This window comes from Coregonus clupeaformis, chromosome 8 (assembly GCF_020615455.1).
Source record: "Coregonus clupeaformis isolate EN_2021a chromosome 8, ASM2061545v1, whole genome shotgun sequence".
NCBI classification, from domain to species: domain Eukaryota; kingdom Metazoa; phylum Chordata; class Actinopteri; order Salmoniformes; family Salmonidae; genus Coregonus; species Coregonus clupeaformis.
Window position 1 is genome coordinate 30,448,648 of NC_059199.1, and position 72,089 is coordinate 30,520,736.

General features: G+C 41.6%; 3 protein-coding genes across 4 annotated transcripts in view; 1 reads left to right on the forward strand and 2 right to left on the reverse strand.

The window, feature by feature from the left end:
• The window catches only part of LOC121571550, a 16,573-nt gene extending 9,997 nt beyond the window's left edge, over positions 1-6,576 (forward strand). The window contains exons 3-8 of the mRNA XM_041883078.2: positions 1,075-1,179; positions 1,261-1,353; positions 1,619-1,729; positions 1,874-1,997; positions 2,561-4,054; positions 4,228-6,576. Of these exons, the coding sequence (XP_041739012.1) occupies positions 1,075-1,179; positions 1,261-1,353; positions 1,619-1,729; positions 1,874-1,997; positions 2,561-4,054; positions 4,228-6,116 (3,816 nt within the window). The 3' untranslated portion in view covers positions 6,117-6,576. The remainder of the gene's footprint in view (positions 1-1,074; positions 1,180-1,260; positions 1,354-1,618; positions 1,730-1,873; positions 1,998-2,560; positions 4,055-4,227) is intronic.
• Positions 6,577-12,322: 5,746 nt separating this feature from the next.
• Positions 12,323-18,487, reverse strand: LOC121572798 (vesicle-associated membrane protein 2). Its single transcript, XM_041884829.2, has 5 exons — positions 17,916-18,487; positions 16,736-16,853; positions 16,183-16,341; positions 12,924-12,975; positions 12,323-12,715 (listed from the first exon to the last, which is right to left on the reverse strand). Coding segments are annotated over exons 1-5 (348 nt in total). The 5' UTR covers positions 17,918-18,487; the 3' UTR covers positions 12,323-12,698.
• A 4,621-nt stretch (positions 18,488-23,108) lies between these two features.
• LOC121571548 (non-homologous end joining factor IFFO1-like) lies at positions 23,109-36,889 on the reverse strand. 2 transcript variants are annotated; one of them, XM_041883077.2, is made up of 9 exons: positions 35,566-36,889; positions 30,377-30,437; positions 29,835-29,930; positions 29,396-29,536; positions 28,931-29,112; positions 27,089-27,209; positions 26,658-26,750; positions 24,800-24,930; positions 23,109-23,993 (listed from the first exon to the last, which is right to left on the reverse strand). In XM_041883077.2, the coding sequence occupies exons 1-9, from the start codon at positions 36,570-36,572 to the stop codon at positions 23,831-23,833; spliced, it is 1,995 nt and encodes a 664-aa protein (XP_041739011.2). In that variant the 5' UTR covers positions 36,573-36,889; the 3' UTR covers positions 23,109-23,830. The 2 variants fall into 2 exon arrangements, with proteins under 2 accessions (XP_041739011.2, XP_041739010.2); XM_041883076.2 differs by having other exon boundaries at positions 28,931-29,115.
• Positions 36,890-72,089: the final 35,200 nt, after the last annotated feature.

The following is a 72,089-nucleotide window of genomic DNA, read 5'->3' on the forward strand; positions in this document are numbered from 1 at the left end:
CAGAAAATCACATTGTAGGATTTTTTATGAATTTATTTGCAAATTATGGTGGAAAATAAGTATTTGGTCACCTACAAACAAGCAAGATTTCTGGCTCTCACAGACCTGTAACGTCTTCTTTAAGAGGCTCCTCTGTCCTCCACTCGTTACCTGTATTAATGGCACCTGTTTGAACTTGTTATCAGTATAAAAGACACCTGTCCACAACCTCAAACAGTCACACTCCAAACTCCACTATGGCCAAGACCAAAGAGCTGTCAAAGGACACCAGAAACAAAATTGTAGACCTGCACCAGGCTGGGAAGACTGAATCTGCAATAGGTAAGCAGCTTGGTTTTGAAGAAATCAACTGTGGGAGCAATTATTAGGAAATGGAAGACATACAAGACCACTGATAATCTCCCTCAATCTGGGGCTCCACGCAAGATCTCACCCCGTGGGGTCAAAATGATCACAAGAACGGTGAGCAAAAATCCCAGAACCACACAGGGGGACCTAGTGAATGACCTGCAGAGAGCTGGGACCAAAGTAACAAAGCCTACCATCAGTAACACACTACGCCGCCAGGGACTCAAATCCTGCAGTGCGAGACGTGTCCCCCTGCTTAAGCCAGTACATGTCCAGGCCCGTCTGAAGTTTGCTAGAGTGAAGTCAGAAAACGTTTGACCTGTGTCATTGCCAACAAAAGGTATATAACAAAGTATTGAGAAACTTTTGTTATTGACCAAATACTTATTTTCCACCATAATTTGCAAATAAATTCATTTAAAATCCTACAATGTGATTTTCTGGATTTTTTTCCCTCAATTTGTCTGTCATAGTTGACGTGTACCTATGATGAAAATAACAGGCCTCTCTCATCTTTTTAAGTGGGAGAACTTGCACAATTGGTGGCTGACTAAATACTTTCCCCCCCCACTGTACATACATACATACATACGTACATACATACAGGCTTTGACTGTACTTTTATAGTATACTGTATAACACCTACTGTAACATTCATATACCGTACTCACTGCCAGATTGGTTTGCGTCTAAAATGTTCCAGTGTTACCTGTTTGTTGTTGACAGCTGGTTCTGGAGTTGTGTCGCTCTGATTGTTCAGCCGACCCAGAGACCATCCAGCCACACCTGAGCAGGATGAGGACCTGCGTCATCACTCATAGAGAAAAGGAGGTGAGTGCCACTCAGTGACTGATCAAGACTTGTAACTGCTGGCTAGGTTCATTTACTAACTGTTATGTATACTTGCTGTAGATAGATACAGAGGTGGAGGCATCAGAATCAAACTTCTTGGAACTCATCCAAACTATTCTAGATGACCCAATTGAGAGGGAACACTTCTTCCAGGTTGGTGTGAGAACAATAAATAAATAAAACAATTTAAGTCAGAGGTAAACTGAACAGCAGTGTGTGCGCAATCTGTTCCACATCTTATTCCATTGAAATCCTCGTTACTGGCTTACTCTACTGCTAAACCTCAACTTGCATTAGCTAATATTGAGTTGACTTGTATAACTACTAATGATGTCAATAGGATGCCTCACACTCAATTAAGAATGCATTCATTTAATCTGTTGTACACCGCTCAGATGCACTTGAATGTGTCTTCTAGGATGTTTTTCCTGAAGAATTCGGCCCCATGTATGACACAGCACTGCAGACTCTGATGTGGGAGTTCCTCTTCAGGCTGGAGAAGATCCTTCCAACACCAACATTTCAACAGGTAGGTGCAATTTGGGAAGAGCCAATAGTGGCAGCCTTGGCCGATTTGAGTTGATGTTGTTATATTGCTGAGTCTACCATACCTTACTGTTGTCATTTGGTCAATTTAATTTGTTGCACATTTTAAACCACCTCCCCATCACAGACTGCGTCATGGCTCAGACCTGCCCCCTCTGTGCTGAAGGAGTGTGCACAGTCTGTGACTCAACCTCAGCCTTTGAAGACTCTTCTCCAGCACAACAGATGCCATGACCATTCGTTCACTAATGGTAGGCTTTTTGTTGAAAAATTTCCAGCTCTGTTTTCATACAGTGGCAAATATAAGTTTTATTACATTTTAAATCAACTACCTGCAAGAGACTGAGGCCTGCTACACTGGGTGTGACATTTTGCAGAGACGCTCCCATTGTTTGAAAGGAAACTTGGGTGTAAGCAGCAAGGGCTCTGGGTGAATTTATGGTTTGTTTCTATTTTCAAGATATCGATTTGGTAAACATCTGAGGGATGGGGTTGGAAAAATGTAACCACTCTCATATTCATAGACGAAGCTATGGATACAAGGACTGACCATCCATACCAAAATTATAGTTTTAACCATGTTTTGAGGCTATAAAGTGTTTGTTTGCAAGTATGTTTACAAAAGATGGAGTTAAACTTATATTTTCATTTTTGATTGGGTACGACAGTTGAACTCAGATCATGAGGCATTTATAAGTTATATTCTTCAAGAATCAATGAGTGTGTATATATAATTCAAATCCAAAAATGTATGTGGCAATCACAGGCAGACAAAATATTTGATTATTCTCTTTTTTTTTGTTTTTTGTCTCAGCTCATTCATCTTGTGCCGATGATCGCATCCTCTCTTCACTGTCTCACACGCTCTCAGAGAGGATAGACATGGACATTGATGAAGCACACTCACATAGCCGGTCTTTATCCACATGTGCATCCAGAAATGAAAGGGACAATTTGATAGAGCAAGATAATATAGAGAAGGAGCGGGGGATGAGTTTGGACACGGTTAGGAAGGCAGTGGAAATGAAGGATGGAAGGACAGAGGAATGGGGAGAGAACAACTATGAGGAGAGACTGCAACATGAGTTGGCTTATGATGTTTTAAAGGTAGAGATTGTAGATGGAGAAGACATGTCCTCAACATCATCGATGACAGCAGACGACGTCGGATGGACCTGCTGGACACCCGAGGAGACAAAGGCACTGATCTCTGTATGGTCAGATGAACAGATTCTTCAGAAGATGGAGCAAAGCTATAGAAAAAAACATGTATACAGTGAAATTTCAGAGTGTTTAAAGGAGCTTGGTGTCAAAAAGACGACCAAGCAGTGCCACAACAAGATAAAGGCATTAAAGTGGCGATACAGAGAAACACTGAGGAACCCAAGTAGCCGACCGTGCCCGTTCTTTTCTAAACTGCACAAATTTCTTGCCGCGGTGCCTGATATGCCTGGGTCCAAGGAAACTGGCAAGGTTTCAGATGGAGAAATCATGTCTTTGGATCAGGAGAAAGGGTCTTCTGTGGATGTCGAGTTGGAGCCACAACATGAGAAAATGGTTTCCAGAAAAGTGAAAGACAAGACAATCCCCAGAGAGCAAACAAAAGAGAGAAAGGAGGATGAAGCATTTTGCAGCCCTCAAAGTGACAGCAAGATGAAAATCCCCCCCAAAAAACATTGTCGCAAACAGATGGTTGAAGACATGTCCTCAACAACATCGGCAGACAATGACACACGGACCTGGACCCTGGAGGGGACGAAAGCACTGATCTCTGTATGGTCAAACAAACAGGTTCTTCAGATGATGGAGCAAAGTTACAGAAAAAAACATGCATACAGTGAAGTTTCAGAGCGGCTAAAGAACCTTGGTATCAAAAGGACGTGGAAGCAGTGCCAATCAAAGATTAAGCACATGAAGCACAGCTACAGACAAGCACTGAGGAACCCAAGCAGTAGTGGCCGAGCAACCTGTCCATTATTTTCTGAACTGCACAAATTTCTTGCCAACATGCCTGATATGCCTGATTCCAAGGAAACTGGCAAGGTTTCAGATGGAGAAGTAATGTCTTCAGATCAGGATGAAGGGCCTTCTGTGGATGTCAAGTTGGAGCATCTACATGAGAAAATGGATTCTAGAAAAGTGAAACTCAAGACACTCCCCGGAGAGCAAACAGAAGAGAGAAAGGAGGATGAAAGTGACAGCAGAATGAATATCGGAAGAAAACAACAGGTGGTTGAAGATGTGTCTGATTTAGAACTTCAGCCTGTAGTGCTGCTGACCCAACTTGATGACAACGGTCTTATGACAGGTGGGTAAAACATTTTTTTTTAAACAATTTAGTTTTGACATGGAATAATTCATTCCAAGGTTTAGGTTAGTGGTGTGTGTAGAAAATGTATTCCATGGCTCAAGTTAGGGGTGAGAGTGACATCTGTATTATCTGTATCCTTTAACAATGGTACTTCTCTCTTTCAACACCAGATGGTGCTCCTCGTCTCGTTTCCCATACCACAGAGCAGTCTCTTAAACGAAGCAAACGTGCCAAAATATGCTCCTTATGTGGGAAGATTTTTGTTGTAGCAAAGGATTTGACAACACACATGAGAACTCACACTGAGCACAGCCCTCACCAGTGCACCAAGTGTGGGGAAGGCTTTGACCATCAGGACGACTTACAAAAACATCAGCAGAATGAGTGTGAGGAGATGATGAGCCAACAGGAGGTCAATGAACACCAGCATGGAAAGAAGGACAGGATCTCAGGACAGTCCAGTAATGCAAGTAGTGATCCCAAAACATGCCATCTATGCCATAAGACTTTTGAATTTCAATATATGTTGAGAAGGCATCTTATTATATTTCACAAAGGCAAAATACCTTTTAAGTGTCCTCTTTGTCTGAAGGGTTTTGCCTTCCTCTGTGATTTGAAGAAACACCGGAGTAACAAAAGAGGTTGTCCTACAAGTGAAGCCTTCAAAAAAAGGAGGGAGTTAAGGTCAAAAAACCCTTCTGCTCGCATCATTCCAGGACTTTCCTTAAATACAAATAATTCCAAAACATGCCCTGTATGCCATGCAACTTTTTCACAAACGTCTAGTTTGAAAAGCCACTATCTTCACCATCACGCCCCAGAAAAAAGCTGCTTTAATTGTCCTAGTTGTTTGAAGGCTTTTGTATCCCACAGTCAAATGAAGAGACACCAGCAGAACAAAAGAGGTTGTCGGTTAGAGAGAGATTACAAAAATGGGAGTAAGCCAGCATGGTCACTGGCTCCAAGGGAAAATATAAATGAGATTCCTCAGCCTTCCAGTACAGCAACCCAGGAACCACCAACCTCTCAAGCTCCCACCACTACAGCACAGTCCTCTAATAAAAAGACTATTCCCAAAGCATGTCCACTATGCCATAAGTCTTTTAAATTTGAAGCTACAATGGTAAGGCACATTGCATCTCACCAAAAGGAAAGTCTCAACAAGTGCCCTGACATATTGAAGTGCACCTTTTGTGAAGAGATCTTTTCTCAGGGCATGGACCTGAAGAGCCACTACAGTCGTACTCATCAATTTACGGGACCGTTCCCCTGTCCTTCTTGTCTTAAGACATTTGTTTCGTTAACTGAGCTGCGCTTACATCAGAGAAATGAGTCCACTCCTTACCAGTGTTCTGTGTGCCAGAGATTATTCAGAACGCAGTATACCCTGACTATTCATGAGCGAATTCACACAGGGGAGAAACCATTCCTCTGCGCTGAGTGTGGAAAGGGTTTCCGGAGTGAAAAGCTACTGCAATCACACTCAAAGAGTCATGTTGAGGGAAAACCCCACGCTTGCTCCACTTGTGGGAAAAGGTTCCAGAGAAAAGAGCTATTGAAACAACACATGTTACATCACACAGATGCTGCTTTCATCTGCCCAGACTGTGGGAAGAAGTTCTTTCAGTTGGTGTGGTTAAGAAGGCATATGTTAATGCACACTGGCGAGAGACCGTTCCTCTGTGACCTCTGTGGGAAGGGTTTCAAATCTACAGCTGAATTGAGGATACACACTCGGACACACACGGGAGAACGGCCATTCAAGTGCCCAGAATGTGGCAAAGGTTGTAGGCAGAAGAGTGAGCTGCAGGAGCATCTGCGGAGGCACACAGGGGAGCGGCCGTATCCATGCACAGTGTGTGATAAACGCTTTTATGTCAGCAAAGACAGAAAACGACATATGCTCATCCATACTGGAGAGAAGCCGTTCAAATGTCAAACATGTGGCATGGCTTTCAACCGTAGAGCACTTTTGAGGGTACATCAAAAAAACAAGTCGTGTTTATATAGCCACACAAGTACCCTACATTACACTCCCCTACATTACACATCATTGTAATGTTGGGGATTTGTGTGTCGTGATTAGTGTTAATTACTTAGAAAAGTAGTCTATTACTTGTTACATTTAAGATAACTAATATCGGCAAGTTACAATATTGTGTTGCATGTAAAGTAATATATTACATATTACTCGTTATGAGATTTTTTTTACGCTGTCCATTCAGCACCATGGAGCTCCGGCCTAAAGGTTTACCTGTATCAGATGAGCAAAGCCACACCGAGGTGCTATCCTAGGTGCTGAATCCTTCATTCACAATTACAATTGATAGCCTAATATTGTCAATTTAATCTGGTCTTTAGGCTGCATCTATTATTATATGTGTGAAATTATTTTCAATATAGTTTAGGTGTAGTTTCGATTGGCCGTTAGTCAACTGTGAGTGTGTTTTGTATTTGTATTTATTAGAGATCCCCATTAGCTGCTGCCAAGGCAGCAGCTACTCTTCCTGGGGTCCAAACATATTAAAGCACTTACATATAAAGCAAAATATAAAACAGTACATCATACGACATTATTACACCACTACCTATCTACAATACAAAATGTTTAATACCACCATATCACAATGTGTGCGTATGCATGTGTCTATACCCTTGTGTGTGTCTCTTCACAGTGTTAAATAGACTTATTTAGGAAAAGTCAAGGACGGAGGGGGTATGACTTTATTACAATGCATTTTGTGTAGGGTTTATATGACATTCACGTTCAGCAGTTTAATGCGCAGGTTATTTTAATTTTGAAGTCATCATTGTTATGACTTGATAGCCTGTATTTAGTGGCTTTAATGTATATTTTGTTTCCTAAATCTGCCTAAATGTTTATGGACTATAGGCCTAGGCCTATTCCTTTGTGTATCAAGATATACTTTTGTTTTGATCAAACATTGCATTTATCAGACATTTTTATTGTTTGTATGGAAATTTCGTAAGAACACTTGGAAATATTGTTTAGGCATATGCATCTTTGTTTATTATCATAATGCCTATAGATTTCTCCTTTCACGCGTTTCTGGATCTTTGGCTACCAGCTTTGTGCCTTTGTGCATGACCTCCAGATGCTATGTCAGGTTTGATGTGGTGTTTCTGGATGAAGAGATCAATGCTTGCTGCCTGTGCAGAGTTTGCATTTGACTAAAACGTTCTCTTCGATTAACTCAAAATAATGGGAGTATTTCCACAAGGAAAAGGAAAAGCAGGGTAACAACACAGCTGCCATCTTTCTTTGATTTTCGGCTTTACGATATCCTAGGAAACGAGTTAGCCTAGCTACAGAATTAATTCCGGTAGGCTTAAAAAATATACACTACCGTTCAAAAGTTTGGGGTCACCTAGAAATGTCAAAAAACAAAAAGCATTTTGTTTGTCCATTAAAATAACACCAAATTGATCAGAAATACAGTGTAGACATTGTTAATGTTGTAAATTGCTATTGTAGCTGGAAACGGCTGATTTTTAATGGAATATCTACATAGGTGTACAGAGGCCCATTATCAGCAACCATCAGTCCTGTGTTCCAATGGCACATTGTGTTTGCTAATCCAAGTTTATCATTTTAAAAGGCTAATTGATCATTAGAAAACCCTTTTGCAATTGTTAGCACAGTTGAAAACTGTTGTGCTGATTAAAGAAGCAGTAAAACTGGCCTTGAGACTAGTTGAGTATCTGGAGCGTCAGCAATTGTGGGTTCGATTACAGGCTCAAAATGGCAAGAAACAAAGAACATACTTCTGAAACTCGTCAGTCTATTCTTGTTCTGAGAAATGAAGGCTATTCCATGTGAGAAATTGCCAAGAAACTGAAGATCTCGTACAACGCTGTGTACTACTCCCTTCACAGAACAGCGCAAACTGGCTCTAACCAGAATAGAAAGAGGAGTTGGAGGCCCCGGTGCACAACTGAGCAAGAGGACAAATACATTAGTGTCTAGTTTGAGAAACAGGCGCCTCACAGGTCCTCAACTGGCAGCTTTATTAAATAGTACCCGCAAAACACCAGTCTCAACGTCAACAGTGAAGAGGCAACTCCGGGATGCTGACCTTCTAGCAGAGTTGCAATGAAAAAGCCATATCTCAGACTGCCCATCTCAATCTTTTCTTTTTATTGGCCAGACTGAGAAATTGCTTTTTCTTCGCAACTCTGCCTAGAAGGTCAGCATCCCGGAGTCACTTCTTCACTGTTGACGTTGAGACTGATGTTTTGTGGGTACTATTTCATGAAGCTGCCTGTGAGGGGGTAGTGTATATACACAGAGAATACCAAACATTAGGAACACCTTCCTAATATTGAGTTGCACCCCCCCTTTTACCCTCAGAACTTTAATTCATTGGGGCATGGACTACAAGATGTCGAAAGCATTGCACAGGTGTGCTGGCCCATGTTGACTCCAATATTTATCACAGTTGTGTCTAGTTGGCTGGATGTTCTTTGGGTGGTGGATGCACACGGGAAACTGTTGAGGGTGAAAAACCCAGCAGCGTTGCAGTTCTTGACACAAACCGGTGCACCTGGCACCTACTATCATACCCCGTTCAAAGGCACTTAAATATTTTGTCTTGCCCAATCACCCTCTGAATGGCACAGATACACAATCCATGTCTCAATTGTCTCCAGGCTTAAAAATCCTTCTTTAACCTGTCTCCTCCCCTTCATCTACGCTGATTGAAGTGGATTTATCAAGTGACATCAATAATGGGATCATAGTGTTCACCTGGTCAGACTATTTCATGGAAAGAGCAGGTGTTCTTAATGTTTTGTACACTCTGTATATAACACGCTGGGAGATTATGAAAGTAACGGACTCGTTACTTGAAAAAGTAACTAATATTACAATTTTTGAAGACTAACTCGTTATTTTACTCTGTTACTCATAAAAGTAATATATTACTGTAATGCATTACCCCCAACACCGGCCTTGATGAGCATTAGCTTGATGTTTTTATAGCATTAATGTCTTTATTTAAGGTATTATTATTATTATTATTCCATGAGAAGTCGCTGTGCCAGGTGTTGAAAGGGTTTCCTGACTGGGACAGAACTGGGCCTGCACCTTTAAGCCACCCTCTCTCTGTAAGATGTACATACCATCAAATAATAATATAATGCTATGAAAAATCGTAGGTATATTGTACAAATAAAATACAAAATGTGTGACTGGCATCACAGTTTATTTTAAATTGGTTTTGGAATAAGGGGGATTAGAAATTATGCAAACAATTAAATTGATGGAATTAGAATACTAGAATGGGGTTGAATTTTATGATGGTCCAAAGGTCAGCCATGTTGGTCAGGGAGTTGGTCAACCATGGTTTGCCTGTGCTATGATAATATATTGTGTAAAACAATGAATGTGAAGAATTTATCTGCACTGTTAGCCAGCCAGTTTTAGAGGGATGATTCCATTAATTTATTTAACTGCCAATATGCCAACATTCCATTCAAACTATTCAGTCAATCCACAGCCATACACTGGCTCAAATCAGTTGATGATATTGTATCATATACAAGCACTCAGCTTTCCAACAAAACAAAATCAGACATTTATGGTCTGTTTTCATATATTTTAGAGGCTATTTATACAGAAAGTGTATAAAACCCGTATAAACTGTATTTATAATTATGATATTTTAGGTTGACTATAATTCCATTACACAATTTCTGATACATCACATGCCTTACTTTTATTTTCCTGCATAAGTAAAAGCAGGAAATGCATCACCTATGCCTCTACTGCTGTTAATTCCAGTTAGACTGGTTTGGATTTCCATTTTGGCCCCATTATGGAACTTTGAGGGATTATGACAGCTCCTCTAGCAATATAATATGATCTCTATGGATAGAATCCACAATCTATCAGCAATATTAAAGATGATCTGCTTATTTGTGGATTTTGATGTGTGCTTGGGGTTATTGTCTTGCTGGAAGAACCACTTGTTGCTAAGTTTCAGCCTCCTAGAAGAGGCAACCAGGTTTTGGGGTAAAATTACCTGTTATTGGTTGAAGTTAATGATGCCGTTGAAGTTTTTATCAAAAACGACGGATTTCACCACACACAAAAAAGCTTGCAGTTACACAGGACAAACATTGGTACGTGGTAAGCATTAAAGAATTGACTTTTTTTTTTTTTTTTACAAGTATCGACTAGTCGATGTAGTGGCGGTACAATCTTGTGGGCGCATCATGCTAGAACCCTGTATAAAACATCTAAAGTAAGTGACGCCTGGCTTGCTAGCAGAAACAATGTTGCAAACGATTACAGCGGGGCTACACTACCTACTGGTAGAATATAGTCAGTTTATGATTCTGTAACCTTTTTCGTCCGATTCCGAACGTGAAGACGATTGTCTAGACACAAAAAGCCCTTTCCCAAACTGTAAGCATGATGCATGGGCATGGTGTAGTGTTCTCCCAGGGAGGGGCCTGCGCCCGCCATTCAGATAGATCAGTCCTGGGAGAGATCCTTTGGTGCCACCTAGTGGCATAATGGTGAATGCCTATGAGGCAAAGTTGGCTAGGCGATAAAAAGCTTTGCAATTGATTTAGGCAGGCTACCAAATTTGAGACTGCTGCGCCACCTATTTCTCTCTGGAGTTGTGCCTTTGCTCTCCATAATAGACCCAACCGGTCACCAGGTTCTTCTAGAAGAATAAACACATCTTGAAAAAATAAATACATATTGTCTTTATTAGAATAAGCAAAAGCATATGGTAAGCAAATAAACATTATTTTGTATAATTTAATCACACAATTTAGCAGCTATTACTAAAAATATTCCATCAAGATAGACACAATAGCCCTACTATTTATGTCAATTACCGGGCTACTCATTAAAATATTAGCAACAAATATTTTATTTGAGATATGGCAATCAGTTTGTTTGTCTGTCTATTATGTATCTGTTTAAATGTATTTGCCTTACTGCAGTAAGACAAGGGTGCCCACAAGGTCTATTTAAAGTGTTATTTAAATCAAATCAAATAAAAAATCATGTTGTGCATTTGTTTTCATGTGTAGCCTACTGCCCATTACGAAACTAAAATGGTGCCACAAAGTGTGAATCTAGAGGCACACTTTGTTCGGCCATGCATAAAGTCCACTAAAGTAAACTGGGTGAACTATATTATTTCCCTCTGTTTTACATTTACCTACATGTGGGAGTGTTTAGTCATAAACCTACATGTGGGAGTGTTTAGTTTTCGCTTTGCATTAAGTACAGTGTAGTCAAAAAGTGGAACTCAATCATTTCTCATTTCCTTTTTACAGTGAGATTAGATTGGGGGGAGGTATACAGGTCTTAATGGAGAGAAAAATACAACTATAATACCAAACTCTACCTTTATGGTAGAGTGAACAGATGGTAGAGCCACTCCTCAGTAAAAGGCACATGACAGCCCCCTAAAGACTCTCAGAACATGAAACAAGATTCTCTGGTCTGATGAAACCAAGATTGAACTCTTTGGCCTGAATGCCAAGCGTCACATCTGGAGGAAACCTGGCACCATCCCTACAGTGAATCATGGTGGTGGCAGCATCATGCTGTGGGGATGTTTTTCAGCGGCAAGGACTGGGAGACTAGTCAGGAGAGGCAAAGATGAACGGAGCAAAGTACAGAGAGATCCTTGATGAAAACCTGCTCCAGAGCGTTCAGGACCTCAGACTGGGGAGAAGGTTCACCTTCCAACAGGACAACGACCCTAAGCACACAGCCAAGACAACGCAGGAGTGGCATCGGGACAAGTCTCTGAATGTCCTTGAGTGGCCCAGACAGAGCCAGGACTTGAACCCGATCGAATATCTCTGGAGACATGAAAATAGCTGTGCAGCAATGCTCCCCATCCAACCTGACAGAGCTTGAGAGGATCTGCAGAGAAGAATGGGAGAAACCCCACAAATACAGGTGTGCCAAGCTTGTAGCGTCATACCCAAGAAGACTCGAGGCTGTAATCGCTGCCAAAGGTGCTTCAACAAAGTACTGAGTAAATGGTCTGAATACTTATGTAAATGTGATATTTCAGCAAAAAATTATAAAAACCTGTTTTTGCTTTGTCATTATGGGGTATTGTGTAGATTGATGAGGGGGAAAAAAACAATTTAATCAATTTTAGAATAAGGCTGTAACGTAACAAAATGTGGAAAAAGTCAAGGGGTCTGAATACACTTACAAATGGGGGGTGCATAGAGGCAAAAAAGAGAGTTGGAGAGAGCGCCAACAATAGAATAGATACTTTATTGTCCATTTTACAACAGAAGTCGATCAATTTGCTGTCACAATACCAAACCTTACACCCACCCACAATGTCCGGAGCAGCACAGCGTCAGCCACAAAGCAGCGCCGCCAGAGCAATTGTAGGGCTTAAGTACCTCGCTCAAGGACACAACGGCAGAGAACGACCGTGAGGAAAGAAGAGGGAGAGGCACTGCGCCAACGTCTACACGTGCATGGTGGTTATGGATGGAAGGCATCGGTAAGAAGAGAGGGATGAAGGAGAGGAGGAGGAAAGGGAAGGCAGGATTCACACTCGTGGATTTGGCTTCATTCTGGTATCTGGTCTTGCGCTTGTTGTCCGTCCCAGAAGAGACCAGCTCAGTAATAGAAATACACTGCAAGGGAGAAGATGAGAAAGATCAAGTAGGTATCAGAGTAAACGGTTGTTTCCTACTTTGGACATCAGACTACTACAGGCTACAGCGATACAAAAATACATGTGCATGTGTTTCACAAAACGTTCTTTTTTTCTTCATGTTTTGTGTGAGAATCGAGTGAAGCGGACTTTCTAAGTGAAAATGTCGATATATATATGGTACTTACAGAAGACAACGCCAACACATATGACTCCTATGATAGCCATTATGATCATCATCTGAAAAGACAATATAAAACCTTCAAATATATAAAACCACTTCTATATTATCTCGAACACTTTTCAATATTAAACACATTTAATAGCACATTATTGTTTATTATTTTTAATCTGGAGAGAGCTGAATCTAAAATCCATTCAATTTTACTCTCATCGTGATAGCTGTAACCTTGCTCTTTACATATATACTGAACAAAAATATAAACGCAACGTGAAGTGTTGGCCCCATGTTTAATGAGCTGAAATAAAAGATCCCAGAAATGTTCCATAGGCACAAAAACCCTGTTAGTGAGCATTTCTCCTTTGCCAAGATCATCCATCCAACTGACAGGTGTGGCATATCAAGAAGCTGATTAAACAGCATCAGCATTACACAGGTGCACCTTGTGCTGGGGACAATAAAAGGCCACTAAAATGTGTAGTTTTGTCACACAACACAATGTCACAGATGTCTCAAGTTTTGAGGGAGCTGATTGCAGGAATGTCCACCAGAGCTGTTGCCAGAGAATTTAATGTTCATTTCTCTACCATAAGCTGCCTCCAATGTCGTTTTATAGAATTTGGCAGTACGTCCAACCGGCCTTATAACCGCAGATCATGTGTAACCACGCCAGCCAAGGACCGCCACATCCGGCTTCTTCACCCGCGGGATCGTCTGAGACCAGCCACCCGGACAGCTGATGAAACTGTGGGTTTGCACAACCAAAGAATTTCTGCACAAACTGTCAGAAACCATCTCAAAGAAGCTCATCTGCATACTCATTGTCCTCACCAGGGTCTTGACCTGACTGCAGTTTGGTGTCGTAACCGAGTTTAGTGGGCAAATGCTCACCTTCGATGGCCACTGGCACGCTGGAGAAGTGTGCTCTTCACAGATGAATCCCAGTTTCAACTGTACCGATGGCAGCGTGTATGGAGTTGTGTGGGCGAGCCGTTTACTGATGTCAACGCTGTGAACAGAGTGCCCCATGGTGGCAGTGGGGTTATGGTATGGGCAGGAATAAGCTACGGACAACGAACACAATTGTATTTTATCAACGAGATCCTGAGGCCCATTGCCGTGCCTTTCATCCGCCGCCATCAACTCATGTTTCAGCATGATAATGCACAGCCCCATGTCGCAAGGATCTGCACACAGTTCCTGGAAGCTGAAAATGTCCCAGTTCTTCCATGGTCTGCATACTCATCAGACATCATTGAGCATGTTTGGGATGCTCTGGATCGACGTGTACGACAGCGTGTTCCAGTTCCCGCCAATATCCAGCAACTTTACACAGCCATTCCACAGGCCACAATCAACAGCCTGATCAACTCTATGCAAAGGAAATGTGTCACGCTGCATGAGGCAAATGGTGGTCACACCAGATACTGACTGACTGGTTTTCTGATCTACACCCCTACCTTTTTTAAGGTATCTGTGACCAACAGATGCATATCTGTATTCCCAGTCATGTGAAACCATAGATTAGATTATTTCAATTGACTGATTTCCTTATATGAACTGTAACTCAGTAAAATCTTTGAAATTGTTGCATGTTCGTTTATATTTCTGTTCAGTGTATATTGCTTGCTGTTGCTTCTCTCTCTCTCCCATCGTTATTAACAATGTACAGTAGATCAGAAACCGATCATAAACAGATCAAACTGTTGTGCGTCACATAGGCCAGGATTCAATCCAAGGTGTGCGTGTTATACAGCAGCGCACTGGAAAGCCGACAATGCACCTTTTTTAAAGGCAATTTCCCCAATATGTCGTTTCAAGCGTAAATTACCTTCAAAAGTCTGATCTATAACGCCCTTTGGATTGAATCCCGGCCATAGTATAAACAAATAGCACTAATGTGATATTTCTGCGGTACGTCACGTGGATTATGCGCCAAGAGTGCGTAAACATGACTATGATACTACTACAAGCCAATGACCTAACCAGGCACACCTGTGTGATGTGGTTTTGCCTGTATGGCAAATAATTATTCCATTTCAGAGAGAGAGGTTAGCCGTGATGAATATAATATTAGAGCCGGCTCTGTAGAGCATAAGAGGGGGGAAACAAATCAACTATGGGGGCTGGATGACTGAGATTAGGAGAGAAACAAGGAGAGAGAGAGAGAGATGGAGAGAGTGAGGAAGGGAGGGTTAAGAGGGAGAGAGAGTGCATGACAGGAAGAGAGGAATAGAGGAAGCATTAGAGTGAGAGGGAGAGAGGGATGATCTGTAGGAGTTACATCAGGAGTCGAGCCACAGCTGGGTTTTTAATCCTGCATCACACAGTAATCCAGATTGGGATTTATAACCCCTCCCCCTTCTCAACGGACACACATGATTGGACAGGCAACGGGACAGCCATCTGTGCTCAAAAGCAGAGAAGGGAGAGGGGGAGGGGGTTGGTTGAGGGTTTATAAATTCATGCTGTGAGAGCTGGATTGAAGGATAGAAGGATCGACATTTTTTACAAGGGTTCTATTCAATCCATATCGCGGAAGTTCAGTGTTACAGCGTGATTGAAGTGTAAAGGCGATGTTCCTGCGTTAGTGGCTGCATTCACAATAAAAAACGTTGCATATGTCGGCTCAATCGGAAATTACCTTTACATTTCTATTGCGCAATCTGTAACACTTCAGCGATCCAGATTGAATAGAGCCCTAAGTGAGGTCACAGGAGAACGGAGCAAACAAAGGGCTAAGATGGTAGGTGTAAGTACGAAGAGTCACAGACTGGCAGGATTTGCACTTTTGGGAATGTTGTGTTGGTTCCAGGTAAACTCAATCAAGCACAGCTAAAGTGAAGGATTTCAAATACTATATGAACCCAGGTCTGATATGTTGGAGAGAGTTCTTCCTCTCTGTACAGGGACATCATTTGTATAAAATGTCTGAGCACTGTGGAAATACCCCAACACCTTGTCATGATATACAGCTAGTGTGTGACTGCCATGGGATGGTAGCCTGCACTATGGAAGCCTAAAACAGCAAACTAAGTTTATAATTAAAAAGAGTGACCTATGTGAAGGTTGTTTTTCAAATGACTCCTGCTTGTGTGAAGAGTTGCCTGAGAACTGAAGACTTGCGTTAGCCCCCTGAGCTAATGCCTAGGCTTTTACTCAGAGGGCTAACACAGACCTGTGGCATGTAGGAGAACTGGGTTTGAACCCAGTCGGTCACATACACATGCGCAAGCACACACACACACACACACACACACACAAACCTTGAGGTTTTTCCACCAGTATTTGTTCTTCAGCTTGGCAGCGCTGCTCTCAAACTGTGAGGCCCCGGCCTGCAGAGCGTCAGCCCTGTCGTCCAGCTCCGACAGTCTCTGATCCCTCTCCAACACCTTGTCCACGTTCACACGCATGATGTCTACTACCTGTAGGGGACAGGAGTGGAATGGAGAGGACAGTCAGCATTGTATTCTTGTTCATGAAGAAACCTACAGGTAACTGCCAAAATAAAGGAAACATTTAACATTTTAGTCATTTAGCAGACGCTCTTATCCAGAGCGACTTACAGTTAGTGAGTGCATACATTTTCATACTGGAAACACCAACATAAAATGTCTTAATAGGGCGTTGGGCCACCACGAGCCAGAACAGATTCAGTACACCTTGGCATAGATTCTACAAGTGTCTGGAACTCTATTGGAGGGATGCGACACCATTTTTCCAAGATAAATTCCATCATTTGGTGTTTTGTTGATGGAAAACACTGTCTCAGATGCTGCTCCAGAATCTTCCATAAGTGTTCAATTCTCTGAGTCTTACCTCGTCCACCTGTGCCTGCGTCTGCTGTAGTCGTCGGTTACTGGTGAGGTTGGGGGCTGGGGCCGGGGGCCCCCCTTCTCCCTCAGGGGCTCCCGGGGTTCCTGCATCTGTGGTCGACCTGTGTAGAGAGAGAGGCATTAACTTACTAACAACAACAACTGCCAAAACCCCACCAAAACTGGCAAGGAAAATGAATGATAAATGTATTTTCTGTTTTTTGCTTTGTAAATGTATTATTTGTGTATCTGTTTGAAATGTTACTGCATTGTCAGGAGCTAGTAACATAAGCATTTCCCTGCACCTGCATTTACTTTGATTTGATTTGATTTGAGCTTGCTAAGCCATACAGTATAGTAAGTAGGCTATACTAGCATTGGCGTCTAAGTGAAGAATAACTTAACTGCTGAAGCAGGCCTCTTCAAACACTAAGGATTAATAAGCACACAGACTGAATGAATACGAAATATATCGGCTATGGTAGAAAATGACACATGTGATGTTTAAACTACAAAAGCATATCGTAGAAGCATGTTCTCTCATCATGTCTGAGCCACATCCTGACCAAACAACCACTCTGGTTTGATTTGGTACAGAGCCTGTATTAGACAGGCTTGATTTCCACTGGCAAAATGGAGAGAGATTAGTGGGAAAAAGCCATGGAGGCTGCTCTTAACAAAGATGGATGCATTTTGCTCCAGATAAACAAGCCAGGCAAGGTGCTGTTCGCTAATGACTGAGTAGATAACCAAAAAAAACTATAAAAATATATATTTTTAAATACTACAACAGATAACTTCATAAAAGCCAATATGAAGATGAGCACAATGATGAATATTGACTGAGTCATTGTGAATAAGTAATTATACTATTGATATGGTGAGACTGAGAGATATAGCCTAATATTAATTTGTAATAGGCCTACTTTCTGTGATATATTTTACGTTTGGGTAGACTATTCGAATACTAAAATGAATATTTAAAAGCAACTAACTATTTCAACAGATTTTTAGTTTAGCAGGAAAACAATCCATAGTTGCAATTAGTTGACATCGCTAAAACAATACACTTGCTCTAACATCATTAAATAAGTATTCAAAACGCTGTAGTCTATATCTCTATCGGACACATATCATATACATTTAGCTAAACTAAAAAACTGGATAAAATTCCGTTTGCTCACATGTCGATGGTAGCAGCTTTATAATAATCCGTTGTCAAGGGGGAGTAGGGAGTGGGGGAAGGCGCGCACGAGAAAGAGAGAGAGAGATACACTATAGCTACAGTATATTTGTGAACGTAATACTATCCACAGGCAAGCGAACGATTGTTTCAATACTCCGTAGAAATCCAGCAGGCTTCTGTCACTTTGGTCCAATTTCTTACAAACTCTCTCCTGAAACTGCGAGCCTACGCCTGTGGAAAATGTTGACGCGTCTTTGAAGCACGACTCGCAGTCTGTACACAGTGATGCAGCAGGTTCCCTGGATATAATGGTCCCAATCGATGGTTGTAAAAAAATATATAGAAACCTATATATATATATTTTTATTTTTATAACCATATATTTTACAACCATATATTTGTATATATATTTTTAAAGTCAAAACTCTTTAGAACCAAGGTTTTGGAGCTATGTAGTTGACTATTGCAAAAATATAGCGAACGGAAACGTGCGCGCTCTCTCTCGCTGAAATTATAATTTCATCCCAAAAAAACTACAGCTGCTCTGACTTGCTTTTGTGAACCTCTAGGGATAGCCTACTGCTTTGTTTTGTTTTTCTCAGATCATTGACGCTTGAAAGTAAACCATGTTTGTGTGTGTCAGTGTGCGTGTGTGTACTGGCCGCTTCAAGCTCATGCATAAGCAAGAAATTCAGTGTAGGCAGCAGAACATCATGAAGTTGAGCTCAGCTGGTGCAGTGGTCACTTAGCAGACAGGCTCTCCAGCAATGTCTCCTCGGAGTCTTCAATGACTTCAAAGTTCACAATACAACCGTTTTATTTTCAGCCAGAGGGCACAAAGTGTTACTGGAACAGTGTTTAAATGCGCTGAACTGGTAAATTAATGTTTTTGCAATGGGCTTGTTCACTGTTTTAGTGCTCACTCGTTGATTTGCTTTGGTGCTTTTTCCTTTTTACATCATTTCTTGCTTGGCTTTTAGGAAAGTCTAAATGGAAATCGAATTATAAAATCATTAGGGAGTATGCCTAAGGAAAACAAATTGCTGTCATTGAAATTAATAGAAATAAACAAAACTCCAGGACCACAGTCTCCTTCAAGATATTTTATTCTGTACACCACTTCCATTAATACATTGATTGTTTTCCTTTTGTTTCCAGAAACCTGGAGGTTGTTCAGTTACACAGATACATTGTATACACAGTCCCAGATCAATTCTATTGGGCTCAACGGAGTACAAGTCTTTGTTTGCAACCCCTTAATCATTATAATGTCTCTATACAATGCTGCTGTTTGACAAATTCATATTTGTAAGTCACCTGCATTTCAATCATGTTGACTGATACACTGAGTGTACAAAACATTAAGAACACCTGCTCTTTCCATTACATAGACTGACCAGGTGAAAGCTATGATCCCTTATTGATGTCACTTGTTAAATCCACTTCAATCAGTGTATAATCATATTTTTTTAAGCCTTGAGACATGGATTGTGTATGTGTGCCATTCAGAGGGTGAATGGGCAAGACAAAATATTTAAGTGCCTTTGAACGGGGTATGGTAGTAGGTGCCAGGTGCACCGGTTTGTGTCAAGAACTGCAACGCTGCTGGGTTTTTCACGCTCAACAGTTTCCCGTCAAAAATGGTCCACCACCCAAAGGACATCCAGCTAACGTGACACAGCATTGGAGTCAACATGGGCCAGCATCCCTGTGGAACGCTTTCGACACCTTGTAGAGTCCATGCCCCGACGAATTGAGGCTGTTTCAATACTAGGAAGGTGTTCCTAATGTTTGGTATACTCCATGTATATTACCTGAGACTGGAAATGTAATGCTAAACTCTTTCACTACATATAATCTTAATTCTTACACCGCTGTTACTAATATTCATATTTCAACAGATAGATTTTATTTCCATTTTCAGAAGTTTACTTGTTGAGCTTCTGTACACAGTTGCATGACGAGGTATGGTAGTCTATTGGTGGCTATGGTGATACAAGTCTTAAGACTGCTTTTGCTGTTGTTTTCTTCTGTACATTCTTCTGTGTTTACTCTTTTGCGGCATGAAAGACATGTTTTGAATCTCCAGAGAGGTGAACAAGTCAACTCTGAAACATTCTTGTAATACAAGACAGACAGCACTAGACAGAGGTACATGCACACCAATACAGCTAGTATTTTTTGTGTATCCAAAGACACTTTCAATACAATGGCCACCTTTCCAGTCATACTATCTGAAATATCTTTCTGAAATCTCTTACATGCATTCCTGGCTTCTCTTACATGGCTTCGTCTTCTCAGTGTACATTTACATGTTATTTACATTCAGTCACAGCTAGTAAAAGGTGTTATATGTTTGCATTTTTATACAGCGTTACCATTACTGTTGAATATAGATTATTTTGTGCAACTTATATGTGGAGATTTACAAACTGTACAATATAGGGGGGAACGTTTTTACAATATGCTTTCAGACATCAATAAACAAAGTAGCGGCTCGATTCAATCCGGAGCGCGGACGATCTGTGTTGTAGTGTGGTTGAAATGTAAAGGTAATTTCAGATTGAGCAGACATTTGCAGCATTTACCGTGAATGCAGCCTCCGCGAACACGCAAACATTTCCTTTAAATGTCAATCGTGCTATAACGCTGATCTTCTGCGCTACTGATTGAATCAAGCCCTAGATATGATTGTTGTTTACGTTTTCTCCAACTGTAAACACTGAGCATGTTCAAGTGCAATGAAACTGTGCAACATCCAGAGACAAAACCACAGATCTCACAAAGCAGATGGTTAAACACACTAGGTGGTCTGCCCGTGTTCAGAAAATGAAGGTCTCATGTGCTACATAAAACATGTCACAGTCGAGTGCCCTTGAACAAGCTCCTAAAGCAGTTGTTCACCTGCTAGCAGTATGTTGGATTGTCCTGAACAGGACTAACATCTATTGTAGCCTACTTGTCCCTTTGTCCACAGCCTTTAAACTCATACCTCTTGGCTGTCCATTTTAAAAGTGCACCAAAATGGCAGTCTGATTCGCCGTTGATTGATCAGAGAGCTTTTTTTTCCATTGTATTTGAGTTCAAGATAAAGTCACTGCTGGCTGGGGATTGATACAATAGCATTGAGTGTGTGCTTTTATAGGACATGTTTATGTGGGTTGTGATATCAACACTATCCATGGGTCTATATGCAGTATGCTTCTATGTTTGCTTATTGTTTGGAATCACAGCAATGTGCATGACAGTACAAAGCTAATGGTACCAATGGTTTCCTTTTAACTCTAAACTTCTGGGAATAATTATAGCAATGGCTTTTGTGAATTGTCTTTGCAAAACGACATAATATTATTCTCGGCATTTCACATTAAAAAAAACAATCAACTATCATACTTTAATTATAGCGATTTTAATATAAAATAAATAAATAGCAATAAAAATGTTATTTACTCATTTCAAAATAAAATTGCTATCTGAATTTCAATGGCTGAAAAAGTGCTGAAATAAATTAATCAAGTTCATGAATATGTAATCAAATAAAGTAAATCATAATAAAGTCAACATAAATACAAATGTTGTGAACTTCTGTTAATAACATGTTGTGTATATACAGTGGTTTGACAAAAGTATTCACCCCCCTTGGCATTTTTCCTATTTTGTTGCCTTACAACCTTGAATTAAAATAGATTTTTGGGGGGTTTGTATCATTTGATTTACACAACATGCCTACCACTTTGAAGATGCAAAACATTTTTTCTTGTGAAACAAACAAGAAATAAGACAAAAAAAAACAGAAAACTTGAGCGTGCATAACTATTCACCCCCCCAAAGTCAATACTTTGTAGAGCCACCTTTTGCAGCAATTACAGCTGCAAGTCTCTTGGGGTATGTCTCTATAAGCTTGGCACATCTAGCCACTGGGATTTTTGCCCATTCTTCAAGGCAAAACTGCTCCAGCTCCTTCAAGTTGGATGGGTTCCGCTGGTGTACAGCAATCTTTAAGTCATACCACAGATTCTCAATTGGATTGAGGTCTGGGCTTTGACTAGGCCATTCCAAGACATTTAAATGTTTCCCCTTAAACCACTCGAGTATTGCTTTAGTAGTATGCTTAGGGTCATTGTCCTGCTGGAAGGTGAACCTCAGTCCCAGTCTCAAATCTCGGGAAGACTGAAACAGGTTTCCCTCAAGAATTTCCCTGTATTTAGCGCCATCCATCATTCCTTCAATTCTGACCAGTTTCCCAGTCCCTGCCGATTAAAAACATCCCACAGCATGATGATGCCACCACCATGCTTCACTGTGGGGATGGTGTTCTCGGGGTGATGAGAGGTGTTGGGTTTGCGCCAGACATAGCGTTTTCCTCGATGGCCAAAAAGCTCAATTTTAATCTCATCTGACCAGAGTACCTTCTTCCATATGTTTGGGGAGTCTCCCACATGGCTTTTGGCGAACACCAAACGTGTTTGCTTATTTTTTTCTTTAAGCAATGGCGTTTTTCTGGCCACTCTTCTGTAAAGCCCAGCTCTGTGGAGTGTACGGCTTAAAGTGGTCCTATGGACAGATACTCCAATCTCCGCTGTGGAGCTTTGCAGCTCCTTCAGGGTTATCTTTGGTCTCTTTGTTGCCTCTCTGATTAATGCCCTCCTTGCCTGGTCCGTGAGTTTTGGTGGACGGCCCTCTCTTGGCAGGTTTGTTGTGGTGCCATATTCTTTCCATTTTTTAATAATGGATTTAATGGTGCTCCGTTGGATGTTCAAAGTTTCTGATATTTTTCTATAACCCAACCCTGATCTGTACTTCTCCACAACTTTGTCCCTGACCTGTTTGGAGAGCTCCTTGGTCTTCATGGTGCCGCTTGTTTGGTGGTGCCCCTTGCTTAGTGGTGTTGCAGACTCTGAGGCCTTTCAGAACAGGTGTATATATACACTGAGATCATGTGACAGATCATGTGACACTTAAATAAAGTTCACCTGTGTGCAATCTAACTAATTATGTGACTTCTGAAGGTAATTGGTTGGACCAGATCTTATTTAGGGGCTTCATAGCAAAGGGGGTGAATACATATGCACGCACCACTTTTCCGTTATTTATTTTTTTGAATTTATTGTAACAATTTATTTTTTCTTTTCACTTCACCAATTTGGACTATTTTGTTTATGTCCATTAAATGAAATTTAAATTACAGGTTGTAATGCAACAAAATAGGAAAAGCGCCAAGGGGATGAATACTTTTGCAAGGCACTGTATGAATGTTGTGAGATTGAAGGATGTAAAGCCTTTTTAAGCAATCTTTTTATAGGTTTCTTAGAAATTGTATCCATACTTTTAAAAAGGGAAAATAGAGAATAAAAAGGATATTAATTATAAAGAAACTAGATTTTCATAGACGGCTATCAACAGCTAGGCCCTTTCCCTTTAGCAAACTGCAAATGTTAATTTTGTTTGACTGCGACAGACTACTAGATAATTACTTATTCTGTGCAAATAGTTTGCTAATTGTGCCTTTTTTTTTGCCTTCAAAAATTCAGCTGTGGTTTCAAATCTGTAACATAAGGCATTTATTCCACAAAAACTGTGTGCAAATAGTTTTTGGTTGGACCTTGCTACAAATAGCGAGATCAATGTGCAAACTTAACAAAAATGTATATATATATATATATTTTAATCATTCATATCATATATTAAGAGATATAAATAGCACAATGTTAAGAAATCTCTCTCTATATATATTTTTAAGAGCCATTTAGTCCTATCCTCAGATTAGGTGTTGTAATAACCTGAACCACAAGAGGGCAGTGGTGATATGAACCCTGGAAAGAGTCTGCTGGTTTTACATAATGTGATGGTAAAAAATGTAAACAGCACTACTATCCAGACAATGGTACATCTACAGGGCATCATCAGTAAGGGTTAGGACTTCCTCCATGGTAAGTGAGGGACGGTACCACTATTAACCTGTGTTTCACAGTAGGGTTCATCACTTTCAGAGTCTGCGGGTGGGGACGCCTTATTCCTCTCCTTCTCACCGTCATCAGAGTCTTCCATTGCCGCAGTAATGAGGGGGGGAGATTTCCTGAAAGGGAGACGGAGAGGTTGAGTCAATACAACAGGCAATGAATGTCCTTGAGACAAGATGACTCAACGGACCGTACTCATAGCCTGGTCCCAAATCTGTTGAGCCGTCTTGCCAACTCCTATGGTCATTGGCGTAATAATGACCATAGGAGATGGCAAAACGGCACAAACTGATCTGGGACCAGGCTGCCATACTCACAGATGGGTCAATGTAACGATAGTACAGTGTGGCTAATGACAGTACCTGTATTCTCCATTGTGTATACCTGTCTATAATATTGTGTGTTTATCACTGCCATTGTATGACATGTTGTACTTATCCCTCTGGCATCGTGGAATATAATATTTTGCCTCTGTCACTAGCATTTCTGTCTGTCTAGTATTGCATAGACCTACGTCCACATCTCTTTAATATACTGTATGAAATCTATCAGTACAGTTGGGAGAATTAAAAAGTTAACCTGAGCGCCAAGTCTAGGTTCAAAAGGCTCCTTAGCTTCTACCCCCAAGCCATAAGACTGCTGAACAATTCATAAAATGGCTACCCAGACTATTTGCATTAACCCCCCCCACGGTATGGCCTACACCTGTTGTATTCGGCACATGTGACAAATAAAATTTGATTTGATTTTATCTCTTGCTATCTTTTACCTCTTTCTGGTATCTAATACCAGGGTATCTCTAGGCTCTCTCTTTAACCATTTGGATATCTCATACAGGTATCTCATGCTGATATCTCATACCTAGGGTATCTTATTGAGCGTTTGGAGTTAGTGTTCAGCACCAAGCGAATGTGTCTGATACCTGTCTCCACTCTGGGTGATGAGTCTCCTGCACGTCTCCATCTGCACGTCCAGGCCTCGCTTCATGGAACACATCTCCATGTACTCGTGTAGGTGTCTGTTCATGTCACTCTTAGCCGTGGCCAGCTCCAACTGTGGGGACATAACGTAAGACAATCCATACTGTAAGTTTGCTTTCTGGTTTAAACTGTCAACACAAAAATGTTTGAGTAATGAGGGGCAGGATCTTTGCAAGTGCAAAACCAAAGGCTGCAGTAATTTGCATTAATCTTATTTTCTAGTTTGTGTTTCTTTTAGGTCGATTGTATTTGTACTTCTTATCGTTGCCACAGGGAACAGAGAAATTAGCAAATTAGCAAAGAGGAAAGTCTACACTACCTTCAATTTGTTACTTCAGTTTATTTTATCATCTACACAGGAACCAATGTAATGTAAGCACATGGAATGGCTAACTTATTTATTTCCATAATGTAATAATCCCAGAGAAATGTCTATGTACACTGCTCAAAAAAATAAAGGGAACACTAAAATAACACATCCTAGATCTGAATGAATGAAATAATCTTATTAAATACTTTTTTCTTTACATAGTTGAATGTGCTGACAACAAAATCACACAAAAATTATCAATGGAAATCAAATTTATCAACCCATGGAGGTCTGGATTTGGAGTCACCCTCAAAATTAAAGTGGAAAACCACACTACAGGCTGATCCAACTTTGATGTAATGTCCTTAAAACAAGTCAAAATGAGGCTCAGTAGTGTGTGTGGCCTCCACGTGCCTGTATGACATCCCTACAACGCCTGGGCATGCTCCTGATGTGCCACCCCACACCATGACTGACCCACCACCAAACCGGTCATGCTGGAGGATGTTGCAGGCAGCAGAACGTTCTCCACGGCGTCTCCAGACTCTGTCACGTCTGTCACATGTGCTCAGTGTGAACCTGCTTTCATCTGTGAAGAGCACAGGGCGCCAGTGGCGAATTTGCCAATCTTGGTGTTCTCCGGCAAATGCCAAACGTCCTGCACGGTGTTGGGCTGTAAGCACAACCCCCACCTGTGGACGCCGGGCCCTCATACCACCCTCATGGAGTCCGTTTCTGACCGTTTGAGCAGACACATGCACATTTGTGGCCTGCTGGAGGTCATTTTGCAGGGCTCTGGCAGTGCTCCTCCTGCTCCTCCTTGCACAAAGGCGGAGGTAGCGGTCCTGCTGCTGGGTTGTTGCCCTCCTACGGCCTCCTCCACGTCTCCTGATGTACTGGCCTGTCTCCTGGTAGCGCCTCCATGCTCTGGACACTACGCTGACAGACACAGCAAACCTTCTTGCCACAGCTCGCATTGATGTGCCATCCTGGATGAGCTGCACTACCTGAGCCACTTGTGTGGGTTGTAGACTCCGTCTCATGCTACCACTAGAGTGAAAGCACCGCCAGCATTCAAAAGTGACCAAAACATCAGCCAGGAAGCATAGGAACTGAGAAGTGGTCTGTGGTCACCACCTGCAAAACCAGTCCTTTATTGGGGGTGTCTTGCTAATTGCCTATAATTTCCACCTGTTGTCTATTCCATTTGCACAACAGCATGTGAAATGTATTGTCAATCAGTGTTGCTTCCTAAGTGGACAGTTTGATTTCACAGAAGTGTGATTGACTTGGAGTTACATTGTGTTGTTTAAGTGTTCCCTTTATTTTTTTTAGCAGTGTATTTATGGCTCTGTTTACAGTAGTGCTTCATCACTGCAGGCTTATGAATAGTATTCTAGAAGGGCTTTGTTTGTGTGTGTGTGTGTGTGTGTGTGTGTGTGTGTGTGTGTGTGTGTGTGTGTGTGTGTGTGTGTGTGTGTGTGTCTCACCTCAATCTGGTCGATGGTCTCCTGATACTCCTTCTCTCTGGTCTGGAAGAGGGACTCTGTGTCCTTTATCACCTTCTCTATGGACTCCTCCTGCTGCATGGTGCGTGGTGTGTGTGTGGGTGTGTGTGTGAGTGTGAGAAAGTGAGAGAGAGAACACATTGTTTTGTGCTAATTTGCCTAATATACATGAGGTGAAAGGAACGTCATGTCACAGTCGTACATGCAATGTTTAAAGTAGGACACAGACAAGGCAGACCAACCATAAGAATAATTAACAAGCAGGAAGTACAGTGGCTTCGGTTAAAACATGCCCTTTAACACAGTTCTGGGATCAGCTTACCCAAGCCAGCTCCTAACATTAACCATTACATTGGTAAATACAAAACTGATCTTAGATCAGCCAGTGACTAGTGGTAGGTGTAGTGGCCTACCTCTCCCTGGGTCTCCACTGCTCCCAGAGTGTATCCTGGAAAGTCCTCCCACAGCAGCAGAGTCTCCTCAGTCTCCTCCCAGGCCAGGCTGTCACAGTCGTCCTCAAACTCACACTCCCTCCTGCAAGACCAACAATAGTATGGCTTCCTAGTTGTACATCTATTTATATACTGAACAAAAATATAAACACAACATGTACAGTGTTGGTCCCATGTTTCATGAGCTGAAATAAAAGATTCCAGAAATGTTCCATACGCACAAAAAGCTTATTTCTCTCAGATTTACCCCCGCTAGTGAGCATTTCTCCTTTGCCATGATAATCCATCCACCTGACAGTTGTGGCATATCAAGAAGCTGATTAAACAGCATGATCATTACACAGGTGCACCTTGTGCTGGGGACAATAAAAGGCCACTCTAAAATGTGCAGTTTTGTCACACAACACAATGCCACAGATGTCTCAAGTTGAGGGAGCATGCAATTGGCATGTTGACTGCAGGAATCTCCACCAGAGCTGTTGCCAAATAATTTAATGTTAATTTCTCTACCATAAGCCGCCTCCAACGTCGTTTTAGAGAACTTGGCATTACTTCCAACCGGACTCACAACCGTAGACCACGTGTAACCACGCCAGCCAAGGCCCTCCACATCCGGCTTCTTCACCTGCGGGATGGTCTGAGATGAGCCACCCGGACGGCTGATGAAACTGTGGGTTTTCAAAACCGAAGAATTTCTGCACAAACTGTCAGAAACCGCCTCTGTGTGCTCGTCATCCTCATCAGGGTCTTGACCTGACTGCAGTTCGGCGTCGTAACCAACTTCAGTGGGCAAATGCTCACCTTCGATGGCCACTGGCAGGCTGGAGAAGTGTGCCCTTCATAGATGAATCCCGGTTTCAACTGTACTGGGCAGATGGCAGACAGCGTGTATGGAGTCATGTGGGCGAGCGGTTTGCTGATGTCAACGTTGTGAACAGAGTGCCCCATGGTGGCTGTGGGGTTATGGTATGGGCAGGCATAACCTATGGACAACGAACACAGTTGTATTTTATCGATGGAAATGTAAATGCATAGAGATACCGTGACGAGATCCTGAGGCCCATTGCCGTGCCATTCATCTGCCGCCATCACCTCATGTTTCAGCATGATAATCCACGGCCCCATGACACAAGGATCTGTACACAATTCCTGGAAGCTGAAAATATCCCAGTTCTTCCATGGCCTGCATACTCACCAGATGTCACCCATGGAACATGTTTGGGATGTTCTGGATTGACGTGTACGATAGTGTGTTCCAGTTTCCGCCAATATCCAGCAACTTCGCACAGCCATTGAAGAGGAGTCGGGCAACATTCCACAATCAACAGCCTGATCAACTCTATCTGAAGGAGATGTGTTGTGCTGCATGAGGTAAATGGTGGTACTAGATACTGACTGGTTTTCTGATCCACACCCCTATATATTTTAAGGTATCTGTGACCAACAGATGCATATCTGTATTCACAGTCATGTGAAATCCATAGATTAGGGTCTAATGAATTTATTTCAATTGACTGATTTCATTACATGAACTGTAACTCAGTAAAATCTTTGAAATTGTTGCATGTTGCGTTTATATTTTTGTTCAGTGTAGTTCACTGGCCGACTCTGGTCTGCTCATTGCTTACAAGTGACAGACTCTAGTCCTGGAGATCAGCAGTGTGCAAGCTTTTTATCCAGCCCAACTCTAACAGTCCTGATTCAAATAATCATGGTTTGAAATGTAGAGTGGCTCTCCAGGTGTGGCGTTTGAGACTTTAGCAGACCTCGATTGCTGTCCATTTCCTCATAGTTAGGACTCACAGCTGGTTCAGCATCCTCTGCATCTCCTCGTTGATCTGATTGGCTGACGTGCTACACGACTCCTCATCCTTGCCCCCCTCGCTCTCAGAGATGCTGGTTGGTTCATCCCCGTCACCGCCTTTAACCGACTGGGCCGCCTGCTTCCGGGGCCGGCGAGTCAGAGTGGAAGGAGGTGTGGCCATCTGCTAGATAAAGGTGGGATAACAGTGTAATAGCAGAGTAATAAAGGTGTAATTAACATGAGTTGTCCTAGAAGATATGAGTGGACTTGCCTCCACAGATTTAGCCATGCTGTAATTATACCAATCGACGATTGCTCCAACAGATCTAGAATCAGCTTACCTTGGAAAAATCCTACATTTAACCATTATGGTGTTAAATGCTAAACTGATCTTAGATCAGTGTCTAGGGGCTACCTAACAGATAGTATAGTTAGTAGTACAGTGGCCTATGAGCGGTCCTGACCTGGAAGATCTGGATCATGTCTTCACAGTTCCTCTGCTGGGCAACGTCACACAGGCGAGCTGTGATGTCGATACGTCTACAGATGTCCATGTCCACCTTCATGGCCTTCTCCTGGATCTTACTGTCCAGATCCGACAGGTTCTGATAGAGAAAATAGGAGAGGAGAGTGAGTGAGTGAGACCCGCAAAAGTAAATAGGTGTTCCCAAATCTTATTTGTATTTTAAAGACATTTTCGAAGTAAACTGCACAATGAGTAACCATAAAAGTATTTTATTAGAGATTTTCTACGATTTTATAACTCAAAGTTCTCATGGTACTACTCTTGAGGTATACTAATCTCAACAACTTGGGGTGAATTTGGGGTGTGCCAAACATTTTAATCATTATTCATCATTCATCATTTTCAATCATTTCCCAACATCGCTATGAGGGACTCACGTTGCTCATAAGGCCTTTGAAGAGGACCAGCTCAGCTTTCAGCTGTTTCACCCTGAGGGCCAGCTCATCCTGACACACCTCACTCTCCTGGAGGTCCTGTGCACACACACACACACACACACACACACACACACGCCTAATTTGCATTGCATGTATGACATAACATAACTGATTATAAGGATGCATAATAAATAGAATGGGTGGTGTATTGAATAGTTCATTTCCAATCAACCCAGCTGATCTGAGGTGGAATCATAATGTTAGTGTGATGTGAAATATTAAAGGGGTAATCTGCTGTTCAAACAATAAAGCAGTTACCCACCAACTTTTTAGGTAAACAGTTTAGGGATGGGACTGGAGAAATGCAACCACTATCAAATTCATAGACGGTGCTATGGACACAAGGACCATCCATCAGCTCAAAATGATAGTTTTACCATGTTTTCAAGCTACAATGGAGAAAAACACACTTATATTTTGGGTTCTAGGGGTATGTAGCAATCACAGATTGCCCTTTATCATTGACACAGCTATGGGCTTACCTCCTCCAGCTCAGCCACTTTCTCCTGGAGGTCCACTCTGACTGTGTATTCTTCCTCCCATCTGTTAACACACACACACACACAGTGATCATATAGATGAGAATGGAGACTGATGAGGAAGTCATCACGACAACATCACACTATCATCACTCTCTCTTCTGGGGACAATTTCCAATCGCAAACCCAATTGTATTAGTTCAATCCCACAATCACCATTGTCTATTTAGGCTATTCTAGTACCTCCATTTTCCTGACCATCTGTGACTGAGGGTAGATAACTTTGTCAAAGGCCAAAATGTCTCGCAAATAGTATAATAATAACACTGGTTACAAATACCAGAGAGAGAGAAACCAGGCAGATAGCCTAATACCATCTACTATAGGCTACAGTGTTGCGCTCACGCGATTAAATTAACCAATAAGGCCCGGGGTGTGTGGTATATGGCCAATATACCACGGCTAAGGGCTGTTCTTATGCACAATGCAACGCGGAGTGCCTGGACACAGCCCTTAGCCGTGGTATATTGGCCATATATTATCACAAACCCCAGAGGCGCGTTATTGCTATTATACAGTGCATTCGGAAAGTATTCAGACCCCTTGACTTTTTCCACATTGTTACGTTACAGCCTTATTCTAAAATCTATTAAATTGTTTTTCCCCCTCATTAATCTACACACTATACCCCATAATGACAAAGCAAAAACAGGTTTTTATAAAGTTTTGCTAATTTATTAAAAATCAAAAACTGAAATATGACATTTACATAAGTATTCAGACCCTTTACTCAGTACTTTGTTGAAGCACCTTTGGCAGTGATTACAGTCTCGGGTCTTCTTGGGTATGACGCTACAAGCTTGGCACACCTGTATTTGGGGATTTTCTCCCATTCTTCTCTGCAGATCCTCTCAAGCTCTGTCAGGTTGGATGGGGAGCGTTGCTGCACAGCTATTTTCAGGTTTCTCCAGAGATGTTAGATCGGGTTCAAGTCCGGGCTCTGGCTGGGCCACTCAAGGACATTCAGAGACTTGTCCCGAAGCCACTCCTGCGTTGTCTTGGCTGTGTGCTTAGGGTCGTTGTCCTGTTGGAAGGTGAACCCTCGCCCCAGTCTGAGAACCTGAGCGCTCTGGAGCAGGTTTTCATCAAGGATCGCTCTGTACTTTGCTCCGTTTATCTTTGCCTCTCCTGACTAGTCTCCCAGTCCCTGCCACTGAAAAACATCCCCACAGCATGATGCTGCCACCACCATACTTAACCGTAGGGATGATGCCAGGTTTCCTCCAGACGTGACGCCTGGCATTCAGGCCAAAGTGTTCAATCTTGGTTTCATCAGACCAGAGAATCTTGTTTCTCATGGTCTGAGAGTCCTTAGGTGCCTTTTGGCAAACTCCAAGTGGCCTGTCATGTGCCTTTTACTGAGGAGTGGCTTCTGTCTGGCCACTCTACCATAAATGCCTGATTGGTGGAGTGCTGCAGAGATGGTTGTCCTTCTGGAAGGTTCTCCCATCTCCACAGAGGAACTCTAGAGCTATGTCAGAGTGACCATCGAGTTCTTGGTCACCTCCCTGACCAAGGCCCTTCTCCCCCGATTGCTCAGTTTGGCCGAGCGGCCAGCTCTAGGAAGAGTCTTGGTGGTTCCAAACTTCTTCCATTTAAGAATGATGGAGGCCATTGTGTTCTTGGGGACCTTCAATGCTGCAGAAATGTTTGGTACCCTTCCCCAGATCTGTGCCTTGACACAATCCTGTCTCGGAACTCTACGGACAATTCCTTAGACCTCATGGCTTGGTTTTTGCTCTGACATGCACTGTCAACTGTGTGACCATATATAGACAGGTGTGTGTCTTTCCAAATCATGTCCAATCAATTGAATTTACCACAGGTGGACTCCAATCAAGTTGTAGAAACATCTCAAGGATGATCAATGGAAACAGGATGCACCTGAGCTCAATTTCGAGTCTCATAGCAAAGGATCTGAGTACTGTTTTTTATTTTTAATACATTTGCAAAAATGTATAAAAACCTGTTTTTGCTTCGTCATTATAGGGTATTGTGTGTAGATTGCTGAGGAAATGTTTTTGTTTAAATCCATTTTAGAATAAGGCTGAAACGTAACAAAATGTGGAAAAAGTCAAGAGTTCTGAATACTTTCCAAAGGCACTGTAAACTAGTTACCAACCAGTGGAGGCTAATGAGGGTAGAATGGCACATAATAATGGCTGGAACGGCACTAATGGAATGGCATCAAACACCTGGAAACCATGTGTTTGATGTATTTGATACCATTCCGCTGATTCCGCTCCAGTCATTAGCACGAGCCCATTCTCCCCAATTAAGGTGCCACCAACCTGTTGTGTTACCAACATAATTAGAGCAGTAAAAATACATGTTTTTTTTACCACGGCTGTGAGCCAATCAGCATTCAGGGCTCGAACCACCCAGTTTATAATAAAGTTTGATGGAGTTTGTATATCCATGTTGTGTGCCTAATCTCCCTTACTCAGCTGTGTTATGCAACAGGACACCATGCATGTAGAGCACCCTGCTGCAACACTTACTGAAGGTGAAGTGGCCTAACCCAGGAGGGTGCATGTGCCATAGTGCACGTTGCCTATACACACTGTTATCAGTCTGCTCAAGTGGGGATGCAGTGTATAGGCCTACAGTAGCCTATACTGTAAATTCAACCTGGTCTCATAGCATTTTGTATTATTCTGTACGTAAATCCGCTACATCCATTTAGTATGATTTGTTATGTTTTGTAAGGTATGTATGAAATTGTGGATGTCCATCACCCATTTCATATATTATGTTACGAATTACAATACGTACTATATGTTACAATTTTGATTTTTAAAAAATATGTTAACCTTTGGGTATACGTTCGCATTATACGCCCACCCATCCACCCCGACCAACCACTCTTTCATCCCAGAGGAGATAAACCTTCTGAATCTGCAGATAAAATTAAATAATGTATATTTACTGCTGCACTTTTGCACAATGACTGCTCCTTGTTATCGATCTCATTGTTTCGTGTTATGTGTATATCAGTTATATGGTTGTCACTGTTTTTAATGTTGTTGTTTTTTATTGTTGAACCATGACTGCACAAAACATTTCCCAATTGGGACAATAAAGATAACTTGAACTTGAACCCTACTTTCGTTTTTGCCTTAAGTAACCATCTGTCTTATTTACATTTACATTTTAGTCATTTACCAGATGCTCTTATCCAGAGCAACTTATCCATACCAAACGTAACATATCATACTAATTTGAGTGTCCTGGATTTTACATGTACTATGTTACGTCTAGTCAATGAGACCAGGCTGGTAAATTGTACAAGCTGTAAACATATACACTGTATAAGTTGAATGGAAAAGGAAGTTCTATTCTATTCTAGCTTCCCACAGCCCCCTGCAGACTCATTACACAAAAACAAATAGTATGTTATTGTATTGTTATGAGACAGTTGTTTTTCATGAGATCTAAGGCAGATGATTGAAAATGTTCCCCTGTTAAACCATTTGACCTTCTCAATAAAAGAGAATTAGAGGAAGGTGTTCCGGCTGGCAAGTCATAGAGGCTGGATAACAGAGAGTTGACGTTGCCTTGTTCCCATTAACATTCATACAGTGGACTATAGGCTGTAGGGAAGGTTACTGATGTCATTTAGTGATGTCAGCATCTTCTCACGGATGCTGCAGAAGGCGAGTGCTCGTACAGGATGGGAAGGGGGGGTGAGAGAGAGAGAGCGAAAGAGAGAGGAACAGAGAGCTTATGCGTGTAAGAGAGAAGTAAAGTGGGAAAGGGTGTAAGTGAAAAAGAGAGAAAGAAAGGGAGTGAGAGAGAGAGTGTGAGAGAGGAAGAGAAAGAGGGAATGAGAAAGAGAGAGAATAATGTGAACAGTCTCTGGCGGCATCACTAGCGGTCACAGCTTTCAGTACAGTGCTGCATTGCAGGTGCTGAGACGAAACGCAGAGGGGCGGAGGAGAGAGAGAGAGAGAGAGGTGAGAGAGAGAGAGAGAGAAGGGCCATGTGAGAGAGAGAGAGAGAGAAGGGCCATGTGAGAGAGAAATCCAAGTGTACTGCTGACTTCTCCCCAGCCTATTCAGCCCTCTCTAGATAATCCTCCTATTGGATAAGAGATTTGCCAGTGCTGTTATTTTAAACGCTATGATCAACTATGTTTGAATCCCCTACAAGCCTATAGTGAAGCTTTGTAATGGCATATCATTTGGGAAGTACAGGGGCAATTTGAAGACAAAACGTAGAGTGGCTAAAACACTTCAAGATTTACAAAGTAACCAGAAGCCATCTTATGGAGGATGATGATGACGACAAACAACAAGAAAACAGATGCCTCCTCATTCCAACTCCGTTCTAAGATAACATAGTACTTTTGTAGCATGATCATCAGCTGGACAAACATAAAGCCTGTAATATAGCTCTGCCTTATATTTCAAGATAAGTACTGTACGCAACTCCTTTAGACCTTGCACTTTTTTAGTCATTTTAGCAGACGCTCTTATCCAGAGCGACTTACAGTTAGTGAGTGCATACATTTTTCATCCAGGCCCCCCGTGGGAAACGAACCCACAACCCTGGCGTTGCAAGCGCCATGCTCTACCAACTGAGCTACAGGGGACTACATCATTTGCATGATGATGTAATGTTATTTTCTTGTGTTCTGGGGTGTAATTTGGTATGAAGAAAGCAAAAACACACTATGGTTGATTAGGCTCAAAATAGCCTACTGTTACTTCGGATACATTCCACACCTCATTTGTAACAGGAGAACCCAACTGTATATTGATACACACCATAATAGACAAAATGTCTAACTCAATATTTTTGCTTGTTTTCTATGACATGACCACTTTTATATTCCTATTCTGACAAGACTTTGGCTGAAGGACACTGAGATGTTATGGTGTCTGTAACTATAAAAAGGATCACTGATTAGTAGAATCAGTGTGTAATTAGAGCAGAGCTGGAACAAAAGCCTGCACACACCTTCGCTCTCCAGGAGAAGGATTGGCCAATCCTGGGGTAGGGGTGTTGCCCTAATAATGGTGGGCTATAGAGACAATAAATGACATCACACATCAGGTCTACTGGTGACAATAACATATGCTTAAGGCCCCGGGCCTTTAACTATAATAGTTAGACTGCTTCATTCATACCTGCGTTTATACTCATCCCTTTCTCGTTTCACCTTGCCCAACACATTGTACAGGGCCCGTATCTCAGGGGTAATGGTGTCGATTTGAACACCTACTCCGTCCGTTTGGGCACAAGGCACACCCGTGCCCGTTATGCGCGAATCCCTCCCCGCGCCAAACCTGCGGTCGTGGTTGTAGGACCAAACGGTGCCGGGAAGGAACCGGGGAGGTTGGTTAGTAGACATACCAGACCCAAAACTGACATATTTCTCGTTAATGTTGGATATAGTCTTGGAAGGATCAGTAGGGGTTAATAAAGAACTGATGGAAATATGTGGAGTGAGTTGGTTGGAATTGAGGTTGCAATTCGAGTCAGTCAGAGTCGAGTTCCTAAATACTGATTTGCTGTTGGACTCAAAGAAGGGAGTTGTAGGCCTGTTGAGTGATGGAGAGAGAAGGCCTCCGGGTAGGTATGCAGAATTATTTACGTTCTGGAGGGGGATATGTCCGGGCCTAACTGCGATGGGCCCTACGAAACCAGTCTGGACTCCCATTTCCTTAGTCAATGGCTTTTTCCCGTGTCCTTCTACTGAATTGCCCTCATTATTGTCCAAAGCCTGCTGAAGCTGTTTCTCCAAAGCTTTATTCCGACGCTCCAGCTCATGAACTTTAGCCAAAAAGCAACGGAAGCGCAAATTCAAGGTCTTGAGAACACTGATGTTGGAGCCCAAGTCGTTACGCAGGGCCATCGCTGCGGGGGGCGACGGCGCACGGTGCATGTTGTTCAGGTGCAGATACGCGAGTCCCGAAGGTGGCAGCGCACTAAAGTCCAGGCCAGATAGCCCATCTTGTCCAAAGCCGGTGTGCTCACCCAAGTCAGGTGCACCGTATGAGTCTAGGCCTGTCATGGAAGAATCCGAATGGCTTCCCATCTGGTTATGCTGCTGTTGCTGAACAAGGTACGCGTTCTCCCCCAATAACGGATTCATGCTTGAGTATGAAAATCTGAAATGCTCAAAATCCGGCATGAAAACAGACTTCTTAATTTAGCTTGAAAGCTAACTCTTGATGTAAATAATAGCCTTACTTGCTCTATCCCTAATAGCCTTACCCTGTGAAGACTTAGCCTATGCGTCCTACCAAGACAGAATAAGATAACCGAACAAAATAAAATAATGTATAGGCTATAGGTAAAAGGGTGCTATTGAACAAGTAGACTATTCCATGTCTTAAAATTACACCCGTCAGTGACTGAAAAAGCCGCAGCAATCAAGCGGTGAAGGCTACCTGGCTAGCCGCAGCGCAACTACTAACTTTGGCGTAGGTGATGTCTGCAGAGGTAACAGTCCAGTCAAGACCATCGCCAGGCAGAAATAAACAAACTACTGCGGGTTTTAACTACCGCTGTGACTAGAGTAAACGCGCAATCCTCACTTTGGATAGGCTAGGCCTACTGCTTGGCTTGAGTGAATTTCTCGACACGTTTCATTAATATCATAATATGTGTTTATTTTACCCTACACGTGAGTAATATCAATGGCATTATTGTCTGTAAGTCTAACTTTGTCACCATTATTTCAATCGAAGATGGCTCACGATTTAGGAGTTTTACGGCACCCTCAGCATCACTTGGGGACGTCAGAGAGAGCCCATAATAACATCGCCTGTAAGGTTCTCTGCTCATATTGTCTAAAAACAATGGACTACTGGCTTATTAAAACTTTTGGACTGTGTTCTGTGCAAAAGTAGACCTACACCTAGTTGAAACGTATGCTACACATGCTCCACTACACGATTTCCCGTTGTTTGATCGAGGGGGGCTGAAATATGGGAAAATACATTTTATTTTATTTGGCAACTTTGACACATACATAAAACAATAGAGAACATACTCAAAAAAACGTTTAGCATATATCCAAGGTTAACTGTTGAATGTTGTACTTACTGTCAATTGGATCAATTGAGAGAAGAGTACGACTTGCTGACAGGCCACGCCCTCTTAGTGTGGACAGATTGCTGTTGGTCATGAAATCCTGATGCTTCTTGTGTAGATCTCCCCACAGCATTTGATCTATGCCAATCTTTGGCCTGCCATTCACTGAAATGTCAGAAGGAATTAAATATTTACTAACATCACAAGATCATCTTCCAGTAGCATTTTGAACATGTACTGTGTGTGTGTCCCACAGGAATCTATCTAGGCATTAAAATCAGACTTATGTGTCATAGTGTAACTGGAAGTGGCATTTACAGTTGGAATGGAGGATGTTGCTCTTTTCTCAATGGGGGTTTTCACTGTACTGGTAGAATGGTCAGGTGTATAATGACTTGTAATTGAGGAGAATGGTGTTATCTCAAAGGTGGTGGTGGTCTTTGCTGTAGTAGAATTGTCAGGGCTAAACATACTTGAATTTATGGATGTTGGTATCTTTTCAGTGGTTGTATTCTGTGCTCTGGTAGCATAGGCAGGGGCATTAAAACTGGAAATCAAAGATGTAGTTGGTCTCGTCTCAATGGTTGTTTTGTTACCACGGTCCTGTCCTGAGCGAGTGAAGGGACAGAAACAATAAACTTAAAGAGAATATCACTCCAGAAGATCTGTGTTTGTCTACGTTTATGGAAAATAACTTTTCCCAAAGAGTTTTAGTCTAAGTTTTTACTCCCATTCTAAGTGTACGTTTTTACTCCCATTCTATGTGTAAGTTTTTACTCCCATTCTAAGTGTACGTTTTTACTCCCATTCTAAGTGTACGTTTTTACTCCCATTTAAGTGTAAGTTTTTACTCCCATTCTAAGTGTACGTTTTTACTCCCATTCTAAGTGTACGTTTTTACCCCCATTCTAAGTGTATGTTTTTACTCCAATTCTAAGTGTACGTTTTTACTCCCATTCTAAGTGTACGTTTTTACTCCAATTCTAAGTGTACGTTTTTACTCCCATTCTAAGTGTACGTTTTTACTCCAATTCTAAGTGTATGTTTTTACTCCCATTCTATGTGTATGTTTTTACTCCCATTCTAAGTGTACGTTTTTACTCCCATTCTAAGTGTAAGTTTTTACTCCCATTCTAAGTGTACGTTTTTACTCCAATTCTAAGTGTACGTTTTTACTCCCATTCTATGTGTATGTTTTTACTCCCATTCTAAGTGTACGTTTTTACTCCCATTCTAAGTGTACGTTTTTACTCCCATTCTAAGTGTACGTTTTTACTCCCATTCTATGTGTATGTTTTTACTCCCATTCTAAGTGTACGTTTTTACCCCCATTCTATGTGTATGTTTTTACTCCCATTCTATGTGTATGTTTTTACTCCCATTCTAAGTGTACGTTTTTACTCCCAAACCATACATAGTTTACTTCATAGGGCTTTCTGTAGAACCTGTATTTTAAATAAGTAGAGCTTGTATTTTAAATAAGTTAGAACACAAACCAATTACGATTGCGGTAAAAACCCAGAAAGCTACCCCTTTAAGTCGTAGTTAAAGGTATATACAGTCAGGTCCATAAGTTTTCGGACAGTGACACAATTTGCATCATTTTGGCTCTGTACGCCACCACAATGGATTTGAAAGGAAACAATCAAGATGTGCTTTAAGTGTAGAGTTTCATCTTTAATTTAAGGCTTTTGTCAGAATTATTGGATGAACCGTGTAGGAATTACAACCATTTTTATACATAGCCCCCCAATTTTAGGGGCTCAAAAGTAATTGGACAAACTAACATAATCATACATTTAATTGTGAGTTTTAATACTTGGTTGCAAATCCTTTGCAGTCAATTACTGCCTGAAGTCTGGAACCCATAGACATCACCAGATGCTGGGTTTCTTCCCTGGTGATGCTCTGCCTTTACTGCAGCTGTCTTCAGTTCCTGCTTGTTCTTGGGGCGTTTTGCCTTCAGCAAATGAAATGCATGCTCAATTGGATTCAGGTCATGTGATTGACTTGGCCATTGCAGAACATTCCACTTCTTTGCCTTAAAAAAGTATTGGGTTGCTTTTGCAGTATGCTTCGGGTCATTGTCCATCTGCAATGAGAAACGCCGTCCAATGAGTTTTGAAGCATTTGGCTGAATCTGAGCAGATAATATAGCCCTAAACACTTCAGAATTCATCCTGCTGCTTTTGTCAGCAGTCAAATCATCAATTTATACAAGGGAACCAGTTCCATTGGCAGTCATATATGCCCACGCCATAACACTACCTCCACCATGCTTCACAGATGAGGTGGTATGCTTCGGATCATGAGCAGTTCTTTCCCTTCTCCATACTCTTCCCATCATTCTGGTACAAGTTGATCTTTGTCTCATCTGTCCATAGGATGTTGTTCCAGAACTGTACAGGCTTTTTTAGATGTTTTTTTTGGCAAATCTGGTCTCACTGTTTTTGAGGCTTACCAATGGTTTACATCTTGTGGTAAACCCTCTGTATTTACTCTGGCGAAGTCTTCTCCTGATTGTTGACTTTGACACAGATATGCCTACCTCCTGGAGGGTGTTCTTGATATGAACAGCTGTTGTGAAGGGTTTAAATAATCATTCTGTCATCCACCACAGTTGTTTTCCGTGGTCTTCCGGGCCTTTTGGTGTTCCTGAGCTCACCAGTGCATTCTTTCTTTTTAAGAATGTACCAAATAGTTGATTTGGCCACACATAATGTTTTTGCTATCTCTCTGATGGGTTTGTTTTGATTTTTCAGCCTAATGATGGCTTGCATCACTGGCAGTAACAGCTATTAGGACTTCATATTGAGGGTTAACAGCAACATATTCCAAATGCAAATGCCACACTTGAAATCAACTCTAGATATTTTATCTGCTTACTTGTAAATGAACTAATGAGGGACTAACACACACCTGGCCATGGAACAGCTGAGCAGCCAATTGTCCAATTACTTTTGGTCCCTTAAAAAGGGGGGGGGGGACCACATATAAAAAGTGCTGTAATTCCTACACCGTTCACACGATTTGGATGTAAAGACCCTCAAACTAAAGCTGAAAGTCTGCACTTTCTGCTCATATTCATTATTTAATTTCAACTCCAATATGCTGTGGTAGACAGCTAAAATAAGAATAACTTGGTCAATGTCCAAATATTTATGGACATGACTGTATATTAATTAAAGGTGTAGACAGAGGCAGTTAGAGCTTGAATGGAGGAATGTGTTTTTTCCTCAACATCTTTCTCCTCAACATGTGCAGGTGCAAGAGCCACAGTTTTGTCTTTGCACTGACTTGTGGATGTGACATTGGTAGGATCAGCTGTAGTCGGGCTGGAAGAGGTTTTCCCAACATTATATTCCTCCTGTACGAGACAGAGAAAGATAGAATAGGAGAGCGAGGGCGATGGGGCAGGGAAACACATTTAGCTTTCAAATTTAAAGCCACAATCTGTAACTTTGGCAACAAGACAAAGATAAAGTACTTGCTCTCACTTCGAAAGCACTTTAACCCATTCATGTAGCCTAATATTTACGACTTCACCAACTAGTACAAATGAGATTGCGAGGACCGTTTTAACACACCATCAGACAGACAACTGATATCACAGGTGTGGTTGATATTTTTTGAGACACTTGTAGAAGGCTGCTTTTACTTTTGCTCCTCCAGAGCGACAACAGTCGTACAAATCTCTCATTTGATCCTGGGAGGTATTTTCTTTGTGGATTTTATTGTAAGCCTCCTGTTGTATCATGCCCTTGTCAAGCAGGTAATCTGCTATAGGCATTAACCTGTTGATCCTCATAATGAGTTCACACCTGTGCTGATCCACAAACGCAGCACCTTGGATTCAGATAAGGAAAAAAAAGTGTTTGGGAAGACTTAGAGGAATTTTCTTTTTCAGAGAAGTGTATTTTTCACAAGTTACAACAAATATATATTTTTAAGAAATGCAAATATGTAAAACAAAATATTTAAAAAATAGTAATATTTTAGTCAATTTATAACATTTTTGACATGTATTTTTCTGGATTTTTTGTTGCTGTTATTCTGTCTCTCACTGTTCAAATAAACCTACCATTAAAATTATAGACTGATCATTTCTTTGTCAGTGGGCAAACGTACAATATCAGCAGGGGATCAATTACTTTTTTCCCTCACTGTATATTACAGATGCAGAGATCCGATACTAGTGTGAGTGATCAGATACATTATCTATCAGCTATAAGGTACTACTCCGCAACCAGTAACAAAGCCATTAAAAAATACAGAAAGTAGATTAAATTGAACAACTATTTTCTTCAAACAAATGCACCAGTTGTCCCTGTCTTGGAAAAAACAATAGTACATTTACAATGACAGTCATGATTAAAGTATAATAAAGTTCAAATACATACATGAACAATATATAATCTCTTTGCTTGTTATCTTGTTCCTTTCCAGTTTTTTTAAAGAGCAATGATATGGCTGTGATTTGGATGCACTTATCTTTTTTTGAGTTGTCTGGCTTACGTCACCCCCCAGGCTGGAGCCTACGTCGTATCTGCCAGAGTGTCGGGAGCGCCACCTCTTCCCGAGGTGTTCCAGCCGCTCTCCCGACCGATGTCCCTCTAGGCCGCCCCAGCCAAAGGCACGGGAGCGTCGGGTCCACTTCTGCTCCCCAGAGCGGCCTAGCTCCCAAGCAGATGAAGACAACTACAGAGTGCACAGCCCACGACACCAAGGTCTGCACCCTCGGCAGGTAGCCTGGTGGGTAGGAACGTTGGGCCAATAACCACAGGTTACCTGACAAGGTAAAAATCTGTCGTTCTGCCCATGAGCAAGGGCGTGGATGTGGATTAAGGCAGCCCCCCGCACCTCTCTGATTCAGAGGGGTTGTGTTAAATGCGGAAGACACATTTCAGTTGAATGCATTCAGTTGTACAACTGACTAGGTATCCCCCTTTCCCGTTTCCTTAGCCAGCTCCTTGACTAGCCACAGTTAAGCAGATCCGCTCCAGTCGTGGAGCCACAGCCAGCTGCTGCCGTGGGGTCTGTTCTGGTTGCCGTTGCGGAGTCATTCTCTCCTCCCAGTGGGGATCCCCTGCTAGTTGAGGCAGACGCTCGGGTGCCTGAGGTTCGACTGTCTGCTACTCTGTAACCTTCAGCCACAATACTCCACCTGCTTTCCCTCAAGAGCCCCTCACTGCTCCTGGCCAAGAGCTCTAGCCCACGCTGAATTTGTTGCCCGCTCCTTGGATGGAGCCACAGCCTGCAGCTACTGCAGAGGTCAAATACAGTCCAGACGTTGGGGCATCTCCAGTCACAGCCTGGTGGGACCTGCCGGTCCCTGCTGGCCCACCTACTAGCACCATGAAAGTTCCTGCCCGAGGGTCCTGCTACCGCCAGACCTCGCCTCAGGGAACCTGCCAGATATCACCCCGGGTGACCCACCAGAAGTCACCTCTGATGTCTCTCCTAACCTAGTTGTCTAGTTCCTTTCCTTCCTGGTAGGGTCAGAGTTCCCTTCCTTCCCGGTAGGGTTACAATTCCCTTCCTACCCGGTAGAGTTTTGGGCCTCACTGTGTCCAGGCTTTGAGTGTCCTGCCCCTCAAGTAGGTCCAGTGTATCCTGCCTCTATGGTAGGTTTAGAGTTCCCTTCCTTCCCAGTAGGGTCAGAGTTCCCTTCCTTCCCAGTAGGGTCAGAGTTCCCCTCCTTCCTGGTAGGGTCAGGTTTAGAGTTCCATGCCATCCCAGTAGGGCAAGTATGTCCTGACCCTCATGTAGGTCTAGTGTATCCTGCCCTTCATGGACTGCAGACCCCCCTCCTTATTGGGTACGCAGCGTCCCTAGCCCGCAAGGCTTAGGAGCCCCCTGCCATGCTAGGCTCTAAGTTAGCTGCCCCGTCTGCAGGTCTGCAGTCTTTGACCTGCTCAGATCGCAGCCTCCTGCCTTAGTTGGTAGGCAGTTGCCTAGCCCACCAGGTTTGGAGCCTCCTGCCCTGCTAGGCCCAAAGTTAATTGTACTTGGCTCGCAGTCTCCAGACATAGTCAGCCCACAGCTCCTTAGCTCACCAGGCTTGAGCCTCCTGCCATGCTAAGCCACACGTTACCTGTGTTAGATTCTCAGTCCTCAGCCCTCGTCTGCCCCCAGTCCCTAGCACTTGGTCATTGGTATCCAGCTGCACTAGGTCTGTTGTTTCCAGCATTTGTCTGCCCTCAGTCCCTAGCCCAGTTGGGTCATCAGGCTCCTTCCCCGCTAGGCTCAAAGGGAGTCAGTTTCCCTGTCATTTCCAGAGTCAGTTACACTGGCAGGTCCAAAGTTGTTCTCCTGTCAGATCCAGAGTCAGTTTCCCTGTCAGGTCCAGTGTCAGTTACACTGGCAGGTCCAAAGTCGTTCTCCCTGTCAGATCCAGAGTCGTTCTCCCTGGCAGGTCCAGAGTCATTCTCCCTGTCAGGTTCAGAGTCGTTCTCCCTTGTCAGGTCCAGAGTCAGTTTCCCTGTCAGGTCCAGCGTTTGCAGCCTCCCACCCTACCTGGCTTGAAGTCCTCAGATTTAGTAGTGGGGTCCATGTCCCCTGCCCTGCTAGGCCCTCAGCTCCCCTGACCTGGGGAACCACCCTGACCTGGCAGACCTGCTGTCTCTAGTTCTGGGGGGCCGCCCGCCTCCTGCCTTGGATGACCCTCAGCCCTTCCCACGTGGGAGACCACCTGACCTCGTCTCTGGGGCCCAGCCGGCCACTGTCTCCAGATCCCTGATGATCCTCGCCCAGGGATCCCCACATGCTCCACTTTGGGAGTCATCACTTTCAGTAGTGGTGAAAGAGTCACCAGCCTCAGCCGCAGACAGTGAGCTGCCAACGACAGTTGTGGCCGGCATGCCACATTCCTCCGCCGCAGTGTTGTTGTTTTTATCGCACTGCTTTGTTTTATCTTGGCCAGGTCGCAGTTGTAAATGAGAACTTGTTCTCAACTGGTTTACCTGGTTAAATAAAGGTTAAATAAAAAAAATAAAAATAAAACAAAGTAGGCGAGCCACCTGCTTCAGCCATGTATTGCACTCAGCGTCTAAGAATGTAGCCCATCTGCCCTGCACCAGCTGAGTTAGAGGGCCCTCCCCCATGTGGTGGCCCAGGAATGTCTCCTCGTATCTATGTACCTACCCTGCCGGGTAAGATAAGGCATGCTAGAAATAAGCTTCCTCTCGAGGCCTGCGGCTTTTCAGAGATTTCTGCCCTTTAAATACTGTGGCCCCATTAGAGACTGTGCCATTTAGGTTAGAGGCCTTTTTCGTGGATGTTAATACTTCCATAAGAAATATTAGGATCGCTGTATAAAGGCTGTCCTTCTCCTTTCCTCATTTCCTCTCTACCTAACTTCCCCTCACAGTCCCTTCAGTTTCCCTTAAGTCCCGTTCCTTTGGCTGCTCAGCCTACTTAAGTTATCTCTCACCCATGATAGCCCTGCCATTCGCAACCAATCAGAGGGCTTGGAAATGCGCATCTGGACAATGCTCCCACCAACTCAGGCAGAGCGTTACCGTAGTCCGAATGGAAAAGACTGAGGACATTTTATTGTCGACAGTAACATGAATGTCTGAATGTTGTGCGTGTATCGAAATAACCACAACAATAAGATTCCAAGTCATTCAGATTATAAAAATCATATTAACATTCTCAAATAGAAACAGCTGTTCCTGTCTGGTGGTGACTATCAAGAGTACATTGATGGGCCTCAACATCATGTTCTAACCGGACAGCACTATAGAAGACAGAACCAAACCAATCAGTTTTAAGTATATAGTAGGTGAGGGCATTCACAGCCGACCGCTCAGATGAGTGAGGACATACCAGCCAACTGTTTTTACGTGGTCCTTCTAGACAGGTTTAGTGACCAACAGTTTTTTACATGGTCCTTATTTTCTCAGGATTTAGCAACCAATAGCTTTTACAGTAATAGAACAATTGCTCACTCACTGAATATCTAGCTATACCCTTGAAACATGCTCAGATCCCACTAGTCTGAAAATAAAACAATCCCCTCCCCCAGCTTTTGATCCTTTAAACACATAAACAAAATGCATTTGTCTAATCCCTTTAATAAAAATGTTATACAGAATACATGGAATAATTATGAACGTGCATATAGCACTTTATTGTTACAATGAAGCATGGCTTTGAACAGATATTTTATTTTGACTGGCTATATGCCACCTTAAAACAACAGGCAGGTCCCTACAGCATAGAAGTATATTACATCATCATTTTCAAAGGCTGATAGGAAGCTGTATAAATCTTGTAGAATTATACTTTAATAAAACAGCAATGGAAATAACCAACACATTACTTTTCAAATGAGCTATTATTTCTAATAATAGTAGTAAGTTCAATGCACAGTTCTCCAACAAGGAGAATGTAAGTGAATTAAACTTATTGGTAATGGAAAGAGTAGAGAGGTTAGTGGAAATCCCCCCAACCCTACCTAAAAAATTGTGATCTCCCTGTGGGAAATCTTGGCAGACTTCCTGGAGTAGACTGAGGTAAACACAGTGATTGCATTGAATGACTTTCAGTGTAATGGAAGATGTTGCTGGTCATCAAGCTCTGATGCTCCATTACACGATTTCGTGTTGTTTGATTGAGGAGGGCTGAAATATGGGAAAATTAAGTTTATTTTATTTGACAATTTTGACACATACATAAAACAATAGAGAACATACTAAAAAGGTTAACTGTTGAATGTTGTACTTACAGTCGATTGGATCAGTGGAGAGAAGATTATGACTTCTTGACAGGCCACGCCCTCTTAGTGTGGATAGATTGCTGTTGGTCATGAAATCCTGATTCTTTTTGTGTAGATCTCCCCACAGCATCTGATGCCTGCCATTCACTGAAATGTCAGAAGGAATAGAATATTCACTAAGATCACAAGATCATCTTCCAATAGCATTTTGAACATGTACTGTGTGTTTGTGAGCCATCTTCATTTGAAATAATGGTGACAACGTTAGACTTACAGATAATAATGCCTGTATTATCTGTAAGTCTAACGTTGTCACCATTATTTCAATCGAAGATGGCTCACGATTTAGGAGTATTTCGACACCTTCAACGTCACTTGGGGACGTCAGAGAGAGGCCATAATAACGTTGCCTTTAAGGTTCTCCGCTCATATTGTCTAAAAGTTCTTGGCTACTGGCTTAGTATTTTGTGCAAAAGTAGACCTACACCTAGTTGAAACGTATGCTACACATGCTCCACTACACAATTTCCTGTTGTTTGATTGAGGTGGGCTGAAATATGGGAAAATAACGTTTATTTAATTTGACAACTTTGACACATACATAAAACAATAGAGAACATACTCAAAAAAAAGTTTTGCATATATCCAAGGTTAACTATTAAATGTTGTACTTACAGTCAATTGTATCAGTGAAGGGAGAAGTATGACTTCCTGACAGGCCACGCCCTCTTAGTGTGGACAGATTGCTGTTGGTCATGAAATCCTGAATCTTCTTGTGTAGATCTCCCCCCAGCATCTGATCTATGCCAATCTCTGGCCTGCCATTCACTGAAATGTCAGAAGGAATAGAATATTCACTAAGATCACAAGATCATCTTCCAATAGCATTTTGAACATGTACTGTGTGTGTGTCCCACAGGAATCTATCTAGGCATTAAAATCAGACTTATGTGTCATAGTGTAACTGGAAGTGGCATTTACAGTTGCAATGGAGGTTGTTGCTCTTTTCTCAATGGTGGTTTTCACTGTACTGGTAGAATGGTCAGGTGTATAATGACTTGTATTTAAGGAGAATGGTGTTATCTCAAGGGTGGTGGTGGTCTTTGTTGTAGTAAAATTGTCAGGGCTAAACATACTTGAAGTTATGGATGCTGGTATCTTTTCAGTGGTTTTAATCTGTGCTCTGGAAGCATAGGCAGGGGCATTAAAACTGGAAATCAAAGATGTAGTTGATCTCGTCTCAATGGTTGTTTTGTTACCACGGTCCTGTCCTGAGAGAGTGAAGGGACAGAAACAATCAACTTAAAGAGATAGTTTTCTACAGAAAGCCCTGTGAAGTAAACAAAGCATCGAATACGTTTGCCACGCTTCTCTAAAAACATCCCAAAATAACTTATCAATACTTAAATCAGACTTTTATTTTTACTCCCATTCTTTAAATGTACGTTTTTACTCACATTCTAAGTGTACGTTTTTACTCCCATTCTAAGTGTACGTTTTTACTCCCATTCTAAGTGTACGTTTTTACTCCCATTCTAAGTGTACGTTTTTACTCCCATTCTATGTGTATGTTTTTACTCCCATTCTAACCGGACAGCACTATAGAAGACAGAACCAAACCAATCAGTTTTAAGTATATAGTAGGTGAGGGCATTCACAGCCGACCGCTCAGATGAGTGAGGGCATACCAGCCAACTGTTTTTACGTGGTCCTTCTCGACAGGTTTAGTGACCAACAGTTTTTTACATGGTCCTTAATTTCTCCGGATTTAGCAACCAATAGCTTTTACAGTAATAGAACAATTGCTCACTCACTGAATATCTAGCTATACCCTTGAAACATGCTCAGATCCCACTAGTCTGAAAATAAAACAATCCCCTCCCCCAGCTTTTGATCCTTTAAACACATAAACAAAATGCATTTGTCTAATCCCTTTAATACAATTTTTATACAGAATACATGGAATAATTATGAACGTGCATATAGCACTTTATTGTTACAATGAAGCATGGATTTGAACAGATATTTGATTTTGACTGGCTATGCCACCTTAAAACAACAGGCAGGTCCCTACAGCATAGAAGTATATTACATCATCATTTTCAAAGGCTGATAGGAAGCTGTATAAATCTTGTAGAATTATACTTTAATAAAACAGCAATGGAAATAACCAACACATTACTTTTCAAATGAGCTATTATTTCTAATAATAGTAGTAAGTTCAATGCACAGTTCTCCAAAAAGGAGAATGTAAGTGAATTCAACTTATTGGTAATGGAAAGAGTAGAGAGGTTAGTGGAAATCCCCCCAACCCTACCTAAAAAATGGTGATCTCCCTGTGGGAAATCTTGGCAGACTTCTTGGAGTAGAGTGAGGCACTGAATGACTTTCAGTGTAATGGAAGATGTTGCTGGTCATCAAGCTCTGATGCTCCATTGTGTATGTTTTTACTCCCATTCTAAGTGTACGTTTTTACTCCCATTCTAAGTGTACGTTTTTACCCCCAAACCATACATAGTTTACTTCATAGGGCTTTCTGTAGAACCTGTATTTTAAATAAGTAGAGCTTGTATTTTAAATAATTTAGAGCACAAACCAATTATGATTGCGGTAAAACCCCAGAAAGTTACCCTTTAAAGTCATAGTTAAAGGTATGTATATATTAATTAAAGGTGCACTCATTTTCCACAGTGACAATGTCAATCTGACCTACCTGTTTTAGTAGAGTTGACAGAGGCAGTTGGAGCTGGAATGGAGGAAAGTGTAATTTTCATCATAGGTACACGTCAACTATGACAGACAAAATGAGCACAAAAAAAAATCCAGAAAATCACATTGTAAGATTTTTTATGAATTTATTTGCAGATTATGGTGGAAAATAAGTATTTGGTCAATAACAAAAGTTTCTCAATACTTTGTTATATACCCTTTGTTGGCAATGACACAGGTCAAACGTTTTCTGTAAGTCTTCACAAGGTTCACACACACTGTTGCTGGTATTTTGGCCCATTCCTCCAAGCAGATCTCCTCTAGAGCAGTGATGTTTTGGGGCTGTCGCTGGGCAACACGGACTTTCAACTCCCTCCAAAGATTTTCTATGGGGTTGAGATCTGGAGACTGGCTAGGCCACTCCAGGACCTTGAAATGCTTCTTACGAAGCCACTACTTCATTGCCCGGGCGGTGTGTTTGGGATCATTGTCATGCTGAAAGACCCAGCCACATTTAATCTTCAATGCCCTTGCTGATGGAAGGAGGTTTTCACTCAAAATCTCACGATACATGGCCCCATTCATTCTTTCCTTTACACGGATCAGTCGTCCTGGTCCCTTTGCAGAAAAACAGCCCCAAAGCATGATGTTTCCACCCCCATGCTTCACAGTAGGTATGGTGTTCTTTGGATGCAACTCAGCATTCTTTGTCCTCCAAACACGACGAGTTGAGTTTTTACCAAAAAGTTCTATTTTGGTTTCATCTGACCATATGACATTCTCCCAATCCTCTTCTGGATCATCCAAATGCACTCTAGCAAACATCAGACGGGCCTGGACATGTACTGGCTTAAGCAGGGGGACACGTCTCGCACTGCAGGATTTGAGTCCCTGGCGGCGTAGTGTGTTACTGATGGTAGGCTTTGTTACTTTGGTCCCAGCTCTCTGCAGGTCATTCACTAGGTCCCCCCGTGTGGTTCTGGGATTTTTGCTCACCGTTCTTGTGATCATTTTGACCCCACGGGGTGAGATCTTGTGTGGAGCCCCAGATCGAGGGAGATTATCAGTGGTCTTGTATGTCTTCCATTTCCTAATAATTGCTCCCACAGTTGATTTCTTCAAACCAAGCTGCTTACCTATTGCAGATTCAGTCTTCCCAGCCTGGTGCAGGTCTACAATTTTGTTTCTGGTGTCCTTTGACAGCTCTTTGGTCTTGGCCATAGTGGAGTTTGGAGTGTGACTGTTTGAGGTTGTGGACAGGTGTCTTTTATACTGATAACAAGTTCAAACAGGTGCCATTAATACAGGTAACGAGTGGAGGACAGAGGAGCCTCTTAAAGAAGAAGTTACAGGTCTGTGAGAGCCAGAAATCTTGCTTGTTTGTAGGTGACCAAATACTTATTTTCCACCATAATTTGCAAATAAATTCATTAAAAATCCTACAATGTGATTTTCTGGAAAACATTTTCTCAATTTGTCTGTCATAGTTGACGTGTACCTATGATGAAAATTACAGGCCTCTCTCATCTTTTTAAGTGGGAGAACTTGCACAATTGGTGGCTGACTAAATACTTTTTTTCCCCAACTGTATATAGGTTATAGGTTGAGAGCTTTTGTGAAAAGCACAGTTAGAAAGATATAGCATATAGAAGCAAAACGGATGGACATCCTGAAAATGATCAGAGAAGGTTGAGGGTAGAGGAAGTTCAGGAGTAAAAACAAACAAAATATAATTATTATAAAATTGACTGTGTCCATAAAATGTATATAGTATATATAAGCTGGAAGTAGAAGCCTAAGCGTTGTTGTTCACTAGTTTACTCCAATTAGGCAAAGGGTGGTGGGGTTGGAAAGCAATAAAATACATTTATAGAATAAAGGGAAATACATTTAAAAAAAGGATATGTTGATAGATTAATTATTAATGACTAATTATTACACCCTGAAACTGTGTATAATGTGTTAGAAATGTGTGAGTGTAGGACCAGTAAAGGCTATGGCATTGAGCCACTATTTAGCAATGTGAGTAAGAGTTAGGCCAGACAACAAAGACAACTGAGAAACTAAGATAAAGAGGCCTCCCAATTTAGGGAGGGGAGAAACTGTTATGAAAACATGGTGCAGAATATTGTGAGAACGGCAATAACTGAGTAATGCAGGGAGTAGGATATGTGTGTGTGTGTATGTATGTGTGTATGCATGTGTGTATATGTGTGTGTGTGTGAACTGAAGGTCAGTAGAGCAGTTTTAGAGTGGAAAACTACAGCCCGCCTACAGAGGGGAAGGATTTCTTTTTGTATGACGTATGAGTATAAAAGATGGATTCTGAAATTGTGATGGCAGAATTCTCAATGAATAAATATCTCTGACTATGCAGACCGGGACTCTGGCCGTTACTTAAATCCCAAAAGACTTACAACCTTTTGGGAGACGCACAGAGACACTAAAATAGTTTGTTAAATAACTCACATAACATATATATATATATATATATATATATATGTGTGTATATGTATTTATATGTATGTGTATATGCATGTGTATGTATGTATATGTATATATAAATATTTGCGAGATAAAAAAACATACGTGGGATTGGAAGTGATGCAGACAATTACATTGATGGAAGTTACAATCTATCTGCAAAATTAAAGCTGATCTACCCCCTAAAAAAAAGAAAATAAATTTAAAAAGAAAAAAAGAAAAGAAAAAACATTAAAAACATTTAAAAACAAAACAAAACAAAAAAACAAGACAAAGATAAAGTACTTGCTCTCACTTCGAAAGCAGTGTAACCCATTCATGTAGCCTAATATTTACGATTTCAACAACTGGTAAATATGAGATTGCGAGGACCATTTTAACACACCATCAGACAGACAACTGATCTTACCCAGCTCTTGGACAAGGTGTGGTTGACATTTTTTCAGACACTTGTAGAAGGCTGCTTTTACTTTTTCTCCTCCAGAGCGACAACAGTCGTACAAATCTCTCATTTGATCCTGGGAGGTATTTTCTTTTTGGATTTTACTGTAAGCCTCCTGTTGTATCATGCCCTTGTCAAGCAGGTAATCTGCTATGGGCATTACCGTGTTGATCCTCTTAATGAGTTCACACCTGTGCTTGTCCACAAACGCAGCACCTTGGATTCAGATGAGAAAAATAAAACATAGTGTTTGGGAAGACTTAGGAATTTTTATTTTTCAGAGAAGTGTATTTTACACAAGTTACAACAAATTTATCTTTTTAAGAAATGCAAATATGTAATATATATATATATATATATATACACTGCTCAAAAAAATAAAGGGAACACTTAAACAACACATCCTAGATCTGAATGAATGAAATAATCTTATTAAATACTTTTTTCTTTACATAGTTGAATGTGCTGACAACAAAATCACACAAAAATTATCAATGGAAATCAAATTTATCAACCCATGGAGGTCTGGATTTGGAGTCACCCTCAAAATTAAAGTGGAAAACCACACTACAGGCTGATCCAACTTTGATGTAATGTCCTTAAAACAAGTCAAAATGAGGCTCAGTAGTGTGTGTGGCCTCCACGTGCCTGTATGACCTCCCTACAACGCCTGGGCATGCTCCTGATGAGGTGGCGGATGGTCTCTTGAGGGATCTCCTCCCAGACCTGGACTAAAGCATCCGCCAACTCCTGGACAGTCTGTGGTGCAACGTGGCGTTGGTGGATGGAGCGAGACATGATGTCCCAGATGTGCTCAATTGGATTCAGGTCTGGGGAATGGGCGGGCCAGTCCATAGCATCAATGCCTTCCTCTTGCAGGAACTGCTGACACACTCCAGCCACATGAGGTCTAGCATTGTCTTGCAATAGGAGGAACCCCGGGCCAACCACACCAGCATATGGTCTCACAAGGGGTCTGAGGATATCATCTCGGTACCTAATGGCAGTCAGGCTACCTCTGGCGAGCACATGGAGGGCTGTGCGGCCCCCCAAAGAAATGCCACCCCACACCATGACTGATCCACCGCCAAACCGGTCATGCTGGAGGATGTTGCAGGCAGCAGAACGTTCTCCACGGCGTCTCCAGACTCTGTCACGTCTGTCACGTGCTCAGTGTGAACCTGCTTTCATCTGTGAAGAGCACAGGGCGCCAGTGGCGAATTTTCCAATCTTGGTGTTCTCTGGCAAATGCCAAACGTCCTGCACGGTGTTGGGCTGTAAACACAACCCCCACCTGTGGACGTCGGGCCCTCATACCACCCTCATGGAGTCTGTTTCTGACCGTTTGAGCAGACACATGCACATTTGTGGCCTGCTGGAGGTCATTTTGCAGGGCTCTGGCAGTGCTCCTCCTGCTCCTCCTTGCACAAAGGCGGAGGTAGCAGTCCTGCTGCTGGGTTGTTGCCCTCCTACGGCCTCCTCCACGTCTCCTGATGTACTGGCCTGTCTCCTGGTAGCGCCTCCATGCTCTGGACACTACGCTGACAGACACAGCAAACCTTCTTGCCACAGCTCGCATTGATGTGCCATCCTGGATGAGCTGCACTACCTGAGCTACTTGTGTGGGTTGTAGACTCCGTCACATGCTACCACTAGAGTGAAAGCACCGCCAGCATTCAAAAGTGACCAAAACATCAGCCAGGAAGCATAGGAACTGAGAAGTGGTCTGTGGTCACCACCTGCAGAACCACTTCTTTATGGGGGTGTCTTGCTAATTGCCTATAATTTCCACCTGTTGTCTATTCCATTTGCACAACAGCATGTGAAATTTATTGTCAATCAGTGTTGCTTCCTAAGTGGACAGTTTGATTTCACAGAAGTGTGATTGACTTAGAGTTACATTGTGTTGTTTAAGTGTTCCCTTAATTTTTTTGAACAGTGTATATATATATATATATATATATACAGTGCTATGAAAAAGTATTTGCCCCCTTTCTAATTTTCTCTACTTTTGCATATTTGTGATACTGAATGTTATCATATCTTCAACCAAAACCTAATATTAGATAAAGGGAACATAAGTGGACAAATAACACAACAATTACATATTTATTTTATAAACAAAGTTATGCAACACCCAATTCCCCTGTGTGAAAAAGTAATTGCCCCCTTACACCCAATAACTGGTTGTGCCACCTTTAGCTGCAATGACTCCAACCAAGATGGGTCCCATTATGCCTGGCGAAAACCAAACACTGCATTCCACAGTAAGAACATCATGCCTGCTTCAGAGCCTCATGGTGACAGGGATCGCAGGAAACCTGGCTGATAGAGCGGATGATGGAGATGACCTGCAGTCTATGGTCTAGGATAGGCAGTGCATCAGACACCCAATGGGGAGGCCTGTTACTGTGCCTACTGTATATACACTGGGAACTAAAGTGTGGTGGTCTGTGAGGTATGTTTCGCGGTGCTCACTGCTCAAAGCCATCGTTGACATGACCATCATGTTTCCTGCTTTAGACAGAGAAAGGCCAAAACTATAGCCTACCATTTTGTGCAGAACTGTGGTGAGCAACATTTAACCTGTTGAGAAATGATCATCTACAACAAAACTGTGACTGAATTATGTCCTGTCGCTTGCTTAAAGGAAATGGCATCTTTTAAAGAATTCCGAGCTGCCTCTCTGGGTCCATAGTAGACTACTGTCAGGGTAGGAACCGTAGAGCTTTACGGTCTAAAATACATAACTACTGTCCTGGTAGGAACCAATGAGCTAGTGTGTTGGAATGGAAGGGTGAGGCTGTGAGGAATGGAAGGGTGAGACTGTGAGGTACCGTGTTGGAATGGAAGGGTGAGGCTGTGAGGAATTAAAGGGTGAGGCTGTGAGGAATGGAAGGGTGAGGCTGTGAAGTACCGTGTTGGAATGGAAGGGTGAGGCTGTGAAGTAATCCTGGTGTAGAGACTTCACTAAACTTTGTTGAATTTATAGGTTGGGCAAGAAGCCAGCAAATATCACTTTAGATTAGCGTTAATATGCAGGACTCTAGGGAGCTCACTATTCTGACTAATAGCTTATAGTGTTAAAGGTCACATCCATGCTTAGGGCAGGACCACATCATACTCACACCGTAAAGCACAGAATTAATCACGATTTGTATGCCTTTTAATTAAATAAAAATGCTAGTCTCTCGATGGAATACCAGAGGTTGCTTAATGGGGTTGAAACCCGTTTTCTCTCTTGTGCTGCTTCCCAATAATGGACAATCTGTGGACCAAAATCAAATGCAACTATGCCATAAGTGTACAGTATGTGTTAACGGATGAGCCCAGCTGGTATGTTTTATACTGCAGAAAGGGAGCTTTTTTTTTTTTTTTACCTTTCAACTTCCATACTGTTTTATTCTTAATCTCTGTGGAATGGAATTCAAAGCCAATATCATACTGTGCTGAACGGTCGGCAGGTAGCTTAGTGGTTAAGAGCGTAGTGCCAGTAACCGAAAGGTCGCTGGTTCTAATCCCAGAGCCGACTAGGTGAAAAATCTGTCTGTGCCCTTGAGCAAGGCACTTAACCCTAATTGCTCATGTAAGTCGCTCTGGATAAGAGCGTCTGCTAAATGACTAAAATGTAAATGTATACCAAAGGTCAGCATGGTGGTGGTGTGATGGTTTGGGGATGCTTTGCTGCCTCAGGACCTGGATAACTTGCCTTAATAGAAGGAAACATGAATTCTGCTTTGTATCAGATAATTCTACAGGAGAATGTCAGACCATCCGTCTGTGAGCTGAAGCTGAAGCGCAGCTGGGTCATGCAGCAAGACAATGATCCAAAACACACAATCAAGTCTACATGAAAATTGCTAAAAAGCAACAAATTGGAAGTTTTGGAATGGCCTAGTCAAAGTCCAGACCTAATCCCAATTGAGATGTTGTGGCAGGACTTGAAACAAGCAGTTCATGCTTGAAAACCCACACGTCACTGAGTTAAAGCAGTTCTGCATGGAAGAGTGGGCCAACATTCCTCCACAGCGATGTGAGAGACTGATCAACAACTACAGGAAGCATTTGGTTGGAGTCATTGCAGCTATATATGGCACAACCAGTTATTGAGTGTAAGGGGGCAATTACTTTTTCACACAGAGGAATTGGGTATTGCATAACTTTGTTTATGAAATAAATGAAATAAATATGTAATTGTTGTGTTATTTGTCCACTTACAGTGGGGAGAACAAGTATTTGATACACTGCCGATTTTGCAGGTTTTCCTACTTACAAAGCATGTAGAGGTCTGTAATTTTTTATCATAGGTACACTTCAACTGTGAGAGACGGAATCTAAAAACAAAAATCCAGAAAATCACATTGTATGATTTTTTAAGTAATTAATTTGCATTTTATTGCATGACATAAGTGTTTGATCACCTACCAACCAGTAAGAATTCCGGCTCTCACAGACCTTTTAGTTTTTCTTTAAGAAGCCCTCATGTTCTCCACTCATTACTTGTATTAACTGCACCAGTTTGAACTCGTTACCTGTATAAAAGACACCTGTCCACACAATCAATCAAACAGACTCCAACCTCTCCACAATGGCCAAGACCAGAGAGCTGTGTAAGGACATCAGGGATAAAATTGTAGACCTGCACAAGGCTGGGATGGGCTACAGGACAATAGGCAAGCAGCTTGGTGAGAAGGCAACAACTGTTGGCGCAATTATTAGAAAATGGAAGAAGTTCAAGATGACGGTCAATCACCCTCGGTCTGGGGCTCCATGCAAGATCTCACCTCGTGGGGCATCAATGATCATGAGGAAGGTGAGGGATCAGCCCAGAACTACACGGCAGGACCTGGTCAATGACCTGAAGAGAGCTGGGACCACAGTCTCAAAGAAAACCATTAGTAACACACTACGCCGTCATGGATTAAAATCCTGCAGCGCACGCAAGGTCCCCCTGCTCAAGCCAGCGCATGTCCAGGCCCGTCTGAAGTTTGCCAATGACCATCTGGATGATCCAGAGGAGGAATGGGAGAAGGTCATGTGGTCTGATGAGACAAAAATAGAGCTTTTTGGTCTAAACTCCACTCGCCGTGTTTGGAGGAAGAAGAAGGATGAGTACAACCCCAAGACACCATCCCAACCGTGAAGCATGGAGGTGGAAACATCATTCTTTGGGGATGCTTTTCTGCAAAGGGAACAGGACGACTGCACCGTATTGAGGGGAGGATGGATGGGGCCATGTATCGTGAGATCTTGGCCAACAACCTCCTTCCCTCAGTAAGAGCATTGAAGATGGGTCGTGGCTGGGTCTTCCGGCATGACAATGACCCGAAACACACAGCCAGGGCAACTAAGGAGTGGCTCCGTAAGAAGCATCTCAAGGTCCTGGAGTGGCCTAGCCAGTCTCCAGACCTGAACCCAATAGAAAATCTTTGGAGGGTGTTGAAAGTCCGTATTGCCCAGCGACAGCCCCGAAACCTGAAGGATCTGGAGAAGGTCTGTATGGAGGAGTGGGCCAAAATCCCTGCTGCAGTGTGTGCAAACCTGGTCAAGACCTACAGGAAACGTATGATCTCTGTAATTGCAAACAAAGGTTTCTGTACCAAATATTAAGTTCTGCTTTTCTGATGTATCAAATACTTATGTCATGCAATGAAATGCAAATTAATTACTTAAAAATCATATAATGTGATTTTCTGGATTTTTGTTTTAGATTCCATCTCTCACAGTTGAAGTGTACCTATGATAAAAATTACAGACCTCTACATGCTTTGTAAGTAGGAAAACCTGCATAATCGGCAGTGTATCAAATACTTGTTCTCCCCATTGTATGTTCCCTTTATCGAATATTAGGTTTTGGTTGAAGATCTGATAACATTCAGTATCACAAATATGCAAAAGTAGAGAAAATTAGAAAGGGGGCAAATACTTTTTCATAGCACTGTATATTATAGCGTCAACTATTGCTTTAGGATTGCCACAAAGCTGCACCTGACATTACATTTTTTCTAGTGCCTTTATATGATCAATGGGCCCTCTCAAATTGTCCAAAGGTAAATAAAAGTAGGTATTTAATATCTTACTTACCCTGGGTGATTTTATCTTGATCACCGTCCATATGTATAAACTATATCACAGATGCAGATATCTGATGCTAGTGGGAGTGATCAGATATATTATCTATCAGCTATAAGGGACTACTCCGCAACCAGTAACAAAGCCATTAAAAAAGATTAAATTGAACAACTATTTTCTTCAAACAAATGCACCAGTTGTCCCTGTCTTGGAAAAAACAATAGTACATTTACAATGACAGTCATGAATAAAGTATAATAATGTTCAAATACTTACATTAACAATATATAATCTCTTTGCTTGTTGTCTTGTTCTTATCAAGTTTTTTAAAGAGCAATGATATGGCTGTGATTTGGATGCACTGATCTCTTATTGAGTTGTCTGGCTTACGTCACCTGCATTTACGTAACCTGCTTTTCCTCTTCCAAGGAACCAAAAATAAGAGAAGCATTTTTCTTTAGAAATCAATGCACCTCTGTACATGCCGCGACCGCGAGACTCATGGGCGGCGCACAATTGGCCACTGGCGCCCTGTGCTCTTCACAGATGAAAGCAGGTTCACACTGAGCACGTGACAGACGTGACAGAGTCTGGAGACGCCGTGGAGAACGTTCTGCTGCCTGCAACATCCTCCAGTATGACCGGTTTGGCGGTGGATCAGTCATGGTGTGGGGTGGCATTTCTTTGGGGGGCCGCACAGCCCTCCATGTGCTCGCCAGAGGTAGCCTGACTGCCATTAGGTACCGAGATGAGATCCTCAGACCCCTTGTGAGACCATATGCTGGTGCGGTTGGCCCGGGGTTCCTCCTAATGCAAGACAATGATAGACCTCATGTGGCTGGAGTGTGTCAGCAGTTCCTGCAAGAGGAAGGCATTGATGCTATGGACCGCCGTTCCCAGACCTGAATCCAATTGAGCACATCTGGGACATCATGTCTCGCTCCATCCACCAACGCCACGTTGCACCACAGACTGTCCAGGAGTTGGCGGATGCTTTAGTCCAGGTCTGGGAGGAGATCCCTCAGGAGACCATCCGCCACCTCATCAGCAGCATGCCCAGGCATTGTAGGGAGGTCATACAGGCACGTGGAGGCCACACACACTACTGAGCCTCATTTTGACTTGTTTTAAGGACATTACATCAAAGTTGGATCAGCCTGTAGTGTGGTTTTCCACTTTAATTTTGAGGGTGACTCCAAATCCAGACCTCCATGGGTTGATACATTTGATTCCATTGATAATTTTTGTGTGATTTTGTTGTCAGCACATTCAACTATGTAAAGAAAAAAGTATTTAATAAGATTATTTCATTCATTCAGATCTAGGATGTGTTATTTTAGTGTTCCCTTTATTGACTCAAATTATGTAAATTAGCCTATCAGAAGCTTCTAAAGCCATGACATAATTTTCTGGAATTTTCCAAGCTGTTTAAAATTCTGACCCACTGGAATTGTGAGACAGTGAATTATAAGTGAAATAATCTGTCTGTAAACAATTGTTGGAAAAATTACTTGTGTCATGCACAAAGTAGATGTCTTAACCGACTTGCCAAAACTATAGTTTGTTAACAAGAAATTTGTGGAGTGGTTGAACAACGAGTTTTAATGACTCCAACCTAAGGAAACTTCCGACTTCAACTGTATATAGTAGGTGAGGGCATTCACAGCCGACCGCTCAGACGGGTGACGGCATACCAGCCAACTGTTTTTACGTGGTCCTTCTAGACCAGGGGTGTCAAACTCATTTTAGCTCAGGGGCCACATGGAGGAAAATCTATTCCCAAGTGGGCCGGACCGGAAAAATCATGGTATATATAACTTAAAAACAACAACTTCAGATTGTTTTCTTTGTTTTAATACGATCAACATACAACATAAAGCTGGAGCCTGAGGACAGTGTGTCCAAAATAGTACAAGCACAATATCACTATTAATCATAAAACACGTCAAGTTTATTTGAAAATTCTAAAGAAAAAGAACACACAAACACACAATGCCTCAGTGATTAACAGAACTGTTTCACAGATCACAGAACTATATCAGGGTGTCATTTCTCAGGCAGAAATGTAGATAAAAAGAATGAAATCCTGTTCCCCAAACAAGTGCAAGAACCACAGAGTCAAGAATAGGTTAAATATACAAATAAAATAAAATCAATTAAAAACAATAGCACATCAACATAAAAACATATAAACATAAAGCTGGAGCCTGAGGACAGTGTCCAAAAGCACAACATCACTATTAATCATAAAACACCTCAAGTTATTTGAAAGTTCTGAGGACAAAGAACACACAAACACACAATGCCTCAGTGATTCACAGAAGTATATCACAGATCACAGAACTATATCAGGGTGTCATTTCTCAGGCAGAAATGTAGATAAAAATAATGAAATCCTGTTCCCCAAACAAGTGCAAGAACCACAGTGTCAAGAATAGGTTAAATATACAAATAAAATAAAATCAATTAAAAACAATAGAACATCAACATAAAAACATATAAACATAAATCTGAAACCGTTGCTCAAACTCCCGTAACAGTCCCGTTATTTTATCTTTGAACCGCTTCATGTCTGCCACATGTTGGGTCGCGCACACATTTTTCAGACAGGGGAAGTGAGCTGCATCACCACCGGCAAGTTGCGTCTCCCACAATGACAGCTTCAACTTGAAAGAACGTATGCTGTCATAATACTGCGTGACAACTTTGTTGCGCCCTTGCAGCTGTTTGTTCAAGTTATTCAGGTGCTCTGTAAACATCCACCATAAATGCAAGGTCCTGCATCCATTCTGCGGAAGGAAATTCTAACACTGGTTTGCCCTTTTCTTCCATGAACTGTTCAATTTCTTCTCGTAAATCAAAGAAACGCCTCAGCACAGCACCTCGGCTTAACCATCTTACCTCAGTGTGGTATGGCAGGCCATAGATGTGGTCTTTCTCTCTGAGAAGGCTGTCAAACTGACGGTGATTCAGGCTTCTGGATCGGATGAAATTAACAGTTTGGATGACCACCTTCATGACGTTATCCATCTTTAATGACTTGCAACACAAAGCCTCCTGGTGCAAAATACAGTGAAAAGTCAAAAAATCACGTCCTCCATTTGCAGATTGCACTTTCTCTCTGAACTTTGTCACAACGCCTGCTTTTTTCCCGATTATTGAGGGCGCAACATCTGTAGCCAGGCTGACAGCGCGGGACCAGTCCGCGCGAGTGCGGTAAAAATATCAGCTGCTGTCGTTGTATCTGTCATCGGCACCAACTCCACGAACTCCTCGGTGACGGTCAATGTGTCATCAACTCCGCGGATGAAAATGGCCAGTTGTGCAACATCTGTAATGTCCGTGCTTTCATCAATTGCAACCGAAAACGCAATAAATGACTTTACTTTTTGCTTCAACTGGCTGTCCAAATCCACTGAAAGATCGGAAATCCTGTCTGCAACTGTGTTTCTTGTCAGGCTGATATTTGCAAAAGCCTGCCGCTTTTCAGGGCGCACAATCTCCGCTGCCTTCATCATGCATGTTTTTACAAATTCACCCTCACTAAATGGTTTTGAAGCCACTGCGATTTCATTAGCAATGAGGTAGCTAGCTTTCACTGCAGCGTCACTGATGTCTCGGCTGTGAGTAAACACAGACTGCTGTTTCTTCAGACCCGCCAACAGTTCATTCACCTTCTCTCATCTCCGCTGTCCTTGAAAGTTGTCATATTTGTCGGCATGAAGACTCACATAGTGGCGACGAAAGTTATATTCTTTCAGCACTGCAACATGCTCTGAACACACCAAACATACAGCTTTCCCATTCAATTCCGTGAATAAATAGGATGACCATTTTTCTTGGAACACTCTGCACTCTGCGTCCACTTTTCTCTTTTTTGACAGAGACATATTGGGGCAATGAAGGTGCCAAAGCACATAATGTTAAAAGTAGAAGCCGTAATAATATATATATATATATATATATATATATATATTTTTTTATCATCTCGCGGGCCGGATTAAACCCGTTTGCGGGCCTGATCCGGCCCGCGGGCCGGACGTTTGACACCCCTGTTCTAGACAGATTTAGTGACCAACAGTTTTTTACATGGTCCTTAATTTCTCAGGATTTAGCGACTTATAGCTTTTACAGTAATAGAACAATTGCTCACTAACTGAATATCTAGCTATACCCTTGAAACATGCTTGGATCCCTCTAGTTTGAAAATAAAACAATCCCCTCCCCCCAGCTTTTGATCCTTTCAACACATAAACAAAATGCATTTGTCTAATCCCTTTAACCCTCCTGTTGTCCTGGGGTCATTCTGACCCCAAATTAAATCTTTTGCCGACAAAATATGTTTTTTATTCATCAATTGGTCTGAAAATAACGGTAGTTGTTTAATACTATGCTCTTTATGATTCAAACAAATTTGAAGTAATTTGATTGAATTATGGGTGTTTTACTAAATGTAATAACTTCTGTTGTCCTCTGGGGTCAAAAAGACCCCGCAGCACAAAGTTTACATACTGCTTGGCAAAACATCTTTGATCATGTTTCTTTGATGTGTGGGGTCAAGCAATGGTTATGACAACAACAACAACAACAAAAAAGTATTTTCTCACAGGTGTTTGGGCATTTCACATTTTAGTCTGAGAGAGACAGGCAGCACAATGAGGAGGCAGAAGTTTTATAATGCACAGGAGGCTTGCAAGATAATTTTTGAAATAAAAGAAAATAATGACCAGGAGGACAATGCTGCACATAATGAGGATGAATCAACTGATGAAGAGGGTTCAGGGTCAGAAGAGGAGGAACATAATGATGAGGTGATAGATCCAACATACAGACAGCATGCTACTTCTTCCTCCGAAGATTCCCCCACATCTCCTGCTGCAGAAATGGAAGATGATTATGAATATAAGGAAATGGATGAACGTGATGATGACGTAGAATCTGAAGCTGGTATGGAAGAAGTGTCAGAAGTGGAGCACTGCACCTATTATGATGAAGAATCAACAGATGAGGTAGAATCTGAAGTTGAAATGGAAGAAGTGTCAGAAGTGGAGGACATCATCTATTATGATGAAGACGAAGAATCAACAGATGAGGTAGAATCTGAGGAAGAGGACCCAGCTGAGATGGGTCCTCTTCCACAGATTCTACCTCATCTGTTGATTCCACAGATTCTACCTCATCTGTTGATTCTTCGTCTTCATCATAATAGATGATGTCCTCCACTTCTGACACTTCTTCCATTTCAACTTCAGATTCTACCTCATCTGTTGATTCTTCATCATAATAGGTGCAGTGCTCCACTTCTGACACTTCTTCCATACCAGCTTCAGATTCTACGTCATCATCACGTTCATCCATTTCCTTATATTCATAATCATCTTCCATTTCTGCAGCAGGAGATGTGGGGGAATCTTCGGAGGAAGAAGTAGCATGCTGTCTGTATGTTGGATCTATCACCTCATCATTATGTTCCTCCTCTTCTGACCCTGAACCCTCTTCATCAGTTGATTCATCCTCATTATGTGCAGCATTGTCCTCCTGGTCATTATTTTCTTTTATTTCAAAAATTATCTTGCAAGCCTCCTGTGCATTATAAAACTTCTGCCTCCTCATTGTGCTGCCTGTCTCTCTCAGACTAAAATGTGAAATGCCCAAACACCTGTGAGAAAATATTTTTTTTTTTTTTTGTCATAACCATTGCTTGACCCCACACATCAAAGAAACATGATCAAAGATGTTTTGACCCCACACATCAAAGAAACATGATCAAAGATGTTTTGCCAAGCAGTATGTAAACTTTGTGCTGCGGGGTCTTTTTGATCCCAGAGGACAACAGAAGTTATTACATTTAGTAAAACACCCATAATTCAATCAAATTACTTCAAATTTGTTTGAATCATAAAGAGCATAGTATTAAACAACTAACGTTATTTTCAGACTAAAGATGTAACACAGAATTGATTGAAAATGTATACTGTATGCTTTATAAACAGTCAAACCAGGCGGGGTCATTTTTGACGCCAGAGGACAAAAGGTGTGATTATGGGCTGTCATTAATAAAAATAAAATGATTCAAAACAGCATCCTCACTAAACTTTTACAAATACCACTCAGTGATAAGTCAAATAGTCAAAATAATAATAGGTCAAAATATTTCATAGTTTCATTGTATTTTTACTTAAAAACAGGGTATACTTTTATGTAAACAAGGTCTATTGGCTCTAAATTCCAAAACAAATGAAAAAAATTCTAGTAATGGGTTGAACAGAAGTAAGACTAAAGATGTAACACATAATTGATTGAAAATGTATACTGTATGCTTTATAAACAGTCAAACCAGGCGGGGTCATTTTTGACCCCAGAGGACAAAAGGTGTGATTATGGGCTGTCATTAATAAAAATAAAATGATTCAAAAACAGCATCCTCACTAAACTTTTACAAATACCACTCAGTGATAAGTCAAATAGTCAAAATAATAATAGGTCAAAATAATTCATAGTTTCATTGTATTTTTACTTAAAAACAGGGTATACTTTTATGTAAACAAGGTCTATTGGCTCTAAATTCCAAAACAAATGAAAAAAATTCTAGTAATGGGTTGAACAGAAGTAAGATTAAAGATGTAACACAGAATTGATTGAAAATGTATACTGTATGCTTTATAAACAGTCAAACCAGGCGGGGTCATTTTTGACCCCAGAGGACAAAAGGCGTAAGGCATTTGGGAGGACAACACGAGGGTTAATAAAAAATGTACACAGAATACATGGAATAATTATGAACGTGCATATAGCACTTTATTGTTACAATGAAGCAAGCATGGTTTTGAACAGATATTTGATTTTGACTGGCTATATGCCACCTTAAAACAACAGGCAGGTCCCTACAGCATAGAAGTATATTACATCATCATTTTCAAAGGCTGATAGGAAGCTGTATAAATCTTGAAGAATTATACTTTAATAAAACTGCAATGGAAATAACCAACACATTACTTTTCAAATGAGCTATTATTTCTAATAATAGTAGTAAGTTCAATGCACAGTGTCGTATCGGGTGAATGGTGGCAATTATTGCTGTCAACAAAGAGTCCGCTTAGGCTGCACAATGATTAGAGGCTTTTATTAATATCACAAGGTTACAGCATAAGTTACAGACCCGCGGTGTCTGGAGAACGGCGTCCCAGATTGCAATGGCCGTTCTGCCTCTCTTTGTCTAGCCCCTTACTTATAAACAATGCAAAAAGATGGGTGGCTCCCTCTTCTGGCCAATCACCAGTCTCCCCTGGGGCGTCACCCTCCAACTGCTACATTCAAACTTAAGATAAACAGTTCTTCTTTGTCCCTCAAGACTAGTCATAATCGTCATACACGACATATCCCCCCTTCGAGACGAACTAAAAGTCTCGAAAACAAACAGAATAGGATTATGACAAGTAACAATTTATGTTATTGAGTATCTTTAACATTAAACCAAAAAACATTCTCCTCTAGAGTGTATATACCTTTCTATGAAATATGAATAACTGTTTATCAAGTGTGAATACATTACTATGAAATATGAACAAATCTTTATGGAGTGTAAGAGCGAAAAACTGTCCGGCAGCCATCTTTTCAGATATCCATCCATCAATCAAGACAGTAAAATTCTCTCACGGTCCCTCTGCCCCAGGCAACCACCTAGATACTCCAAATAAACTCATAAACCATGTAAATGCATTTGAAACTATGATGCAATTAAATACACATGTAAGCCCCTGCAAACAAAATCCTATCCAAAAAATATCCACTCTAAGGCTGGTCAACCCATTGGACCCTACAGTGGACCTCTCCCTGCCTAGACTCCCTGTCCCTAAGCATTCACGAAATAAACAAAAACATCTAAGATCCTCACATGTATTCAATAACATCAAATATCATTCTACAAAAATTAATCCCTAAGAGTATGACACAATTATGTATTACACATGTCTATATTTCATTGCAGACACTGGAATGTAGTCCACTACACTTCATCTCCCCGTAGTCTCCTCTTCCAATGGACTGTTGATGATGGAATCAGAATCTTTCCACACCCTCCTTGTTTCATCTCCTCCAGTCATATTGTCCCTTCATATTGTCCTTGTTTGAGTATTTCAATCTCCACATGTTACCCCAAATGCTTCTGGAAGAAAAAGAAAAGACCAAACAGTATCTTTTGCAAAACAACACTTTCAAATTGAACATCAATATCAACTAAGAATATAGAAATGATATATAAATGATGTATGAATCACATTAACCCACTTCCCCCCTTTGATTCATAAAATCATACCAAAATCACCCTAATATTGAAAAAAAAACATCACAAAGGATATTTATCCATCCAGTTCTACTTGTCCATCTTCATCCAGATCAGGAACAGTCAACACCGGCATCTGAGTGTTGTCTCCAGGCATCACTCTCCAACCTATCTCAATATCATAGCTTTCTCAAAGGTCAGTAACAAATTACAAACATCACACACAGTGCTATCAAAGCTGCCATTAAATGTAACCCATCACTGCCCCTACTGGCCTACCTGATCATGCAACCAAGTCTTCGCTGACTTCCGCTCCTTCAGATATACCAAATGCATCCCTTATATTCTTCAATGCATATATAACCCTAGTGATAATATCTGAACTATCTGGACTCAAAGTATAAATAATATTATCAATATGATCTTCCCAAATGTTACACCATACCATGGAAAAAGTCCCCCCTTCTCCCTTAGATTTATCCTTCAATGATAGGCTTGAAGACTATGACATGTAGCCATGTCTCTTCATCCAATTTCAAACCTAGCTTCAGATTTGTGTCCGGTGCTACCCCTCTTTTAATGGTAAAAACCTCATATGGAAGCTTCAACGTTGACATGTAACAACATCCTGTCCATCCATAGGGTAAGAATATATATGCTTTATCACCACAAACCCTCAAAATATCTCTAAAATTCCCCATAGTCACATTGTCAGGCAAAAGCTAATCTTTTACCATCAAAGTCCTGCTGTTCCTACTACCTGGTACATAAAAAGTTACATTATATTTGTCCTCTCTAACCTTATGTTCGTGCTTATCCAAAGTCATCATATAATCATCACAATCTGATATTCCCATAAACATACCCCTTACATCATATGTTTTATTAGAACAAAAACAACTTTTAGCCCTCACTGCTTTCACCTCAAATGCTTCAGTTACGCTGTTACCTGAGTTTCCTTCCCATCTAACAAATGCACACAAGTTAATTCACTTAACCCAATAACACCTAAACCTAGGCTTAAACAAATGTTTTGACAACGACATTATTTTATCTGTTACTGACTGTTGCTGATACCACAGTCATGACAAAGCATAAGATTGACACATACAGTGGGGAAAAAAATTATTTAGTCAGCCACCAATTGTGCAAGTTCTCCCACTTAAAAAGATGAGAGAGGCCTGTAATTTTCATCATAGGTACACGTCAACTATGACAGACAAAATGAGAAAAAAAAATCCAGAAAATCACATTGTAGGATTTTTAATGAATTTATTGGCATATGATGGTGGAAAATAAGTATTTGGTCAATAACAAAAGTTTCTCAATACTTTGTTATATACCCTTTGTTGGCAATGACACAGGTCAAACGTTTTCTGTAAGTCTTCACAAGGTTTTCACACACTGTTGCTGGTATTTTGGCCCATTCCTCCATGCAGATCTCCTCTAGAGCAGTGATGTTTTGGGGCTGTCGCTGGGCAACACAGACTTTCAACTCCCTCCAAAGATGTTCTATGGGGTTGAGATCTGGAGACTGGCTAGGCCACTCCAGGACCTTGAAATGCTTCTACGAAGCCACTCCTTCGTTGCCCGGGCGGTGTGTTTGGGATCATTGTCATGCTGAAAGACCCAGCCACGTTTCTTCTTCAATGCCCTTGCTGATGGAAGGAGGGTTTCACTCAAAATCTCACGATACATGGCCCCGTTCATTCTTTCCTTTACACGGATCAGTCGTCCTGGTCCCTTTGCAGAAAAACAGCCCCAAAGCATGATGTTTCCAACCCCATGCTTCACAGTAGGTATGGTGTTCTTTGGATGCAACTCAGCATTCTTTGTCCTCCAAACATGACGAGTTGAGTTTTTACCAAAAAGTTATATTTTGGTTTCATCTGACCATATGACATTCTCCCAATCCTCTTCTGGATCATCCAAATGCACTTCAGACGGGCCTGGACATGTACTGGCTTAAGCAGGGGGACACGTCTCGCACTGCAGGATTTGAGTCCCTGGCGGGCGTAGTGTGTTACTGATGGTTGGCTTTGTTACTCTGGTCCCAGCTCTCTGCAGGTCATTCACTAGGTCCCCCCCGTGTGGTTCTGGGATTTTTGCTCACCGTTCTTGTGATCATTTTGACCCCACGGGGTGAGATCTTGCGTGGAGCCCCAGATCGAGGGAGATTATCAGTGGTCTTGTATGTCTTCCATTTCCTAATAATTGCTCCCACAGTTGATTTCTTCAAACCAAGCTGCTTACCTATTGCAGATTCAGTCTTCCCAGCCTGGTGCAGGTCTACAATTTTGTTTTTGGTGTCCTTTGACAGCTCTTTGGTCTTGGCCATTGTGAAGTTTGGAGTGTGACTCTTTGAGGTTGTGGACAGGTGTCTTTTATACTGATAACAAGTTCAAACAGGTGCCATTAATACAGGTAACGAGTGGAGGACAAGGAGCCTCTTAAAGAAGAAGTTACAGGTCTGTGAGAGCCAGAAATCTTGCTTGTTTGTAGGTGACCAAATACTTATTTTCCACCATAATTTGCAAATAAATTCATTAAAAATCCTACAATGTGATTTTCTGGATTTTTTTTTCTCAATTTGTCTGTCATAGTTGACGTGTACCTATGATGAAAATTACAGGCCTCTCTCATCTTTTTAAGTGGGAGAACTTGCACAATTGGTGGCTGACTAAATACTTTTTTTCCCCACTGTACTTGATAGAGGTCGAGCGACCGTCTCTAACATGTTTGACTGGAATTCTCAACAGACATGGACCCTCAAGATTCCTCACTGATATTACAGAATGAGCTGCTGGAACCTGCCCATCTATCTCTAATTTTCACAACAGAAGAATCAAACCACTCCATTTAGTTTCTCTCTTCCCTAACGAGCGGTACTGCAGATACCTCTCCTTGTCTGTCATTAAAATCAAAGACCTCATCCTGTACCTCTATGATGAATCTATATTCTCTCTACTACTATCTGCTTTCCTATTTTAACCCTATTCGTACTATCATTGACAGCACTCTCAAACCCCTGAGTCCTTCTTGCTACCCCTTTAATTTCAGAAAAGTTGTTGTCGGTGTCATACTTCCTACATTTGCTATTGCCATCGTATCATTAATCCCTTCCAAAGTTACCATTAAAGTAGTTGATTTAGTTGATGTATCAACCTTAATTACTTCTAGTGCGAAAGTTCCCGTTATCCTCTGTGTATTATCTACTGTTGGAGTGGCTACTGTAATCTACTCCTCCTGAACTCCCTCAATGACTGTGGAGGCTACAACAGACCTCAACTCTTCCATTATAAGCGTTACTTTATGAATTACATAGCCTTTTAACCAATAATTCTTAACCGGAACAAATTCTAATGCTTGCACTAGATAAGTATACTTCTTCTCCATAATTATCTCTCCATGTGGGAGGAACGTCCCCATCCTAACCCTAATAAGTATTTTTCCTCTAAAATTGGTGCTGAAGCCATTGGCTCCTCTTATAATCAAATGCGATATATTTATGGCTTTAATAACTATCAATGTTGAAAGAGTTAAATTGCTTCTCACTGTTGTTTTAATAGACTGAAGTGTTAATGTCCTTAGTTACTTCATCCATTTCCCCAAAGCTTTGAACTCTTTACTTGTACTTCCATCTATCACCACTAGTGTCACTTTTTCCAACTCTCAGTCCTACTTCTAATCCCTGACTTTCAAACTTTTGATTATAAAAATACACCTACAATTACCTTGATCTTCCTACTCTAAAGTGTCCTTCACCATTGTTCTCTCTCTTACTACTAACTTTGAAACTTAGCTTACTGTCTTAGAGTTCCTTCAACCTAGTTCTCCTAACTTTTTAATCTAATCTTTTCTCCTAACCTTTAAAAACCTTTTCCACTGATTTATTCACAAAATCCCTTTACCACCAATTTTTAGGATATGTGATTGGGAAAGTCCCCCCTGCTTCTGACTTCTTTACACACAGACTTGGCAAACGACTAAACACCTTTTAGCCTAGCCTGAAATCTCTTAGTGTAAGAATGTAACCCAGAATAACAGTCACCCCTTTTAACTTTATTTTTCAGACAGATTGTCTAATAGGCAGTCTAATAGATTATCATCCTTCCTATGATATTATCTTTTTAAGCCAATATGATTCCCAAAAACCCTACTTTTTCAAAATCTTCTACCAGACAGCCGTTTAGTGTACATCCTATTGTACAGTTCAATTTACACCATGCATCTCTTCCCAACACTGCAATAGGTATATGTTATAATATTAGTATGTCTATTTTAATTTCTCCTTGATTTTTTATAGCATAGCTCAATTGGTTCCCTAAGAGTAATTAACTGTTTTACTACCTCAAATCCCTATCCTAATTAGTTAATTTTACATAGTGAGATGTTTAACCTCTTTTAGGCTCAACACAGATAAAAGCTTTTACACTATTCACTATCACTTCTCATAGTCCTCTGGTTTTACTTCAATTGTTAGTTTTCTCTTCTTCTCTAATCGATGCTATCAGCTGACACCCCCCTTCGTATCTTCTAGGCACTCTAGAATCTTTAGGGTTCACCTGGAGAACAGGTGATCTTGACTGGCCCCTGTATCTTCCTTAAAAATGTTCTCTGTTGTTTCCTCCTGACTTGTTGCACTCACAGGTAAAGTGACCAATCTGTCCATAATTATAACAGTCTTCTGAAAGTTGCTGGAAGTGTAGCTGAAATCTTCCTCCTCCTTCTAAGCCTTCTCGTCCTCTTCCTCTCCAATTCTGTGTCTGTCCAGAAACTGGCTGTGGATATGGAACATCTGGTACCCCCCTTGGTGGCTGGTACATTGCATTTGATATTGTTCAGTTGAAGCTGTAACAGTGATTGTTGATTTGGTTCACTCTGATTCTTCCTAACCAAAGCTTCTCTTCTCCTTCTTCTTCTCCAATTCTTGGGATCCTTTTCTCAGCAGTTTCTCCTCTTCTGTATCTTCAGCTGTGTTACTTCTTCTAAACTATTTGCTTTATCCAGGCATGATAAACATCGGTCTATATCTCTATTTCTTCTTTGCTAGTCATTGTAGGATAACCTCCTTTTGAATACACAGCACCTTTAGTCCCCTCTTTATCGCTGTCTTCATCTGAACTCGAATCTCTTGTATCCTTCTTCCTTCAACTTCCATCAGAGATCAAATCTCTAGTATCCTTCTTCTTTCCTCTCTTGCCAACTTCCTTCTGATCACAGAGTCATATCCACCCATGACCTCTTCTCAATCACTCTCATCTTCATCATCCTCGTCTTCTTTAACCTCACTCTTCTCTTTCAGACATCTCATTTTCTTCCTTCTGGAGTTTTGGATTCATCTTCATTGTCGTTTCTGCTTGTCCTCTATCTATTATTCGTCTTCATCTCTGATGCAACAATCACCCTCCTGGATGATCCCTGGAAGCTGAGGATAAACATCCCTAAGCTCTACTTCCTTCTCGTAAGGTGGGTGTCTTTTCGCTGAATCCGTATGTGAGAAAGGTGTACTAACTTCTGCCATTAGTTTTTCTGTCGCCTTCTCTATACCGTTGTTTATCTTATCGCTGGAATCTTTTATCAGTTTTTGTTTGAGAATGAAGGGCAACTTTTGTTTCATTTGCCGGATAACCTAGCAATACTCTTAACTAAAGGATTACCATTTTGTACTATATCAACCGGTGTACTGACTTTTTATAGCCTTGCTGTCCTTTCTCCCCATTGTAACAACCCTTTTATATTCCTTTATCGTGAATTATTTTATTTTAGACTATATAGCCTATGGCTTCCCCCCTTCAATTATTAATATAACCCATTTTTTTTTTTTTAAATAAATCAATTAAAAATCATGAATATTTGATGTTATGACAATTTCACATAGGCTTGGCAAACTGATTCATTA

Excerpts from the sequence above, each read along its gene's own strand:
- LOC121572798 (XM_041884829.2), bottom strand. Across the intron at positions 16,342-16,735 it reads CGCAGGCACAGGTGGACGAG|GTAGTAGACATCATGCGTGT; the intron begins GTAAGACTCAGA and ends TGTCCCCTACAG. Across the intron at positions 12,976-16,182 it reads ACTGGTGGAAAAACCTCAAG|ATGATGATCATAATGGCTAT; the intron begins GTTTGTGTGTGT and ends TTGTCTTTTCAG.
- LOC121571548 (XM_041883076.2), bottom strand. The coding sequence starts at position 36,572 with ATGCCGGATTTTGAGCATTTCAGATTTTCATACTCAAGCATGAATCCG. Across the intron at positions 29,537-29,834 it reads TCAAAGGCCTTATGAGCAAC|AACCTGTCGGATCTGGACAG; the intron begins GTGAGTCCCTCA and ends TTTCTCTATCAG. Across the intron at positions 23,994-24,799 it reads ATCACCCAGAGTGGAGACAG|GAAATCTCCCCCCCTCATTA; the intron begins GTATCAGACACA and ends TCTCCCTTTCAG.